Source organism: Vigna angularis, chromosome 10, assembly GCF_016808095.1.
Source record: "Vigna angularis cultivar LongXiaoDou No.4 chromosome 10, ASM1680809v1, whole genome shotgun sequence".
Classification (NCBI taxonomy): Eukaryota; Viridiplantae; Streptophyta; class Magnoliopsida; order Fabales; family Fabaceae; genus Vigna; species Vigna angularis.
Genome location: NC_068979.1, coordinates 31179737 through 31251825, shown reverse-complemented (window position 1 = coordinate 31251825; position 72089 = coordinate 31179737). Strand labels below are relative to the sequence as shown.

Below are 72089 nucleotides of genomic sequence, written 5' to 3'. Positions count from 1 at the left end.
AGTCATTGGATACCACCAAATTACTGCATCTGATGCTGTCAGCTTCAAATTCTACTTGTAACCTCAAATCTCTGAAACTTGCTACCAGCTCTAATTCTCTGATCATCAATGAAGACATATGTACTGCCTTTCTGCTCAATGCATCTGCCATTACATTGGCTTTCCCAGGATGGTATAAAAGATTAAAGTCATAATCCTTAAGGAACTCCATCCATCTCCTTTGCCTCATGATAAGCTCCTTCTGATCAAAGAGACATCTCAGGCTCTTATGATTACTGAACACCTGAAATTGCACACCATACAGGTAGTGTCTCCAATTCTTCAAAGCAAAAACTACAGCTGCCAACTCCAAGTCATGAGTAGGGTAATTCTTCTCATGAACCTTGAGTTGTCTTGATGCATACGTCACTATCTTCTTCTCCTACGCCGCATGATTTGAAACCTGAGTCGCTTCCATAGGTGATAACACTAAGAAGCAACCATCATCATCTATGAGGTCTTGTCTCAAGACACTGATTGACAGAGACATACCTTCGTCTTCATCATTTGAAACCTTTCATCTTAGCCTATGCTCAAACCTTTCTTCTATGTGAACTACTAATCTTGAAACATCCAACTAAACTTGACTCTGAATCATCCACTTGTTGAGAAAACTTGATCATCTCCTTCAAATTTTTCACTTAAGATCCTAACAATACATCATTCTTCTTCAAAGACTTCATGTTCTGCCTTATCTGACTGCCTCTCGAAATATTCTCCTTCTACTTCCTTCTTGATACTTGTTCCCCTTAATCCACTATAGAATTTCCTATTCCTTTCTTAACTTAAACTTTAGGTCATCCACCACCTTCTTATTCAGATTCCAACCATCACTGATACCTAGATTCATGTTACCAATCTCTCACAACATCACTCCCTTTTTCACCCACACTCCCCTTTCTTCTGACTACTGACGTCACTGATATACTAAACCCAACTCATTTATCAAACCTTGTTACAACCATGCTTATCCAAAGCTTCTCTAAATCTAATCTCTGAACTTCTTGCGAACGTACGATATAAGATCTTCTGACTTTTTTTTTTTCTGAAATTTTCTTCACTCATAACATTACTTCTAAACTCCAATATCTTCACTCGTCCTCCGAAGCTTAACTTTTAGTCTTCTAACTCCTATCTTCGAGACAAGAACTTGTCTCAAAGGCTTAAACCAATTCCAATAAAGGTATACAACTCAAGTTGCACTTGAATATGCATTCCTCTACTACTATCGAGCACAATACACTACCACAAAAGCAAGAGCAAGACAGGAATTTCTACAAGAAACAACACTAAAACTCTAACTCATTCTTACCTCAAACCGTCAGATTTAAGAAAGGAAAACCATCTATGGTAAAAGTCATGAGTGTGCACCCTCATTACTCTTATCAAGACGTTTTCTGTTCTTAAAACTTCTAGTTAGATACACACCTTACTATATAGACTCGGGGGAAATGGTAAGTCATACCATTTACACTCAATTCTTCACAGAGAAGACATGGCAAACCCACAACCTATAGGTTTCTAAGGAAGAACTGCTCTGATACCATTAATGTAACATCCCAATTATATAATAACCAATATTATATAATAAAGACGTCAACATTCAAATATAGAGAACAGTCAGAATATGACGTGTAATTTAATTGTTAAATTACAATCATCCAAATAAAATGAGCGAAAATTTAAACTTGAACAGTTGAAAGGATTGATCACTACAAGTGTTCAATCAGGAGATTTCTAGGAAGACTACTCTGCAACATCAGCAACCTCTAGCTCTTGATCCAAAGGACTCTCCTCGACAGCATCTGCTCCCATCCAAGTGGATGATCATCGCCAAAGAAAGATATCCAAATTGGCACACAACACAAACAATGCAAGGGTGAGCTAGATATAAAAAGCATGTTATACATACAACACAGTTAATTCATGCAATCATTCATAGATTCATATAAAAGAACAATTAAAGCATACTCATTGATCCATATTTCACATATTTCCATGACATGTAAACATTCATCCACACATGGTAAACTGACATCACAAGACTTGCTACTTTATACCCCGACTTGTTCCTTTATAAACCGACTCGTCCGGACTAGAATGATTACCGAGCTATGGCGAGTCTTGCACTCGTGGTGGCTTTATGAAACTTGGGCACTCCCGCCCTGGCACTCCCGCCTTGTGAAACTTTAGGCACTACCGCCTGGTGGAACATTAGGCACTACCGCCTGGTGGAACATTAGGCACTCCCGCCTGGTGGAACATTTGGGCACTCCCGCCCGGCCACAATCACGAGGTTAATCCGTTATTACTCACCTTGGATCATATGGAAGCATCCAAGACTAGGACCTCCTGCTACTCCTCACCACATGTTCAATCCTCTCTACATGAGAAGAAAGACCATTGGAGATTCAGGATGACCCCCAAAACTGAGCTACCATGTAATCATTCTATACAACCCCAAAACACCACCATGTATCCTCTCCTTGAGGATCATGGAATTACGTCCATGAATCATACTGTTACCTTGAACCTTAACCCAAGCCATGAATAACCAGATATCACTATATTATCACAACCAATCCAGCATACCTCATACATTTACATACTTCCCACATAAATCACATCATACTATGCATTCCAACATCCCACATACGTAAAAATCTGTTAAGCAAACAACATTAATCAATCCAATACACATTACTAAACAATAACAGTCTCAAGAGAACCACTAAACAATACAAATCCCCGTAACTCATACTTAGACAAAGAAAATGGCTTTGAAACCATCACCAACAGTTTCGGAAGGGTCCAAAACCTCCAAAACGACTTAAGAAACGTCCAAAACGGACACCCGGAACCCCAAAAACTATCAAAAACAAAGACAAAGTCACTTTTTCCGAACACCTCGCGCCCGGGCGCCAAAAAGGGGCGCTTGGGCACGACTTTCTGCGAACATCTCGCGCCCGGGCGCCACAAGAGGGGCGCTTGGGCGCGACTTTCTGCGAGACTCTCGCGCCTGGGCGCCACCGGGGGCGCCGGACGCGAACCAGAAGTCGTCCAGCCCCATACCAGTTGACAGCAACCATTTTGCACCTGTTTTGATCAGTTCGATGACTCTAACAAGTCACAAATGACTTACCTAAGATATCCCAATAACCCACATGTACTCAAAATCCTTACTCCCCAAAATCACTACCTCACTTCATCTCAAAGTGACCCAAAACTCTATCAGCTTGTTCAAAACAGTGTATACTTTCCTTACCTTCCACTTGATCACCCCTCCAACAGAATACAAATATCAACATACCAATCTCAAATATCATTTCAACCCAACCACATCCACAGTCACAAATTTCCAGCATACAATTCATACAAAGATCAACACATGTATTGTTCATACAACTCATAGAAAAAGATCTAGCTCCCCTTACCTCTTGAAGACTTCCTTAGATCTTGAATCTATTTTCCTCAAGACCTGCAACTGCAACTTCAGACGCTCTCTGCTTCACCTCTTCTAGATCTGCAGCAAACCTCTTCACTCTTCCAGAAATTCAGAATCAGCATCCAACACCCTTCTTGAATTTATCTCTCCCAAGACTTGCAGCACTAAGGCTTCTTTGCAGCTCCAGTAACTCTGAACTTCACCTCTCTCCCAGATTCAGTAACAAGGCTTACCACTCCTCCCGGATTTACAGAACCCAAAACCTCCTCTGAGTATTTCTGAAGTTGGTACAGCTTCCCATGGGTGCCCTTTGTACGGCTGGAAACGGGAGAAGGGTTCCCTCCCTCTGCTGCTCTCTCTCTCCTTCTCACATGCTAATAATGAGAGCCCCCTTTTTGCCAAGCCTCCCCCGTAAAATGCCCCCTTTCCTTTTCTCCCTTCCTCCAATAATTCCACTCCAATCATGCAAGTGGGTGTCCCCCACCACTAAGAAAAGAGGCCCTTACAATTTCTAATACACTTTTTCATACCAAAGTATATATATATATATATATATATATATATATATATATATATTAATTGTGTATAACACTATACATTAATGAATAATATCATAATGATTCGATAATAGATACAATAATATGTTCAAAAAATAATAAATCTTGTTATACTAAATTTTATTAAGAATTCTAATACTGTATTAAAAAGTAAACTTTAAATCTTAATTCAACCTATAAAACTGATTTATATATATATATATATATATATATATATATATATATATATATATTCTAAATTAACATTATTTATAATCAAAACTTTCTAACATATAAAAATAATATTTAAAAATAAAAGTTTACGTTTTTTATTTTGGACTTATTTTTCATTACTACTTAACATGGCAAGAGTGAACGTCTATTGGGTTACAGTGAACAAGAAATAAAATTCACTTCATATCATCCAAGTAATCAATTTTTCTACAAAATAAAGTAATGCAACTATATATATATATATAAATAAGAGGAAAACAATTTTAAGTTCTTTGAATCTTGGTTTTGATTAACTAAAAAATATTGAGCTAAAGATTAAAAAATATTTTCTAATTTCTCTGTTGTAATTACGGGATTTGGAGAAGTGCCTGGAGTTAGGGCTGGGCAAAAATAACTGATTTGTACTGTACTATAGTTAACTATATTATATTATACTTAAAAAAACTGATCCACTTTTACTAAAAGTTGAGTATACTATTTTATGGTTTAGTTTTTAAAAACTGAACATATAACAGTTTCGGTTCAGTTAAATGTGAGAACTGTATCTACTCTTTTCTCTTCTCTAGTTCCAGTTCAATTGTTCCGTCTTGCTAAGAAAACGTTAATATTAATAAGAGAAATCGTTCAAATAAAAAATTAATAATAAATTTTTTAAGACAAAATTTTTTTATCATAAATTTTTATATTTTTTTTATGAATAAACGTATATTACTTTTTAAATAATATTATTTTATGTAATAAAAGTAAAATATTTTTTTTTAAATTTAATTTTATTAAATGATTAAGTAATATAAATCATAAAAAAAAGACTATATAAAAAAAATAATACTTTAAATATATTATATTCTTTAACATATTATTAAATATGTAAAAATATATTAAAAAAACTTTTAATGATATTAAAATGTGTGTAAGCGCACACTAAAATAACTATTTATTTTAAAAATCAACTTACTTTAAAATAAATATCAATATTATTATTTTTAAATGATAGTATTTTACATATTAAAACTAAAATATATTTTTTAACGTTAAATTTAATTAAATGAATATATAATGAAATATCATAAAAAAATAGTAATGTAGCAAAAATAATTAATATTATAGAAATATTATATTATAATAATTAATAAATATTAGTTTAATTTTTACATAATAAAATATAAATAATAAATAATTGATTAATAAAAAAATTTTACGAAGAACAAAATAAATATAAATAAAAAATTATTTTAAAATAAAATAAGTAGATAAAAAGATAAAATGAATTATATACACATATAAAACAAAAAAAAAATATAAATAAAAAATTAAAAAAATAAATATAAAAGTAAAATAATATTCATGACAAAATAAATATAAATAAAAAAATAAAAAATAAAATAAATAAAATAAATAAATAATAAAATAATTTCCATACACATATAATAATAAAAGAAATATAAATAAAATAGAAAATAATAATATCAAATAATTAAAAAGTTAATTTGTAAGACACTTATGAATAAAATAAAATAAATATTAAAATAAATTTCAATTAAAAAGAACGTGTATTGTTATACTATTTAGTTTTAAAACTAGTACAATTCAGTTTAAAAACTAGTACAATTCAGTTTAAAATTAGTATAGTTACTAGTTTAGTTTAAAATTAGTATAGTTAGTAGTTCAGTTTAGTTTATATTGTAATTTAGTACAATTTATTATAGTTCAGTTCAGTCCAGTTTGATAAAACAAAAAACAGTTCAGTTCAGTTTGTCTGAACTGTTTACAGTTCAGTTTGTCTGAACTGTTTTACAGTTCAGTTTAGACAAATTAATTTTTAGTTCAGTACAAATTTTAGTAGTACAGTGCAGTTCAGTTCTATTTGCCCACCACTACCTGGGGTGACATATGTGATTTCAAGAAACGGTTGTCGTCTTCTATGGAAATATATAACTCTTACTAAAAAAACATTAAATATCTTATCGATAAAAAAAATAATTAGTAATTATACGAATTAATTTAGATCATATTTGTTTATTTAAAGTTTTATTCTTATCATTAACAACATCAAGAATTTTTATGAGTATTATAAAAACTACTATTTTTAAATAAATGATGGATATAGATTACAGATAAGGTTTAGAGAAGAAAAAAAGACATCACACAGAATGATTATGTATGGTATATATTCAATATAGACATAAGATGTGGAAGGGTGGGCAAGTGAGCTATTCATACCCTCTTAGCTATATCTTTGATATATTACATCAATGATGGTTTCTTTTCTCAAATTATACCAATAACTTGTCAATTCCACAATAACCAATTCCATAATTTTCTGCTTTTCATTGATTTTGTCGGCTAATCATTCCAACTTATACCCAATATATCTCTTCCCACCTAAATTCAAAACCCCACCACACAAATTCATCAATTTATTTAATAAAATTAATCTTAAATTCATTTATTTTTTTACTTTGGATACAGATAGAGCATTCGACATGGTGAATGTATATAAATAGATTGGTTTTGGTTAGGAATATGAAGTAAGTGTTGTTTGTCTGTCTGTTGATTAGAATTAGGAAGTGGAGACAACAGAGAAAGACAGGTATTTTGTCATGTTCTCTTTCCTTCTTATAATTGGATGGACAAAGCTGAGCCAGAATAATTGCCTGCTACGTAAAGCTCCATTCTTCACCTTTCTGCATGTGTATGGATACTTCTTTCTCTCTCTCTCTCTCTATCTCTGCTCAATCTTCTTGCATGGTGTTGTTCAGTGTCCTTGGTTGTCCCCATGCCCTTCTCATTCACGAACTTCCTCATACCATCATCTGTCATCATGAAGATCTTTCATGCAGTGTACCACAAAAGTAGCTTTCGTTTTCTTCATTTTCTTTTACTCTTTGTCAACAACAACACGACACAACAAAAATAATTATTTCCTTCAGATGTTTTTTAAGACACCAAATAGACAAAAAAATAAAATTCGTTTTTTAATATTAATTAGGTATTGTATTAGTTACGTGTAGTACTTTTTTTCAGGGTAATATAACTCTTTATTCTAATTGAATCTCGATGAAACAGGAAAGTTTGTCTTTTGTTGCCTTCCAAAATGTATCCACAACACCTGAGAAAAAAAAAAGGAAATGGGACAATTGTATTTATAGACACACTTACACGTGTAATATATATATATATATACATATATATATATATATATATATTATTATACATATATATATTATACATGGAAAATTTATTTTTGACAGCACTTGTTTTAATTCTGACAACCCACTTTTAAAAACATTTTGGTCATTAAAAATATTTGTATTTGTAAAAGGAGAAAGATTGAAGGGGAAAATTAATGTATAGTGTGTATACAAGTTTTGTTAGGTATCAAAATAAATATACCCATTATACATATATAACTATTTTCTGTATTTAGTTTGTGCTTTTTTTTCTTTAATACTAATTAATGACCTGTGAAACCTTGTTTCTGAAATGAATTCACATCGCGAAGGAAAAATTAAGATTTTAAGTTAAAGAAGTATTTTAATTTTGGGAAACAATGCACATGTTTCACATTGTTTGGCCTAGTAACATGTGTACTATTTTTGTTCAACTTGTTTTCAAGCACGTTAGTATAGCACATTGTTTCACACAAATGAGATTGGATTTCATTGTTAGTGGAAAAAGAGTTATTTATGTCCAATATTTAATGTTTGCGGCGGAAGAATTTGATGTGTAAAATTCGTAATTACATTTTTTAATTAAAAATAACATTTTATATAAGACATTCTCTTAGTTTGTATGGATTTGGAGGAGTAGATTTGAGATGAAAAAGAGGTAAAAGTCAGTTGATTTTTCTTTTGCATGTGACCCTTTTTAACTCACATGTAGTGTTTGTGTTTTTTTTTTGCTAGTCTTTGTTGATCAATGATTCTAATGATGTGTCTTGATTGTGTTTGTGATGTTTATAAAGACAAATTGAGCTATATATGCCTTTAAGAGTGTTTTAGGGGTCATCAAGTTGTTTAGTTACCTTTTAGGTAAGGGAAGCTAGTTGTTGTAATATGTGTGAGTTTGATAATTTTGATCCTTATTGAATCTAATTGACGTTAGTGTTTGAATTAAATGATATGGCTTGAGAATTTAATTGAGTTTTACTTATGGTTTTGACTATTGTGACTGAGAGAACTGAATAGTTGAGCAATTGTACAAATTGATATAAGTTTAAGGTATAAAAATTATGTTGAACCATTTTTCTAGAAAAACAATACCTATTTGAGCAATTGATTGGGTTTCATTTCACTTAAATCACAAATTTGAGTGTGTTGTAATCTGACATAGCATTGAGCGGTACTAGTGTGACGTTGAGCGCAAGTTTGGTTATGCAAGTCTAGAAACATTTTTTCTTCAAATGTTGAGTGCTCAGTTTTGTGAATGTTTTATCGTGCTTTCTCTTCTTTTATGTTTTGTGGTACTTTTGCAATTATTTTCAGTGTGAATAGATGATGAGTTAAGTGTTAATATATGATGGAGGCATAGTTGTATAGTTTTATCTAGTTGTTATGTATAGAGATTCTTTCCTTTTGAATAACTTTTGTAGTTTTCAGTTGTGTATATATATTATGTTACTATAGTTATTAAAATAGATAATTATATTAATATTTTATATGTTTTTATATATCTATTTGTATATTATCAAAATTTATAATATCTTATTTAGTAATTTTATATTATTAAATGGGATGTCACATTAATTATCAAAATTTTAGATTTTAATTTATTTAATAATTTTCTTATAATATTTTTTGGGTAAAAATTAATTCATGTCATATTTACTTTAGTCACTTATAAAATTAAATTAGACTTATTTCATAAAAAAAATATAATAGGATTATAATAATGTATCAAAAGAAAAGAAAATAACTCCATTATTTAGGACAACAATTTAAAAATAACAAAATTAATGAGTAAATATATTATTTAATGTCTCCACATCATTTGTGTTGTGTGCGACCAAAATTGATCAAAAACTTAAAAGAACAATTCAATAGGCTTTCCCAACTCATTCATCAACTATTGAAGAACAATGTTACATAAATGAAATTTGTCGATGCCTAGAGTTCATCTTGAAATTCGAGCCAATTGTAGAAATGTGACCCGATTCATTTACAAATTTCATCATAACCTGATTCTGATTTCAATTTTAGATTCATCGAGCATAAAAAATAGTATATTTATAACTTTATACTTCTTTTTGTTCTTGAAAATTAGTTACATATCCTTTTTGGACGTGACCCTTATCTTTGTCACTAATTAATTTTTGGTGATAAACTTAAGCTTCCCTTCTTAAGCAGGCACCATACACATGCATGGTTATCAGTTTTCCACCATAATTAATCACAAATTTTAATTACTTATTTAGTTTGAAACATCCACTCATTAAATACTTTCATTGTCGGAAGTTGATGCAATGGCATCGCTCTCATTGTAATTTAAAAATGAGAAGTTCAGTATTACATATAAAAAAACTAATATATTCCTTCATTAGATTTTTAATTAAAACTGTTCATGACTAATTAATCAAACAAAATTTGTATTTTACAAGTTTAAAACACAAAAATACCTCGGTTGACCAAAACATAGGGCAAGCAATTTTATAGAATAAAAAAATCAGTCGGGATAGAAAGTCAAAGATTGCATAAACCTCCATCGAAATGTTTAACACTGTTTAAATTATGCAATCCTTTTTAGGTACGACATCTCATCGATCACTTCTGGTTATATACGCATTTTGTAATTATTCGGAAGAAGATGATGAATCAAAATACAATGGCATGCATTTTTTTAATGCAACTTATTTTAGCCTTTCCATTTAGTTACAACAACACTTTTAAATTTATATAATAAGTTAGTTGATATTATGATATGTATTTGTATTTTATTTATGTAATTTGCATGGACTTCATTTTATGTATTATTTTTAAGATTAATATAGTTTTTCTTACGGAAATATTAGAAAAATCACATGAGAGGTAAATTATTGTTACAGATTTCATATCTACAAGAACTAAAATAGATTTATAATATATAAGTTGATATAAATTTCATTTTACAAATTAGTTTTATAATATTAAATTCTATTTTTTAATATTATATTGGAATTACTCAATTAAAATTATCATGTTATCTACTATAAAATTATTCATTAATAATATTTAATCTTATAATTAATATGTATATATTTTAATATAAAAAAATGTATTAAAAATTTTATATTAATTAAAAACAAAACATATTTATATTATATATTTAGATACAAATTTGATTTTATAAGATTGAATTGAATTTAAAAAAATTTCACAGTATGTACCTAATTTTAGGTTTACATGATGGTGTTACATGTTTGTTTGGCTACAATTTGTAGAGTTTGTTGTATACATAAAGCAAAAGAGAAAAGGTTAGATTTTGAGAATTTTATAAAAGCAGCACAATAAATTAGAGAAATGATGATTGATTGGGTGGGGCAAATAGAAAAGTATGAATGATTTTATGAAGAAGTTGAGTTTGAGAGAGGGGTCCATATGATACATTGGCAGCCAGCTATGGTCGTTTTGTCTTGCATATTGCATTCTTATCCTTAGCTTCAGAATGTACATAAAATTATATCATCAATCAACAACCAATGATGTTAGACCTAATCTAACAAACCCAATAATCATAATTTTGAATTAAATATATATGTTAGTAGATAAACGTCAACCCTTACTTTGGCATCAGGTATGCTGTTTGCTATATGCATCACACACCTCTGCCTGCACCCTTAGGCAATTCTCATTGAAAATTCTATTCAATTTTAGAATTAGTAATTTCATTTTATATTTATTGTAATTTTTATATTTTTATTAACATAGTCACACCTTTATTTAAAAGAAAACAATTAAATCTCTATTTTTGCTTGTGACATTTTCTATTAAATTGTTCGTTTGAAGTAATCACATGTCAAAATTTGAATTTACCATGTATTAAAATATTATTAAAAAGAATTTAATATAGAAAGTGACATACATTTTATTACGTGACATACATATATTTTATATACGTAATGCTTTTAAATAATATTAACGTAAATTCAATATAAAACATTATATTGAGTTTTCTTCTAAAAATAAAAACTTAATGATGTAAATATAGAAACCACGTTACTAATTAAATCAAATTAAATATATATTAAAATTAGAAGACCGTGAAGAGCTGTCAAAACACCCGACTCGATCTGGCCTCACCCACCACGGGTTGGTCACTTAGTTAGTCAACCCAACCCCACTTACTTATTAGCGAGTTGAAAAAATTTGAACTCGGCTCGATCCATCACGGTTTGGTGGGTTAAACGGGTTGGCTCACTAGCTCACTTAATTATAAGTTTTTTTTAAATAAAAAAATATATAACTTTTTTAATTCAAATCTAAATAAATTTCACTCTAAAATGATATTAAACTGCAAAGACAATTCAAAATAAAAATATATATCATACATTTCAAGCGTAATCCAAAAATAAGTGCAAAAGACGACAAATAAGTTTTTAATATTGATAATTTTTGTATCACTTGTCCATTTATAATATTAGAGTTTTGAATAGATAAATTTATAATATTTTTCTCTCTTAAAATATTGTTTTTTTATCCTCATCTACAATATAATAAAAAAGGTGTTACATGTCACGCCCCGATATTTTATCCTGAGAGGGTGACACCGTTTCTCAAAACACAACACTGCTTTTCCAAAAGCATGCGGAAGCGTAAATTTTAAAATAGTTTCAAAACTAATATCGTCTGATACCTTTCATTGAAATCTACATTTCAAATTGAGTTTAAACCAAATAATTTTGATCTCCAATCCAATTAAGAAAATTAAACATATGCAGTTCTAACAACATAAGAACTTTCTAAATGCATTTGAAATCCCCCATTTAGATTCCCCACTCGCAAATCCCCGCATTTCACAGCTTCATCTTCCTCTGTCATATAATCTGCTCCCGTATAACATCACACATTATACGATCATCGCATTCACATGCACAAACACAAACAACAGGGTGAGCTAACTGAAACAAGCATACAATCCATTCACAATCCGTTAATAATACATCCACAGTATTCAATACAGTTAAGCACACCCATTCAACATATTATCACAATATCATTGCTCAACAATTTTACTATTCCACTTATCAAAGTGTTACAACTTCACCTCATCCGACCTACTTACCAAAGTAGTACAAACCAAGTTATTCTCTCTACTTATCAAAGTAGCATCGCAAGACAATACTGTCTACTTACCAAAGCAGTACGGTATAATTAATTCGCCTACTTACCAAAGTAGCATAAACCAAGTTCTTCTACCTACTTACCAAAGTAGCACAAACCAAGTTCTTCTGCCTACTTACCAAAGTAGCGCAGCAAGACAATACTGTCTACTTACCAAAGCAGCACAGCAAGACAATCTTGTCTACTTACCAAAGTAGTACAGTATAAATTATTCGCCTACTTACCAAAGTAGCATAAACCAAGTTCTTCTGCCTACTTACCAAAGTAGCGCAACAAGACAATACTGTCTACTTACCAAAGTAGCACAGTATAGTTAATCTGCCTACTTATCAAAGTAGCCCGATTTATATCATTCTCTTTATCTCTTCATTCATCATCTCATCCTGCCTACTTATCAAAGTAGCGCAAATCACCCTGCTTACTTACCAAAGTAACGCAGACCCAACATCTACTCGCCTACTTACCAAAGTAGCGCAAACCAACATCATTTACATTATTTCAACAAATTATTCATAATCAACCACAACCCATCCAAAACTAATCATACTCAACAAGCATAAGAGAACTGGTGAACTTTTCTCAATTCCCTTCTGTCTATTTACCAATGTAGCTCAAATTAACCAAATTACATTTTCCTAACATATCATTCATAACCAATCACATGCCATCTCAACCACTAATCCCAAACCAATCATGCTCAACAAGCACATAATAACCAATCAACATATCTGAGTTTCAATTCTGCCTACTTACCAAAGTAGCACAAATTAACCCAATTACCTTTTTCAACATATTATTTATCGACGATCTGAACCAATCAAACTAATCAACAACATGTTTGGATCATATGGTAAGCTTTTCAGTCCAATCCAACGGTTAATGATGCGGAAATCATCAATTTTGTATAAATGATCCAAAAACATAAATTAAGCAATATTGAGATCCCTGAGAAGATACGAAATTAATATCTCTAAATCTGTAACTCCGATCAAAAATCCGAACGGTCGACGTATGACACTATCTCTTAGGAACAACATACTAAAATTTCAGATTAATCTAACGGTTATCTAAGTAGATATGGAGATTTTACCGAAGTAACTCAGAGACAGAAATTTAAGTGGTTCTCGGTTAAACTCAAAATGCGGAATGAATTCCTCTAATCACAGACATCTAATTCCAAATCTGAACGGTCAAGATCACTTAATATGTCTTATGAACTACATACTAAAGTCTGGGCTCAATCTAACGGTAAATGGAATATATATGAAATATTTACCATTATAACTTAAGAACAGAATTTCAGTGTTCATCAAATATTTCAAACTCTCGAAATTTCTTTCTCTAAACATAGACCTTCAATTCCAAATCCGATCGGTCAAAGTGTAGTAATATGTCCTAAGAATCATATATCACATTTTGAGATTGATCTAACAGTTAAATAGGTCAGAATCTATATTTTACCGAGACAACTCAGTAACAGAACTGCAGGGGTAACTAATTTACTCAAACTTGCAGGATTTATTTCTCCAATTACAGACTTCTATTTTCAAATCCAAACGGTCAAAGTTTAGTAATAGGTCTTAGGATTCAAATACTAAAATTTTAGCTAAATCCAACGGTGAAAACAATTAATAGAAAATTTTCACCACAGTAACTCGAAAATAAGAAATTATAATCGTGAAACCCAAATTTTACACAAGTCAATAGATAACTACCATTACCAAATTTTAACATATTCATACTCATATTCATGATCATAACAAGAAAGGATTAGCTCCCCTACATCAAAATCAAGCAATTGGAACCATACTTTTAACCACAAAATTCTAGAAATTAAGTTGAGTTAGCTCCCTTACCTCATGAAGACTAAAACACCTTAAACTCTTCTTCAAAGAGAGCAACTCCTCTCCTCCTTGCTAGACCAAGTCAGCCTCCACACTTAGGACACTTAGGATTTTCGTTCACCTACCACCAAGGACCTCTCCACTCTCCCCCAAAACTCCAAATCTGATTTGGAATTAAAAGAAGATGCCTTAGACAACCAAGGACCCATGCACTTGGCACTTAGCAATAATAAACAACCAATGGACCATCCTAAACCATTTTCCAGCCCTTAAACATGGTAGGAAAGTCTCCAAAGGGTCCCAAAATGTTCTCCTAATGCAGAACACAACCTACCCACTCCAAAAAGTCGCAACTTGTAAAAATACACCTATAATTAAGATTGGACGCTAGCCCCTGGACAGCAAAACTGTCACGTTTTCCCCAGCTCGGTTAGACCCCTTCCCGAAGTCCAAAATATGCGTATGAGTAGTCAAATTGAAGCTCTTTGAGTCTAGTTTCCAATAAAACAAGAATCAACTCGGTTGATATTTTCTACAAAAAGTTATAATTAAAATAGTAAACCATGTCAAACCTGACAGCATTTCATTTTACATTATAACTTGAACTTTTTACAATATGGTAAATTCTTGAGGTTCTAGGGTCTTACATTACACAAAATAATAATTTATTAAATTAAATTAGGTGGGTTGGTGAGTTAATCCGGCTCACCACGGGTTCAACCCGGATGAACCGGGTTAAAACTAATCCGCATAAAAAATTATATTTTTTTCAAATCTAACCCAACTCAAATCCATGGTGAGTCAGGTTTACTCGCGAATTACGACCCATTTTGAGGGTACTAACCGTGATAAATGAGTAATGGTAAAAAAATAATAATTGTAATAACTAAAAAATAATTACAGTAATAATAATAACAAAATGTCACTATTTTTTAGGATACCATATGGAAGGTGAAGTTGCACATCCCCCATTCTTACAACATAAGGACAAAATCACAATATTTTCAAAACTGAAAGGCAAAATTCATGATAACAAGATTAACGAGAAAGTGATAAGTGAAAGATAGAGTTTGGAATATTAAGCCAAAAATAAAATATTAAATGATAGAAGTATTTTATTTTACATTATTTACACTGTTTTTATAAAGAAAACAAAAATATATTATTGTTTTAATGGCATATGATTTATGGTAGATAAGGTGGTAACTTCTATTTCTCATTATTTAGCAATGAATGAATTAAACATATGTACTTGTGTGACTTGTACTTTCCTTCAATTTTGTATTAATCATAAACTCATTAATGCACATTCCCATTTTAACCTAAAACTGCAAATTATTATGGCTTAAAACTACCATTCTGTTGTCATTCTTAAAGACCATAAACTAATATTGGTAGTATGTTTCCACTTATAATTTAATTAGTAATTAGTTGAGATGTTAGTTAATAACAGATAAGTTAATTACTAAATATAAAATGGCATAAAATAGCATAACTATATAAGTTTTATTATATAGAATTTATAGTTTTTAGACCAAAATGTAGTGTCATGTAATTATAATTTTATATTTTAAAAAAAAATAATTAAAATTTGTTTTCATAATTAAAAATAATTCAATTTTTTTTTTCATAAAATAATTAAAATTTGTTTTCATAAAAAATAATTAAAATTAGTTTTTAGACCAAAATGTAGTGTCATGTAATATACATTTTCATTTAAATAATTCATTTTATCTAAACTACTAAATCTAATGATTATTAATTAATTATAATTTTATTTGTTTTCATAAATTTTTTCTTTATTTTTGAATTTAAACCATTGTATTATTGAATTTCTCTTTTTACAGATTTTAATATAAAATTATAGATAAGAAAAGATAAAAAAGTTAAAAATACAAAAAAAAAAATGTTAAAATATAAGAAATAATAATGATAAAAAAATAAATAAATTACAAACCCTAAATTAGTTAGAATAGTCTATAGCATATTAATTAAAAGATATTGAAATAAATTAAATTACTTTTTCAACAAACATTTTTTTTTGTTTTGGTGACTCTAGTAGTAAAAATAAATTACTTTGAAATAAAGATGTGTTATATTAAATAAAAAATAAGATTGATTATATGTATTGTGTATATTTTTATGTTTTAAAGAAGTAATTGTTTTCAAAAGTTTGAAAACACAGCAGAAGTAATTTTAAATTTCTGGTCACTTCTACCTTTTTTTTCATGATCATTTAGAAGTTGGCATTTCTGAATAAAATAATTTTAAGGAAAGGGTAAAACTAGGCAAATGAAAAAAAAAAATTGCTCATAAAGTATGCTACTTATAATAGGGTTTCCTCATGTGGATAGACATATATTGCTATATAAAAATATGTGTCTGTTTAACGGTAACTAACACAAGAGAAAATAATAACAGTACTATACTACTAGCTAGTCATGTGCTTCCTCAACATTTTCAAAATCAAAATTAAACACTTTTTAGATTACAATTATTTTGCTTCATCATCTCAATCTTTTGGAAATTCGAAACATAATTACCAATATCTTTATTATTAAATTTTATTATATTTTAAAATGTTATGATATTATATAATAATGGGTTTAATATAATTTTGGTATCTTGGTTTTTAGTAAAAGTTGATTTTAGTTTTTTTTTCTAAACTTTGGACTAATTTAGTCTACATTTTTAAAATTGTGTGAATTTAATCATTTTAACTAAGTTTTGTTAAGTTTATTTGAAGTTTTAAATATATTTCTTAACTAATAATGAAAAAAAATGTATAAAATAGTGTAAATAGTTTAAATACTATCCTGAAATATGTTTGAAACATTAAATAAACTTAACATTGTTATAATGACTAAATATACACATTTCTAAAGTTAAGGGACTAAATTGGATAAAAATTTCGAAAAGTGACTAATTCTAATTTTTTACTAAAGATTAAGAAATTATAAACATATAAACCTGTAAAAATTGATATTTTTAAAATAATAATTTTATATTTTAAGAATGGAGTAATCATATAATTTAAATATGTATTTTTCTTTCCATTTTTTGATGTATGTTTTTTAAATAAAATCGTGACAAAAATTGAGAATTCCAAAATGAAACAATAACTACTTTAATAATATTATTTCAAAAATATTGAAAATCAAACATTGATTATAAATAAATTATGTTGAAATTAGTGTAATATAACAGTTACTTCCGAAGAAAAAAAAAGTGAACAAGGACATTAATAGTGCATTATTTTAACTTAGATAGCAAAGGTGAAAATTTATTATAAAAAAGTGTATAAATTGTAAGTAGGAATGATTATGGAAGGTGTGTTTTGGTGTCCGTGTACTATAATGCGAATGTTGGCTTGGCAACTTTCACATAAGATAGATTGATAGAGAGATAATAGACACTTAACCAAACAAAGGAATCATTTCTAAACTCGTTTTTGAAATTATCATATAAATGATGTGGACACACACAACAACTCAATCCTTCTCTCATTTCATCATTTTCTCTTTTATAATCTTTCTTGTGTTCAACAATCTTGTTGATTAAAACTGAAAATAAGTTTGTAATTAAAGACTTAAACTCGAGGTTTTTAATTAATTCGATAGTGGGCTTATTTTAAAAACAAAATTCATGGTGAAATTGAAATGTTCTAAAATTTGATAAGAAAATTAAAAGAAATTGATATTTTTAAATTTTATGAATTGAACTAAATAAAAAGAATCAAATTTAATCTAAGAAACTAAGAATTTGAAATTGTTCGTATTTGGAGTTTATGTTTCTTTCTTTTATATTTCCTCGATTTTATTTTAGTTGTTGTCAACTTAACAAACATCGAAACATTGTTAAGATAATTATTTATCAGTTAGCACTTTTTATTGATATGTTGATTAAAATTGTTATATTTATTTAAAATCTTATGATTATTTTTTGTTATTGTTGTTGTTTAAAATTATTGTTATGTTTTATTCCGTATTAGTTAAAGATTTCATGATCAATGTTGAGAATATTTGTTTTGATAAATTTGAACTAAAATTTTTTAATTGACATTTGCCTTGTTTATTTTTTATATTGTTTTATTCTACAATCAATAAAATTGTTATTTTTTATTAATATTTTGATACTATTTTCTGTTTTAATATTGTTTAATAATTTTTGGCCGTAGTAATTGTTTAATGTTTGTTCTCAAATTTCTTTATTCTATGTAGTCCATATATTTATTAGGAGTCAATGTCATTTCTTTCAGTAGAGAATGATAAATGTGAGAGTGATACATTTGTTGTGTCTACAAGAGGAAAATATTCATCAACATTAACATGTTAAAAGACCAATGACGTATAACAGTAATACATTTTTTGTTTTTGCAAGAGGAAAATGTTTATATCATTTTATCAAGTCATCATCTTCTAACAATCTTAATATTTATTTAATATAAGAAACTTCATTTCTTTTTTACTAATATTAAGCCTTTTGATTTAAAAAACTTGTAATCAACAATTATTATTGTTTTTTAAATTGGTGGCAATTGAAGAAAAGTTTTAGTTGATATCAATAAAAAAATCAACAAAGTAAATCAGAAATAGCATCATATTAAAGTGTTAGTTCAAAGCTTCATTCATAAACCAGAAATAAGTTATGTTCTGTGTAATAAATCATAGCACATAGTATATCATAGAGAAAACCTCAAAAATTCAAACATTTACTAAGATATTTATATTTATTTTATCGTATAAAAATTAATGCATGGTCAAACTTGCCACTCGATCTAATTTTACTTGATAAAATATTTAAGATTAATTAAAAATAAAGTGTTAATTCCTTAAAAGATAAAATAATGAAATAAAAAGTAAATGAAAAATCTAATATAAATTAAAACTTAGTCTTAAACCTTTCAAATTCTTTTCCTAATATTAATTCAAACTAACTGTCATTAATATAATAGTATCCTAAAATGTTTTTTTTTCATTTTAATTTATTTCTTTTTTTTTCCATCACAAATCAACTTGTGTCTGTCTACCCAAATTGTATTTGAACTTGTTTTCGATATTAAATAATCTTAAAAATTAAATACAGAATGGAAATACGTATTTATAAATTCACTCGTCTTTATATCCGTTTTTTGATTTTAAATTATTAAAATATTTTAAATTCATTTAATAACATTTTTTTATTATTATACGAGTCTGATTAAAAAATATTTTTTTACATTAAATTTTCATAGTATCACGTGGCATTTATGATTTTTTAATAAAAATAGTTATTTAACAAAACACATACAAATAAAATACAAATTCCATAAGAATTTAATTAAAAGAGAAAAAGAAAATATTTGGCGCAAACACTTCGATGTCAAAACAGCTAGTTGGGGCACAGCGAAATCCAACCCAAACAATTCCCACGCGCTTCCGCAAACTTCAAAAGGCAACTTCCTTGTCTTATTAGAGAGTGTGAGTCACGCGCTCAACATCGAGTGCCAAACAACAAATGTTGAGATTCTATCCTGTCACAAAAATTTCTCACTCACCCACTATGCGACTCAGTGAGACCCTCCTCACAAACACAACAACAACGACAAAGAATTTTAAGAAAAAATAACCACTTTGGTTCAGTGACAATTTAGTGGTTGAACTTACCCAGTCTTAAAAATATGGAATTTGAAAAATTGACTAATGAATATGTAATTTAATGTCAAATTAATCATTTACTAACATAAATTTTCTTATGAAAAAAGATTATTGAACCTTTTAATTCAGAAATTAAATTAGAAAAAACAAAATTCTCATGGGTTCTGTAATGATAAAAATAGAATAATATAAAAGAAGAAGCCATGTTTGTGTTTTTGAGTGGAGTTTTTAACCTATGCAAATCATTGGTGAATGTGAACACATGAGAGGGAGAGAGAGAGAGAGTGTATGTATGTATAGAGAAGGGAATACAGATCCATTTGAATACATGGTGCTTTACCTGCTCTTGTGTGTTCAGCTACATGTTTGAGCATTTGAGCATCTAACACCAAACCCTAAAAAAAGCATTATCCTCTTCCTTTGTTCTTTGCCCCTTTGCCTTTGCACAACCCTTTTTCTCTTTCCTCTTCATTTATTTTGCTTTCCCTCTTCTGCAATAATAATGGCAATCATTTTCATTTTCTCCCTCTGAACACTTTCTCCTACTCCAACACACACCCTCTTTACAGATCCTGTCATATCTCTTTTCACAATTGCTTTCCTTTCTTTCTTTGTGGCTGCCAAAACAATCTGTTCGAGTCAGAGAGAGAAACAACCAACCAAAGGTTTCAGCTTTAGATCTGAGGGAGCTAAGGTTGTTTCGACCAATGGAGACACCCCGTGTCTCTTGTCTTTCACCTGAGAAGAAAGTTTCTTGCTTTGTGCTTTGACCCTTATTATTCTTCTTCTTTTTCATCATCATCTTACTCTTTCTTCTACTACTGCCTTACTTAGTAACTTTCAAATTAGCTCTACCTTGTGAGCCACTGAAAGAGGGTCAACAATGCTGGCCATTGGGGTACATGGCACCAGTATCCGCACAAGTACTACTTGCACTGCTTTGCTCAGAGAACTTGAGGTCTTTCTCCTTCTTTTGTGTTTCAGAATTCTGGGTTTTGAGGAATTTGTCGGTGCAAAATAAATGAGGACACGGGGTGTTTTATTTTTTTTCGTGATGAAGAGTCTGCTCGTGATTATTTGTTCATGATATGCCTACCCTTTTCTTTATTTTTCTTTTTTGTTTATTTTCTTCTTCTTCTTCTTGAGTATTCTCTACCCAATGATGTGGTGTTTCTCTTCAGGTCAACTTTTTGTCTGTTCCACTGTGTCAAAAGGGAGACCACTGATAGGGTCTCTGTAGGTTATTTTATTACGGAGGAAAGGGGCTTTGTCTTTCTTCATGAGATTGATTACCTGAGCTGAAAAGGGCCCTTTTTCAGCTTTTTAAAATTTCCTTGTTTTTTAGCCTAAATTTTGAAAGCTTTTTTTTACTGTATGTTTCAAATTTCATCGAATTGGGATTCTTGATGCATTTTAGAAGTTACCAGTTTAGCAGTTGGTATGAAGTTTTGAGTTGACTTGGTCTTTAATAATCCAATTTTTTACAACAGTTCACTGTTTCTTTAATCTCGTTGCTTTGTGGTCAGAGAACCGGTTTCTGATTTGGTGACAATTTGGTTTAGGCTTGGTTTAGTGTTTTATGGTTTTGTTGATTTGCATTAATGTGTCTATAAGAAGTTATTACCAATTTGTTTGTTGTTTTCACTTGTACTTTATTCTTTCCTTGTTACTTTCGTTATCTACTGTTTAATTATTATACCTTGGTGTAGTGTTTTATAATTTTGTTGATTTACCAAACTGTGCTGTTTTCACTTTCACTTTAATCTTTATTTGTTACATTTTTTCTCTATAGCTTTTCTTTTCTTGGATTGACTGATACTGTTATGTGTGCAGCAAATATGGAACGACATTGGGGAGAGCGAGGTGGACAAAGATCGAATGTTGATGGAACTGGAGAGGGAATGCCTAGAAGTATACAGGAGGAAGGTTGATGAGGCCGCAAACACAAAAGCACGTTTTCATCAAACAGTTGCTGCCAAGGAAGCAGAGCTTGCGACACTAATGGCTTCACTTGGTGAACATGACATTCATTCACCGGTAAAGCAATTTGCTCTTGTTCAAAAGTCAATTTCTTAACTGGATTTCCATAAGTTTGCTGTCTGGATACAAAGAAAAAGTAAAATTATTAATGAATTCAAAATTGCATAGGCGATGGTGCTTAACTTGCACCAGTTTAGAGTGTCAATGTGTGATGTTGTTATTAGAGCATCAATCTCCACTATGTCTCCTACACCACTGCTCATGTTCCGGCACCCTCACTCCAACATGCCAATGAAAAAAAGGACGCAAATGATATTATTTATTTGATGTTGCTGCAATCAGTAAATCTTAAGAGCCGTGGCTGCTGCTGTAGGACTGTCTGAATTTGTGAATATTGATGTAGGATAGTAGCACCTTTATACTGTTCATGTGAAATATGTGCAAAGCATTGTCCTGTATTGAGTAATATGTATGGAATGTTTTACTTACATGGTTTGTGATTCTTTTACCTACCTATTTGAGGATAGTGGTGATATTTGGTATGAACTTACTAAAAAGATATAATTAGGAGTTAGCTTTTGGGCTTTGAGAGGATAAAAGATATAATTGCGTGATACGTGTTTCTGATACTTTTTTCTGCGAATTTGTAGATTAAGATAGAGAAGAGATCCTCTTCCCTGAAGGAGAAACTTGCATCCATCACACCTTTGGTTGAAGAACTGAAGAAGAAAAAAGATGAAAGGTTGAAGCAGTTTGACGATGTAAAGACTCAAATAGAGAAGATAAGTGGGGAGATTTTTGGATTCCATTCTGTCAGTAATTCTTTAAGCATCACAACAGTTGAGGATGAACAGGACTTGTCACATAGAAGACTTAACGAATATCAAACACATCTCCGAACTCTTCAAAAGGAAAAGGTTTGTATTATGGTAGAATCTGATCTTTGATCAATCATGTAGAATGATCTTTGAACTTCCATAGACTTTTGAATTTTGTGAATGATCAATTCTTTTAATATTTTTCCTTATATGTGCGTGGTCCCTGCCCTTTATTTATTTCTCCTAAGAAACGCAGTACATATGGAAATTTAAATGCTTTTCTTGACCCTTTTTGCCTTATTTTAAATTTCTTTTATACCACTCATGAAAGAATCTTCGAGGACAAGAAAAGTCTACTTATAAGTGGGTTTGAGATATTCAAAATGCATTCTCATATCAATTACTATATCGATACTTCTTTATAGCTCATTCTTTACATTTTTTTATGTCTGTTCTTTTCAGTCTGACCGTCTTCAAAAGGTCTTGCAATGCGTGAATGAGGTCCATTCTCTTTGTAGTGTGCTTGGGTTGGATTTTGGCCAAACTGTGGGTGATGTGCATCCAAGTTTGCACGGGACTCAGGTGGAACAATCTACTAATATTAGCAATAGCACATTGGAAGGCCTAGAGCAGACCATTCTAAAGTTAAAAATAGAAAGGAAAACTAGAATTCAGAAGGTGTTTTATGAGCTCCGTACTTATTATTTTTCAGTTTATTGGTTCTTGAAATTTCTTCCCTTCCTTTACTCTGGTCTCAGACTTATAGTATACTCTTTACAAAATTGCAGCTGAAGGATGTTGTAGCTAAACTGTTTGAACTTTGGAATTTGATGGATTCATCAAAAGAAGAGAGAAACTGTTTTAGGGTGATTACTTCTATTGTTGGAACGTCAGAAACAGAAATCATTGATCGAGGTGTTCTTTCAACAGAGATGATTGAGAAGGTCTCGAAGTTTCTTTCTATTTCCTCACCCTTTGTTTATTTATTTTTTCATTCTTTCAATTTATTCTGTGGAGATGCAGCACCTAAACTGAAGAGTCTTTTTGCAGGCTTCAGCGGAAGTGGACAGGCTTACGAAACTAAAAGCTAGCAGAATGAAAGAACTTGTTTTTAAGAAGAGGTCAGAGTTAGAGGAAATATGTAGATTGACTCATATTGAACCAGATACAAGTACTTCTGCCGAGAAAGCTGGTGCATTGATAGATTCTGGTCTGTTCCAATACATTCATAGATTATTTACCTTTAAGCTCTCTCTTAGTTATTACAGAACATCTTCTTTCTTAGAGTATATATTTTTTTTCGAAGCTCTATTAGGGAGGGAACAAAAATATGGAGTTATTTCTCTAAATAAGTTGAACCAAACACACCTATGTAAAATTCTTTTTTTTGGGTTTTAGAAGGAAATTATCTGACGTTGAATTCTACTGTTTCTTTTATAGGCTTGGTGGATCCTTCTGAGCTATTAGCCAACATTGAAGCTCAGATAATTAAGGTAAAAGATGAAGCTTTGAGCAGAAAAGAAGTAACAGATAGGATTGACAAGTGGCTTTCTGCATGTGAAGAGGAGAATTGGCTTGATGAATATAATCAAGTAAGTGGGAAATTATATTTTACAATTTTTTTCTTGCGCCTGCCCAAACTCTTCTATTTTCATTGGAAGTTTCGTATGCTACCTTTTTTGGTTGAGGGATTATTGAATATACCTTGTATTTTTTATTAGAAAAGAGAGATTCTTGTATGGATTATTCAAAATCACTTGTCTGGAGTACATCCTAAAAAGGCCCATGACAGATGGTCTGAAGAGAAAGTAGATGAAACCAAAGTTTATAAAATACTGATTACAATTTTATTGTAATCCTGAGTTTTTCTTATGTATCTTTAATATAACAGGTCTATTTTTGTTATGCGTCTTGTTCAAACTCTATCACTCTGGTGTGGCTATTTGTGATGCCATACTTTTGTAAGAAAACTGTAATAATAGTGCTGCCCACTAATTACAGGATACCGCCAGAGACTATCAATATTCCCTTTTCATTAGACAGTTCAAGTATTGCAGTTCAAATAAGTGCTTTTGCAATATGATTTCATCGTGAACACTGTTAGTGTTAGATCATTTAGTCTTTTCTCTGAAGTAGCATATAATTTCAGGATGACAATCGGTACAGTGCTGGGCGAGGTGCACACATTAATCTTAAACGTGCAGAACGTGCTAGAATAACTGTAGCCAAAATTCCAGGTACTGCTTTCATGCATGCTTATCTGTTATTTTTTTACAGTGCCATTTGGACTTCTTCTAATGACATGCTATCTTTCCAGCTATGGTTGACAATCTCATTAACAAAACACTATCATGGGAAGATGAAAAGAAGACTCATTTTCTATATGATGGGGTGAGCTTTGAAGTAATATATAATTATTGTGGTTGTGTTTTCTATCTTCAAGCCTTTTTTTAGTAGGTGAATTTTATTGTCAATATGATCTATAGGTACGGTTGGTTTCAATATTGGACGATTATAAACTGGCCAGACAGCAGAAAGAGGAAGAGAAGAGACGACACAGGGTAAAATTATTAATCTTTGAATCTAAAAGTCAGCAGGATTTTTTCTTTCTTTTCAATTTTGATGTTCTGAGAAATATTGCTACATGCTGAACTACTATTTATAGATAATTGGGAGTGTTTTGTTGAATCTTGCAGGACCATAAGAAGATGCAAGATCTACTTCTAAATCAAAAGGAAGCCATTTATGGTTCTAAACCTAGTCCAAGAAAAAATAACAGCTTTAGAAAGACAAATAGTTACCGTGCAAATGGCAATGGATCTATGCCTCCCACGCCTCGCCGGAACTCCCTAAGTGGTGGAACAACATCAGAACTACTGACACCGCGGTCCTACTCTGGCCGTCAGAATGGATATTTTAAGGAAATGAGAAGATTGTCTACTGCTCCTCTGAACTTTGTGGCTATATCCAAGGAAGATACAATTTCGTATGCTTCCCTTTGTGGTTCAGAGCCTGACTCCCCTCCCCAAGTTTAAATGATAAAAAAGAAAAAAAAAATGGTAGGTTGGTTCCCTAGTTTGCTATTATTATATTTTTTATGAACTTAGACAATGTGTGATCTCCCATAGCAGAAAGTTAACTTTTTTCTTTGCTTGGCCATGTTTTCAGTGACAAGATAGTTTGATGAATGGCATCATTGTGCGTGTGCAGGAATAGGGTAAAAAAGATTTTCTTGGGCAACTGTAAGCAGCCAGCAGAAACGTTGTGAATACGAGATGGATTGTACACTAGTATTTGCTTGTAATAAGCTGATGAGATATACGTGGACAGTGATAACTGACATTTGAGGATACAAATTAGGGTGTTTATGGTTTGAAGAACATTAGCTTTGGGAAGAGTGTTGATACTGGTAGGGACAGTGAAGTGCATGACTCCTTTTGTAGAGGGTAAACAGTGGAGATGATGGTTCATACAGTGTTTGACCATGATGTATGCTCTGGGTTTTGTTTGTGTATATATATGTTTCAGTGTGATGTAGTAGTAACTAAGATTATTTTGATTCATAACTGTAGGTGAAGTCCTATTTCATTGCATTCTAATCATGTTTGTTGTATGTCATAATCCAACATCAACTTTTATTCTGCTCAACATTGCCACTTTAGCCCTGCCTGCATCTCTTAACCTTTTGTGATTGCGAAGTTTAGAAACTTTTTTTAATATATTTTGGCAACATTTAAGAAGATGAACCGAAATCTACAAAAGTTTAATTGTGCATTAACAAAAGATCTAGCCAAAATAATTTCATGTGTTTGACCAAATGACATAAATTTGAACTACAAGTTTTTTTGGGGACCCAAATGATTATACCTGAAACTGTGACAATAAACTAGTAACTTGTTTTAGTTATAACATTTTCACCCTAAGAAGTAGTATGTTAACTGAATTTTTTCAGTAACTTAAAAATAGAAAATTATTTAATAACTTATCCGTCAACGTCTTAGTCTTTTAAAGATGGTTAGATATATTGTTTTAGTCTTTTAAAGATGGTTAGATATATTGTTTTAGTCTTTTAAAGATGGTTAGATATATTGTTTTAGTCTTTTAAAGATGGTTAGATATATTGTGTTTTATATTAACGAAGGAAGTATAGACTTTTGTTATAGTTTGATATTGATAGATATTCTTAATATTGTTTTTAAAAATGTCTTTTATTTATTATTTTTATGTTTGGTTGTTATATATATTTGATAATTTTTTATTATAAATACATCATTATCCTACGTGGTTTTTAGATACAAGAGGAGATTAATTTTATATCTAGTTTAAATATATTCAATATGGTATCTAGTGTTCCTCAAGGAATACTTACTTCATAATCATACTCAATATACTCATAATGATCCTAAACTCTCTTATTAACTTAAGTGTCGAAGAGTTTTTTATAGGTGGATCTCGCCCTTTAAAACAAGAGATTCAATATTAAGAGCACTCAAGCTACTGCTACGATCATGTCATTTATTTGTAAATCCAAACTCAAGATTCTGGTAAGATCATTTGGCGCCCACCGTGGGACCTTGATAAACTCTTTCTCGGTCTCACTTTCCCATGGTTACCCTTAGAGTCAAGCACATGTTTCCTACGAAATGGAATCTAACAAATTAAAACCATACAATATCAAATGCAGATACTAATCCAACAAAACAACAAACAACGATGACATTACAATGCCGAGCTCGAAGCCCTTTGTAGCCAACGATAGGCAAACCTCCACGAGCTGTAGGAGCTTTACCAGAAGCTGACAGGCCTGAAGGATGGAAAACCATCTCCTCGATCTCAACTACACTCCTAGGAGAAGACCTCCACAACTCCCAAACAAAGCATAACCCACAAGCTCAACGAAATTCCAGTACAAGCCGAGACTGGTCTCCTCAACACAAGAGTAAGTCAACTTGGCACAAAACAGGAGAGACTCGTGGACGCTCCCACCACTTCAACTAAGATCGATCTCCTCAACATTGGAGCGAACCAAATAGGTTAGCCAGACACAGAAAGAAAGAAAGACGCAGATATGCCAACACTTCGAACGAGAGCCTGGTTGACGCAAATATCACAACCCACACCAAGACGCAAAACTAGTAGTGTCCTTGGATTCCATAAAATACATCGGAAAATTAATAAATTAGCAAGTTGATATGCTCGGCATAAATCTCGAAGAGCTCGGAGTAAATGAACCTGACGCATAACCAAAGAGACTCGTCGATGATCTTGCCACTCAAGACGAGATCGTAGTAAACAGAGGCATCATAGCTCTCGTCGAGATGGAGAGTCGGTAGAGTTTGATATATACCAGACATCTTAGTAGAAAGGTAAACCAAGAAGGATATCAAACTTTCCGAACATAACACCAGATACCATGACATTGTGGATTTACCCATTCAAGACTCTAATATTATAAATATATAAGTGAAATAAAAATGATCAAAGTTAAATACTTATTTGTTTTATTTTTGTGTGTTTGATTTTGGATTATAGTAAAAGTTTAAGCTCATTTTAGATTTTAGACTGTATTGTATTTTTTTTTGAATTGTTTCTATGTTTAATATTATTTTGAATTTAAATTTATTTAGATTTGAATTAAATTTTATTTATTTATTTTATAATTGAAAAAAATATTAAGTAAGCCCGTTTAACTAATTACTTCATCTCTTGATAGAATGAGTCATATTTAATTTTTTTCAAATAAGTGACTTAATTAGATTAGTTGATTGAGTGACCAACGGAATGTTTCATTTTCACAGCACTAGAAATATGAAGCTCTGTTCGGGTCAAGTAAAACCCACAGCATCTCTTCGGATTTTCTAGGCAATTCTACCGAGTTTAGTCCTTCCTCGCTGCTTCTACTGCTGCATGAGACCTTTGTTTCGCGTTATCACAAACGAAAACGAAAAAGCTACTCATCAAGAGTGATCGCGTTCTCTTTCAGCGTCAAATAACCAAACACGTTGTTGGCATCTGTTGAACTCGTTTTCTTTAACCGTACACTGCCTCTGCGTCTCAACAGCGATATGGACAAACTCACCGAAGAGGAAGTGGAAACTGACCAACTCAAAAGCAGCACCTTTCAACGCTTAAAATCACACTCGTTGCACCTTCTCGACCTTTTGCAAAACCCTCACATTCATAATCAGAAGCATTCTTCCGTCACCGTAATTCCCCAACTCCTTCGTTTCCTTCAAACTTCTTCACCCTCTGCTTTACAGCCCTTCTTCGAGTAAGCTACCTCTTCACAAACTCTACACCCTCCATAAACCCTAATTTAAGACTAATTTTAATTTGATTAACAGCACATGAATTCGGCTGTTTTTTTTTCTGATGTATTGTCATGTGGAGTTTTATTGTTTCAAATTTCAGTTTTTGTTTAATGCTTGTTTTACTCAATCTCACCTTTTTATGTGATTTTGATTTCCCAGCTACGCTCTATTTCCGTTACTCCTGCTGCTGGATGCAGCGGTTCAGTGTAGGTCTACCCTGAAAATCGATTCTCTGGAAAATTATAATACGCCTGGTGTTTTGAAAACACCTGTTGAAGTGAGTGATGGCGTTGCTGAAGGTGTGGTTAAATGTTTGGAAGAGCTTCTGAGGAAGTGTCGTTTGAATTCTGTGGATCAGGTGCGTGTGCTTATTGCTTTATGCCGTTGACATTTGTTCTGGATAGATTGTATGCAAATTATGTTTTCTTACATTGGGATTTTATTTGCTTTTGTTTGTTTGTTGAGTAAAATCGAACTGCCACTGTTGAGTGTGTTGGGTGTGTTGTGAATTGAGAGCTATGCTGCTCTCCCTCCTCATTAGGGAAGGGTAATGAACAAAAGAAATAAATAAAGAGCAGAAGGAATCTAGGGACGTGTGGATTTGGGGTCTGAATGCACAGAAACTGAAGCTGCGCTGCGTTGTACTCCGGCCTTTAGGGTCAAAATAGGAGATGAAGGACACCCTCTAAATATTTTTTAGAGTAAAACGTGGAATAAGTGTAGATATATTGTGCAATATTATTAATTTTTTTTAATTGTTTACCTAGGTCCTTTAAAATGCTCTGTGATGTAAGGGGGTTATATGCTGATAGTAGACAGTGATCTAAGCTTACTTACCCTCGATAATTTGGGGTCACATTGATATAGTTATGCGCCATTTGTTTCTGAATAGCCAGTGGCATGAAACGGTGTTTATATGAGGTTTGTTTTTTGTTTATATTTTTGCTAGTGTTGCACATTCTGTTTTTGGTAGGCTTTAAGTAATTTACAAGTGCCAATTTGACTGGTCTTTACACCGTAGCTGTATTAACTCATGACGGCTGTCAAGTACATACTTCTCATTTGGCATGAACAGCTGTCTAAACTCTTAACTAAATGGTGTTTGGTTCGAGACTGACACACATACTAAACGTTGGTATTCTTTCACAGATGGTTGTTCTACTAAAAAAGTTAACATATGGGGCAATGTTGTCACCCTCCGAGGCTTCAGAGGAGTTTCGTGAAGGAATTTTGTTGTGTGTCAAGGCACTGCTTTTGAGTTTATATTCTTGTTCCGATATGTCTTGCGTGTGTAAACAAATCCCTGGTTTGCCGGCACTTTGGGGTGGAGATAATAATGATAGACTTCATAAAACTTTCGTGAGTGGTTCGGAATCGGGAGAATGTCTACTTGCATTTCTTCAGTCTCAATTTGCATCAGCTGCTATTGGACACTGGCTATCACTTCTTCTTAAAGTATGTTGGTTTTTGTTAGAGTTTCTTGGTTAAATTCCTATTCTGTTATGCTTTTATTTTATTTTATCTTTTGGGTGGGTTATTAAATGGATAGTAGCATTTTATAACAAAATAACCAAAATTTTAAAGCATGTAGCACTTGTATTGTAGAATAAGATAACTTCTTCAATTAATTAAGACAGAGATCTTTCTTTTTTAAACTGGAACTAAGTGGAATTTCCCATCCTTTTTTTCTTCTGAAATTTAGTTGGCACATATTATTGAATTTATACCAATTTGGTCTTATGAAAAGACTGCAGATACAGAGGCTGCCAGGGGACAACAAGGTTCTGCAAGACTTCGAATTGAAGCATTCAAAACTCTGCGGGTGCTTGTTGCTAAGGTAATGCAATGAAATATACTTTTTGAAACACATGTAAGAGTTATTTATTCATTTTTTGCCAAGGAAAGATAAATTACTATAGAGATGAATGGCCAATAGTATAAATAAAGGAGGTTAAGATATCCTTCTCATAAAAGATATAAAAGGGAAAAAATACAACCAAGTTTATCAGGGAAATAAAATAGTCATCTCCCTGCTTGTTTGATTGGACTTTTCTATAAAGAAGCAATAATAGGAAGAGAACCAAACTTATAAAAGCTTTTTCTATCCCATTACTACAATGAAGGCTATGAAATAACTGAATTATCAGGGTTACATCGAATAGGTTTACCTTTTATTGCACCTCTGGAATCCTCTGAAGTTGTTCTATTTTCTTACATGTTACAAAATGCACACCCGGATTTTGGTTATGGAGTGGAAATTGGGAGAGTCAAAGTCTTAAAATACATGAAGTGAGAGGCTTTTTCCTCTCTATCCAAAACTGGATTTTAATATATTTAAATTCTTTTCTAACTAAATGTAAATATGAAATCAATCAATTGGTTGTGCTGGTTTACTTTTGTAGGTTGGTTCTGCAGATGCATTAGCATTTTTTTTACCTGGCATTGCTAGTCAGCTAGCTAAAGTTTTACACAGTGCAAAAATAGTGATAAGTGGTCCTGCTGGTAATGTGGATTCTATTGACCAAGCAATCAGAGGGTTCACAGAGTTTCTGATGATAGTCCTCCAGGATGATGCTAATGCATCTGCCCTCGATATCGAATCATCTTCAGACTTTGATTCAAATGAGTGTAATTCAACACTTTCTCTTTTGGAGGAGCTTCGTCACTTGCAAGTTAAAAATTGTGTTAATACAAAAGCTACAGAAGATACAGGTGTTGAGTCAGAAAAAATCTCTTATTCCCAAACTCAACTCCAAGAAACAGGGAATACTGATCCTGATAAAGAGAACTTGTCTCTGCATGTGAAACGAACAAAAGATTGGATGCAGAGGACATCAGAACATGTCAATAAGCTGTTGGATGCAACATTTCCAGACGTATGTTTCATGATGTTAGTTTCCTTGTCTTTTTTGCCAGCGTTGGATGTTTGAAACTAGAGTGCTATCTGTATCTTTTGATATACAATGTAACTTTTTATTTGATCAGTAAAATCATTGAATTTCAGATCTGTATTCACCCTTCACAAAAGGTGAGAAAGGGACTTGTTGATGCCATAAAAGGACTGTTGTCAGAGTGCTTCTACACATTGGGGGAGAGTAGACTGATGCTTTTGGTGAGCCCTGAACTGGTTAACTAGGAATAACCATTGGTATGCAGGTAGACGAGACAATGCTATATAATAAAAATTGCTGATGGATGTGTAACTAAGTGCAATCTAATCCTTAGCAAGCACTTCATAGCAATACTGGGTTGGAACCTTGTGAGTTTCAGTACTCACCGCATTCTGTTCTCCATTCCCTTTATAAAACCGATAAAGAAAGCAGTTATATTTTATCCTTTACCATAAATAGGTTGGAAACCGGTTCTTTCTCTTGGATGGTTTAATGAGTGAAGATATTATTTAAATTCGTTGACATTATGCTCCAGTCAAGACACCAACAAAGTGAGTACTGCTGTGTAGAGCCTTTTTGTCTTCAGTAATGGGTATAGCAAGGGTAACACAAAGGTCCTCTAATGAGCACAAATAGTTTATTCACCCACGGCTAAGTGTTGGGCAAGTGAAAGAAGTTGGCTTACACTCAGGAATTTATTGTGTGTACTTGCATTTTTCTGGTCCAATGAAGTAGGGAAGTGGGGCAATGCGTGTTTTAAATTTTTCCTCCTGCTGCTCTTATTTATGAAAGAGTTTAATTAGAATGCACTAATGGTGTAAATGTTTCTTACTTAGTCATCCAATCACATTGTCCCGAATGCTAAATGAAGATTACTGGTTGATTGACAGTGTATAATTTTTTTTGTACTGACTGCCTGAAAATTAAACTCTATGAAACTTTGTTATTTTTCTTTTGTTATGGAATATTTCAGAAGATATGTATCTTGTCAAGTAATCTTCTTTATTTTTTATTTTAATTCATTTACTAATGATTCAGGAGTGCTTATGTGCCTTGGTCTTTGATGTATCCAATGATGTGTCTTCAACTGCACAAGATTTCCTTGAGTATTTGTTCTCACAAAATTTGAAGCATGTTATAAAACAGAATGCTACTGAGATTTTTATCAGGTTCATCATTTATTTTGGACTCGTTATTCGTTGAGGATGGTTTTCCCCCTTAGGTTTTTCCCTGATCAGAAATATTTCCTCTTTCAACTTCAGGCACCTTGAAAAGCTTCCCAGGGTAGTACTTGGCCATGAGGAGTCATACGCTGTGTTACATGCTCAGAAATTGCTAACAATAATATTTTATTCTGGTCCTAGTCTAATATTGGCTCATCTTCAGTCTCCTGTACGTGCTTCTATAATAATTGCACACATTCTTTCTATACGTCTATTATAATTTCTCCTGTTTTACAGTCATGATTTGTTTTGTTTCTTTAGATATGGTTATCTTGGTTTGGAATAGTGGAAGAAACTAATTAGTTGTACAGGGTAAAAATTGGTGTTTATTCTAAATTGTAATTTATTTTTTCTTTGGTAATGAAAGAAATTACTAGGATAAAAAAGAAAAATACAAAAGGAGGATAGAATCTGCAAGAACTAAAACTAGCACAGCCAAAAGTAAACTGATAAAAAAACAGAAATAAAGAATGTGCAGAGTAACATGTCAATCTAACACGGACATCCTTCCCAAAACACCGTATGTAAAACATAATGAAGCTAGAAAATCTGCTCTATCGCAAATGAACTCACTAGGAGATTAACATCCCCGAGAGGATTCTCACATTTCTTTCCAACCAAATATAACAAAGAACTGCAGCCTGAGAACACTGCCAAAGCTTTTATCTAAGACTGAAATTCAGAAAATTCCCTATCACTTTTCTTCAAAGTGAAAATCCTAGGAAATAGTTGAGTGAGTTAAAGAATAGAACTGAACAGCAGGAGCTTTGTGAAATAAAGAGGGACGACACAAAGTCTAGGAAAAGCCATTTATATGCCAAAGCAATATTTTTAGATACCAAATTATAAGACCCAAACCTCCTTTTTTTGGGTGTACAGTAAACTTCCCTGGTAACTAACTAGGTGTAATTGTGTTAGTTCAAAATATTCTTTAATTTAAAGATAACACCAATTGCACTTGACAAGGCATCTATATTATCTTGAGAACTATGGTTTTATTGCTAGAATATGTTGAAAATATCTCGTAAATAATCTTTTTTCTTTTAGAATATTTAACTGTATTTTATCTTCGGAGTGGTTTTTTAATCTCATTATACTCCATTACTGGCTTCCTTATTTAATTAATTTTAGTGTGTTTATTTACACAGCAAGCTTTTAAAGCTTAGTAAGCTTTAGCTTGAAGGTTCAAATGAATATCTATAAAATATACCATAATTAGTCTCTTGGAATATTTTAGATTATCTTTTAGGAGTGTTTTCCATATTTCATTATATTTAAAGATTTTTTCTATCTCTATTAATTAGGACCAGGAGTAATGCTCCCTGTTTATCCACTTATTCTAAAACATTACATTGAATATAGTACATCCTGTAAAATGCCCTGACATTTCATATAAAGTCACCTGTTCATTGTTTAATCTTGCATGCCTAGGTTTTGTGCAATGAAGTATTACTTATTGTAGTTAAATGTTGAAGATCCCTCATTGACTACAGAAAATTATAGTATATGAGTGAGTGTAAACCTTAATTTATAAGTTTTTTTATAAGGTTAAGTTTAAAATGTACGTTTCCTAAGATGGTGTTTGAGCTTATTTTTTTGAGGCTTGTTGGACTTATCATGTCACTTGTTATTGAACCACCTACAAATATTTAGTCTCTTGCTTGACATGTTCAGTACTCAGCATGAGCGGCGGGTATGCTTGAGATCTTGCATAGACTAAAGATATGACCAAATTATAGTATATAAGAAAATGAAAACCTCATGTTATAAATTGATTATGAGGTTGAGTTAAGTTTAAATTTCACATTTTCTAAGATAGAACATAGGTTATATCTCCTTTATTTTATATTTTTCTTTTTTTATTGTTTTAGTGCAATTAAACCCTTTTTCATATTTTTCTTTCATGGACTTTTATTCTGATGCTTGGAAATTATTAGGTTGAAGCCACTAGATTTCTAGATTTGTTTGCTGCATGTCTCAGTCATAATTCAGTGTTTTCGGGTTCGCTCAGAAAAATCACTTCAACAGATCGATCGTCAGCCCTGGGATATCTTCCCTCCATTGCAGAGTTGAAATCTGGAGCTAATTTCTTCAATTATAGCCCCTCTCTTATAAGTTCTGGTTTATCCGAACTCCCTAAATACAAGCTTATTGAGGAAAAGAGTATAGAAAAACTTGTGAAAACTGCTCAAAATAACTATGAGCTTCCTCGCATGCCCCCTTGGTTTAGTTATGTTGGTAGTCTTAAGTTATACGAGCCTCTTGCGGGGATTCTCCGGTTTGTGGGTTTATCTTTAGTGGCAGGTGATTTTCAATTCAATGTTCTTTTTCACATAGCTCTTACAGTGTTTATCTTTAACCTGGATTTACTTGTATTACCTTTGTTTGTCACTGCTAGATAATATAAGTGAAGGGCTTATGTTGCATGTGATTGAGACCCTGCTAGGTTACTTCCGTAAATTGGTTTCTGAGCTTCGTTTAAGAGAATACAATGAAGAAAGCTGGCAGTCTTGGTATGACAGGCATGGTTCTGGACAGTTATTGAGGCAAGCTAGCACAGCTGCATGCATGCTAAATGAGATAATATTTGGTGTATCAGAACGAGCAAGTAATGATTTTGCTAGTATATTTCATAATTGTGCATTTCATACTGCTTTCTGGAAGATGCCCAAGGATAAAGGTATAAGGAGTTATTTAGTTGAATGCATTGGTGGGATCTTGCATGAGTATCTATCTGCTGAGGTATGGAATGTTCCAATTGATTGTGGAACTGCTGACTTGCTGCATAATGCTGTGGTTGAAGAAGATATTAGCCTATACTTTTTCCAAGATGCTGCAATGCTGCGTGAGGAAAGAAGCTATTTTTATAAGCTGACATGGCTGTTTATTTATTATGATTTGGTTTCTTTTTCATATTTACTTCTGTAGAAACTTGACATAAAATAAAAAAGGGTTTATTTATTGTGAAACAGGTTATTATTGATGGAGTAGGCATCTTTAATATGTGCCTTGGAAGAGATTTTGTTTCTAGTGGATTTCTACACTCTTCACTTTATTTATTGCTGGAGAATCTTAGTTCTTCAAATTACAGAGTTAGAAATTCAGCAGATTCTGTGTTGCATATACTTTCAACCACATCTGGCTTTCCAACTGTCAGTCATGATCTTTGTTAATTTTCTAATTTTTTAATGACTATTATTTATTGCTATCTTATCTTAAATATATTTATGTAGGTTGGGCAGTTAGTTTTGGAAAATGCAGACTATGTGGTTGATTCAATATGTCGACAATTACGTCATTTGGACCTAAATCATCATGTTCCAAATGTGCTAGCATCCATGCTGTCCTACATTGGAGTGGCTCACAAGATTTTGCCGCTGCTTGAGGAACCAGTATGACCATGGCCTCTTATTGCCATTTTAAGCAAACTACCTTCCTCATTGTTGGCTATGCTATGATAATTCTTCTTTTGCCAGCATGTCTAACTATTTCTTATTTCTTGTGGTCTAACTATTTGTAAATGAACAGATGCGCTCTGTGTCAATGGAACTTGAAATACTGGGTAGACATCAGCATCCTGATCTAACTATTCCATTCCTAAAGGTATGTTGCAAGCTACAACCTCTAAAATTGTGCTTCCATTTCCTTGTTGAGTGGATTTTAATCACACTATTTCCTCCATCTTTTTATATTCATCTTCACCTGGTAGTAATAAATCCTAATGCCATCATTGAATACAGGTTTGGAACAGTTTTCAAAATATCTACATGAGATATTTACCATTCTTTAATTTAGGGATAGATATGGCTATTCTTTTTTCAATTTGTTTCTTATTTAGTTAGCATGCATCTCTGAAGGGCTTTAGGTTTCAAAATGTTTGCATAGTTCTAATATCAGTTAGTGCACTGTAAACTGGTTCATCTCAGGCTGTAGCAGAAATTGTGAAGGCATCAAAACATGAAGCTTTCCTGTTACCCACTCAGACAGAGTTGTTTGCCAGAGATGTCCGGTCTATAATCTCCAATTCAGCTGAAACTAAGCAAGGTTTGAATTTCAATCCATCATTTAAAATTCTTTTTTAGTTCTCCAGGAATCATTGACTTGAGTACAATCCTTCAATTTGTAGCATTCTTTTTTGCATAGTTCACCTTTTGAGCTCCTTTCACTTACAAGTACACACACACATACTCGTAGAGATGTGTACCGTTAGAATAGGCATTAAATATAGTTAGGAAGTAGTTGTATTGGGAAAATGTTATATGTGGTACTTATCTTTTTATCTAAGTATCTATAATTGATCTTTGATCTACCCTAATACACATTGAATCAGAATCCTGTCTATAAATATGAGAATAGGGACCACATTGAGTCTTTTTACAAAAATAGATATTCAATTGAGTAAAACACAAAGATAAAGACCAAACAACTAAGATACCATCTAAGATAAATGAGACAGAGAGACGAGAGAAAAATAATAGTGAAAGGATCTGTGTATTATTCACATTACTTGCACAATCATAAGTACGTTGACTTATTTATGAGTCATTTACGGACAGCTGTCTACTGTTGACAATTGTTCAATTACAGAGAAAACTACAAATACAAAGATAGCTCCACAATATACTAACTATAAACTATTTAATTATAGTATTACTAACACGAACAAAAACAAATCAAATGTCTAAATATAGGGGGCCAAATTACTATTTAAGTTTTCTTATTTTTTCAGTGAGAGTCAACGAAGTGTTATTTATTTTAAAAAAATAAGTTGGCCTTACAACTTGGCCCAAACCAAACATTATAACATAATATTATTGACCTAGACTAACCTACCCACAGTTACCAACAACCTCCTTCGTTATTGTGCAGTGCACTCTCGGTGCCGGCTGACACTGCGGTATCTGCTTATGCTGTCACCGCTGCTGACTGCAAGTTCACCCTACCCACTTTGAACCAACAACCTTCTTCATTATAGTATAATGCTGGAGTGATAATAATTAGTGGTAAGTAATAATTACATAATATGAATTACTATTACCTTAATTTTACTTAGTATATCAATCATTTATATTTTCATGTTGTTACGATTACCATGTCTGTCAAGTGCTAGACCTCCTAAGACTTTATCGGGTTCACACCCGTAATTTTATTACTTAAACTGTTAATTTCCTTGATTGTGTTGCTATAGAACAGTGTAATAGGACTTATATTGGTGCTTCTGCATCAACCAGATTATGTGATACCTGTTCTCTTGTGGTAATGGTTGTTTGTCAATTATTATTAAGTGAAGAGTTTTGCTTGTAGATCAGTGGGAGGAAATTTTATTCAAGTTAAATGATTCAAGAAGATATAGACGAACAGTTGGTTCTATTGCTGGTTCATGTGTTACTGCAGCAATCCCACTTCTAGCATCTATCAAGCAAGAGATATGCTTAGCAGCCTTGGATATAATTGAGGTATCTTTTGATTGAAATGCTTTACACTTCAACATGTTAGCCATTGATGTAAATAAGAGAAGCATGTATTCTTTTTCGGTACTTAAGGCAATTTTGCATGCTTTTTCATGAATTGCTGGACTCTGAACAGCCATTTTGATTAAACTGCAAATTTAAAAATAGAGATGAAAGATCTGAACTTCAGATTATAGACAATGCTAAAAATGAGTAAGAAAAAGAAGAGGATATGCCTAAAGGGTAACTTTCATTTCACTGTTCCGATATTTTTTGTTTTGAATGAGAAATAGGATTAAATGGTTTAAGCTTTAAAACCAGTTTTATACAACTCATCTCTCTTTTTTATTTGTCATACATATGTAGGGATATTTGAGTGCTTTATTGTACTGTTGTTTGTATTAAGGTTTTCTTAAGCACTTTTCTTTATATAGATGCTTTGCTTTGTTTTGTATTTCTGTTACCTAGGAGGTTTATCTGTTGACATTCATTGAATTCAAGCCTTTTTAGGCATCTCTGACATCTTGTTCCTAGTTCCTAGTTTCTACACAACCTCCATCAGTAACGAATTATTTTCTTAACGGAAAGCAAATCCGTGTCAATGACCTACCTAACTGGATTTTATAAAAGTAAAATTGTATGGATAACTATTCCAAATGGCATAGGGTTCTTATATTGCTGAATTTGCACAAAATGACGGGGTTTTGGATAGTGATTGTCAGTTATTATTTGCCTGCTAGTTTGAGTAATAATCTAAAATCATTTTGAACAATAAGTTATATTTTGTATTTTTCTCATTGCTATTTTGATAATTTCTGGTTTTAGAGTGGAACTTTGGCAATAGCAAAAATAGAAGCTGCTTATAAACATGAAAGGGAAATTAAAGAAGCAACTGAAGAAGCGTTAGAATCATTGTCACTGTATCAGCTGAAGGATACTTTGGAGGCTAATGAAGAAGGGGCTGACGAGAACAGGCTACTCCCAGCAATGAATAAAATATGGCCGTTCCTGGTTACTTGTATTCAGAACAGGAACCCAGTGGTGAGTAGTCCCTCGTTGGCGGTCATTTCTTACTTAATTGTTTGGATGATTTTGCTTGAGAGATATTTTAGGGATGCAACTCATGTTTGGCAGGCTGTGCGGAGATGTTTGAGTGTGATCAGCAGTGTAGTGCCCGTTTGTGGAGGAGATTTCTTCACACGTCGTTTCCTCTCTGATGGGGCTCACTTTTGGAAACTTCTGATCACATCCCCATTTCATAAAAAGTCATTTTCCAAAGATGAAAGGATTCCTTTGCAACTACCTTATAGAAGCAGTTCCATGAGTTCAGAGGATTCATTGGCTGAGACATCCCATCTAAAGGTTCAGATTGCAGTGCTCAACATGATTGCTGACTTATGCCGTAACAAGAGCAGTTCCTCTGCATTAGAACTTGTTCTGAAGAAGGTTAGTGGTTTGGTTGTGGGGATAGCCTGTAGCGGTGTTGTTGGACTTCGGGATGCTTCCCTGAATGCCCTCCATGGACTTGCATCTATTGATCCTGATCTTGTATGGCTTCTCTTAGCTGACATATATTACACTAAATATAAAGAAAATTTGCCTCCACCTAGGCCGGAGTTACCACAAATCTCTCAAATTCTCCCTCCTCCCATGTCACCCAAAGAATATCTGTATGTGCAGTATGGAGGTCAGAGCTATGGTTTTGACATAGATTTGGCTTCTCTGGATATTGCTTTCACAAGATTTGACTCTCAGCATCAAATGTATAGCTAAGATCCGAATTGACGTGTATAATATTATTTCTGGCGTTTCTATCCCATTGACACATCATCATTTCTATCCTATCTTATGTTTAGTGCTGATTTGGATTAATTTTAAATGATTTTTTATCAGAGAAATTAACTTTTTTGGAATATACTAGAGTAACTTTTGTAACAAATGTGGCAGCTTTTCAATCTTCTATGGTTGTTCAAGCCTCGGCTTTAAGTAACATAGTTAAGACCTTTCCTCGTTTAACTATTAACTTACAAATTGGCTTGCATAGTTTTCCATTAATTAATTCAGAGATAAAAATCTTCTCCAGTTCCTCCGTTGCGACAAGCAAATTAATATAGAACACATTAGCGACTCAAAACCTTGTATAGTTGGAATATAAAAAAGTTGAGCGGGTTGCCGAAACAACTAGGAAATCTGATATTTCTAAGCTTACACTTAACCATTCTTAAAAGACGGCCAAACTTCCTCTACTTGTCCCATAAATTTTGAAATATTCACTTTACCTTTTAATTTTTAAATGATAATCAAGGTTTCATGACTCCATTTTCGATATGAAAAGATGCATGCTGTGGGCCCCATTGGCAGGAATTTGTTATACTGCACTTTGTTTAAATACATTAGTTTCTTAGTTTTATATGCTTTAAGTCCACATTAAAACTCTTAGCATTTTAGGTTTAAAATATTTTTTAGTTTTTATCTCATTTTCATAATTTAGTTTAAATTATATTTATTACTCGTTAATAATAAGTGTGGTCGCACGTAATACCTTTTTAATGGGCACTAATTCTTTTTAATGGGCACAACATGGAGCTTACTTCGGGACACCCCTAGCTTGATGTTTACACCTTGTTTGGAGGAGAGGGACCTTAGACCAAGGCTCGATCTTGAAGCCAAGAAAGGTCATCTTTGAGCTTCTAGAAGTTCCTTAACATGATCTTTAGGCTTGGAGGGCAAGGAGCTCTCCTAGGTTCTAAAAAAGTGTATTGTATTTTTTGATAGGTCTCTAAACCTTTCAATCTCTTATAAATGGTTGAATATTTTGATTAAAAGTTACTCATATTCAATTATGTGAGTTTTGAGAAGTGCCTCAACATGATCCCTAGTCTTGGAAGACAAGGAGTTGCCCTAGGTTCTAAAATAGTGCATTATATTTTCTTATAGGTCATTAAACCTTTCAATTTCTTATGGCTGAATATTTTGATTAAAAGTTACTCATATTCAACTATGTGAATGTGTCTCTTTCTTCTAAGAGTGCGCTTATCCCTTGTTTTATCTTGAACTTTGGTTCAAGTAGCAATAACCATTACTTGGGTTAGACCATTCCGTAAGTGACGTGTCTTCTTCCCTTTTCTTTCTTTCTTCTTCTTTTCCATTTTATCTTTTTATTTTTATTTTTTTTTATGTTCTTGTTTTTTATTGTTCATGCTCCACATATTGTGTTTCTTATCATCTCTTCATTTTGTTAATTGAACTATCTTCTTCCTCCTCTTGAGTTGAATATTTTGATTGAAAATTATTCATATTCAACTATGTGAGCTTTTAGAAGTGCCTCAACATGATCCTTAGGCTTGGAGGACAAGGAGTTGCCCTAGGTTTTAAAAAAGTGCATTATATTTTCTTATAGGTCCCTAAACCTTTCAATCTCTCATGGTTGAATGTTTTGATTAAAAGTTACTCATATTCAATTATGTGAGTATGTCTCTCTTTTTTAAGAGTGCGTTTATCCCTTGTTTTATCTTCAACTTTGGTTCAAGTAGCAATAACCATTACTTGAGTTAGACCATTCCCTAAATGACGTGTCTTCTTCCCTTTTCTTTTTTTCTTCTTCTTTTTCATTTTTATTTTTTTATGTTTTTGTTTTTTTATTGTTCATGCTCCACATATTGTGTTTCTTATCATCTTTTCAGTTTGTTAATTGAACTATTTTCTTCCTCCTCTTGAGCTCCTGTAAAGTGAACCTTAACACTTAGATAACCTAAGGGATTATATTCGTGTTTAGTAGAGATCTTCTTGAAGCTTTCATAATCACAAACACCTTATGTGCTAAAGTAAAATAAACATTTGTTATGGTGTCCCAAAAGTTTTCACAACATTGGGTTTAGAATGTTTATATAAATTTGTCTTATTACATAAACTAAATCCGATTCTTTACTAACCAATCAATTTCCATTAAGCAGCCTAACGTTGAAAAATATAAACAACTATTCTTTTACTAAGACATTTCTACCCTCATACATGAATTAGATGAGTATAACAAAAAATATTTGATAAGGCCTTCCATACATTCATTAGACGAGTATAACAAATAATATTAAACGAGTTTGTCAATGAACTGATTATACAAGTTTAACAATATATATTAGTTTGTTCATACAATCACTAAACAAACACAACAAAAAATATTAGATGAATCATTCCACACATTGATTTGACGTATGGGTAAACTCATTAAATGAGTTTGTCTATATACTAATTAAACAAGTCTAGCAACAAAAACTAGACAAGTCTGTCCATACACTAATAATACAAGTTTGACAATACTCATTGTTAAAAATGTCACTAGTGCAAAAAGGGCTTTTAACATCACCATGTCAATGTCAGGCATAACAATATCCAATGTTAAAAATGTGTGGTGACACTTTTGTAAATAAATTCATCAAATTTGACATCGGCCAACCCACGTCAATTTCAAAATTGATGTCGGCCCACCCTGGCTCCAATGTGAAATTGTTTCTTAATGTTTATCATTTGTTGGGTCACATTAAGTTGTTTTAAAAAAGTAATTAAAAACAGCGTGAGCCTCATTTCCTCTTTACTTTTCTCTTTGCACGAGCTTCCACCAAGGTCACCCAACAACTACGGTGACAAGGAGGAGGTCTAATGTGATTTTCGTTTATTTTCACTCACGTTACTGTTATTTCAGTGCCCTTTATAACATCTTTCTTGTTCCCATTGATTGGTTTTTGTGTAGCATTCCCAAGTGCGTTCTGAAGTGTGTTCTAAAGGCTCTAAGGTCATCCAACCGTGGCAACCTTAAGGTTGGTGTTTTATAATTTTTTTTTCCTATTTTAGGGTTTTGTAAAGTGTCCATATATGAGATATTGCTCACAACTTCAAAGTTGTCAATATCTGGTAGTGAAAAATTTCAAAATGTCATAACTTTTGCTATGAACCTTAGATGGAAACACTCTAAAAGTTAAAGTTGTTGGAAATGGGGTGACAAACGCCATGATCGATTCCCAAAAGGGATTATGTTTCTTAAATTTTCAAAAATCCATTGTTTAAGGTATGTTTTTTATTTTTGTATTATTTTTCACCAATTTTTTCATAGTTTACAACTTTATTTGAAATATCCATAATACTTAGAAAATTAAGATTTTTTTTTATGGTTGTATCTTGTATTGTATATTGATTTTCCATGAGTTTAGTGGAGGAAAATATTGACACAAATTTAATAAAAAGAAAAACAAACCCACAAATTGATGTGTACTATGTAAGGCCTAGGAAAAAAAATTCTATAACGGTGGTTTGGATAGATGACGTTAGTTAAAGTAATAAATGATAATTATACCGAAGTAAAGCGTATCACAATTAGTTAGACATGTGTACTGCTTCCCTTGGTCGGTAAGATAACTCAATAGCAAACAGTGTGCCATGTCTCCAGCCTAGTTATTAGGTTGACAAGACACGTATATTGTGTCCCCAAGTCGACTAAACATATAGATAACTTAGTGGAAAGTCCAAATAGCTTGATAAGGTAAATGAATAATATGGTGAAAAGTTCGGATAACCTGATAAGGTTCATAGAGAACTCAAGTAGCTCAGTGAAAAATCCAAATAATTTGTTAAGGTGTATGGAAAACTTAGATAGCTTGGTGGAGATATCATATTGTTTGAGTAACACCTTACTCACTTTTCTAACTTTTAACTTTCGAATGAAGTATTACTCCATGTGCCTTATTAGACTATATTAGTGCCTTATCGAATTATTAAAATATTTTTCCGAAGTGAGAAAACAATATATATGTTTTTGTCGATCTTAATGGAGTGAGAATGTGTCACCCGTAAGAAGAAAACTAATTGTATTAAAGGAGAGAAACAAAAATAAAACATAATTAAAAAGAAAAGTGAAAATAATACGTCCCGCAAACTAGACAAGGGCAAGACCGTCTTTTCACTTCGCTCTCGCTAGCTCGCTCTCAATTCTAGCTCGTTTTCATTTCTAGGGTTTCGCTCAACGCCTCTCGCTTTCTCTCTCTCAATTCTTCACTCGTTTTGTTTCTTGGAATTTCAGATTCTCTGATTTTTCGTATTGGATGATTAAGGTCTCTACAGCGTATTTCGTTGCGGCAATTTAATCAATTAATACAAAAAGGTATTAATTATTCCTGTTAGTTTTTGTTTTTATAACCATTATAGTGAGGTTTCTAGATCCCACGCGCTGTTTTCTTTCTCTTGTTTATTTGCCTTGTGTGTCTCGATTTTTTTGATTGACTTGCGTGCTTTATTTTTAGTATTTGGATAATAAGATTTTGGTATTGTTTTTCTTTTCTGTGTGGTTTTTATATATTATCTTTATCATGCTTTTAAATGCCTATTCCGCTGTCGATCTGGTACCGACTGCTATCAGAGCCAGATTTTGGGGAATATAGGGGATTTTAGTTGTTTTAGGTTTCTGTGCTTGAGTTTACTCTGCTTTTGTTTTAGGCGGAATATAGGGGATTTTGGTTGTTTTAGGCTTCTGTGTTTGAATTTACTCTGTTTTCGCTTCGGCTCTTTAAGAATAAAACTTAATAAAATAGACAAAGAACGATCCAAATAAAAAACTAAGTGTTGGTCGGCAGGATAGGTGTTTACGGTAGTAAGCCCTAAGGAGAGGTAGTGACTCCGTTGGTAAGCCTTTCAAAGGAAAAAAAATGTAGATGACGTAGGCAGAAGTGAAGAAGAACTAAATAACCATATAATCTCAGAAATAGAATCCCCATTAAATAAATGGACACTACCAAAATTAGAAATATTTACTATGTATAAGGCTGAAGTAACTGATTTATTTAAAGAGGAATACGTAATTAAAACGGTAGAAAAGGAAGTAGATATTAAGCAATGTTAGGAATCAATACCCTTAAATATCAAGACAATTAATTACAGAGCATATCAAAGAATATTATATTCATATAGTGATAAAACCCTTATACAAGCAAGGAATTGATACCCCAATACTAAGAGATAATGGACCGAACTGGTTAAACAACCAAATCTTAGCGGTATTTGAAACTAATCTACACAAAAGACCAGTATACATAAATAATTGCCCTAATTATTCAATAGCACTAAAAAGCTTCCATGACAGTAGTTGTAATATACTTTTGGGATGTAAAAATGAAGGATGATACATTTTGGTAAGATGTTTTTAATGTAAATGATTTTCTTGCAATTCTATTTTTGTATTCTCAAATAACCATGTCTAACCCACATTCAAATATATATAAAAAAGAAAATATGCAGATTTTTTTAGTCATATTCAAAATTAAAACAAATATTTATAGTGGTTGAGTTGAAACACATCACAAATAGATCTCCCATTATATCTATGAATCAATATATAATTACAAGCTCTAAGTTAGTTCAAATTTGCCGGATAGAGAAAAATTAAAACTGACCAAAGCTCCCTTTGAGCATAGTGATGGTGTGTGGACCTAGAGGTGGGGGTTAGGGTGAAGGGCTTGTTGGTGGATAAAGTGGTTAGGTTGGTGGGGATTACAGTGGCGGGCTTGGAGGTAATGAGCTTGGTGATGGTGGACCCAAAGGCGGTGGTTATTAGGGTGTCGTGACAGTGGTGGTGGTGGTTATGGAGGCACCCAAAATGCCAACGTGAGAAGTGTGAGATTGAATCTCTATTTATAAGGGTTGTTCTAATGAAGGCTGTGCACAATCTAACTATCTACTTTAGAGAAAGCAGTGAAATGATGCTCTGTTTACAATATACTCATAAACTATCATCATCACTCTTATCATAAAAAAGATAACCATCGCAATACTGCCACCTTCACCATTACTATTGCCACCATTATTGAAGTTTTTGAAGTTTGAGTTGGAGTCCTACATTGTGTAGAAATGAGTAAGTTGAGCAACATGTGTCAGAAAGTCTAACAAATCTGATTGTCTCAAGGTTTTCGATTTGATGTCATGTTTTCTTGTATATTGACTTATGAGTCCTTGATGAGAATGTTCTTGGGCTTTCGAATAGATGCTCGCTAAAACAATAATGGTGGTAACAATGGTAGTAATGTTGGAAAATCAGAGGGGGATAAAATCCGAAAGGTCTTCACCAATCGGTCATGAGTCAACACACAAGAGTGCTTGACACTATCTTCAACCAAAACGATTAAGCAATAGATTTGTAGATCATTTTCATTTATATGTTGCCCAACTTACTCAGTTTTACACAATGTAGGACCTCAATTCACTTGAACTTCAAGAAATTACCTTTCAAGTGAGTCCCTTCAATATTGTAAACTACCTCTTGAGTGGAAGCTCTTGTCCACAAGTACTCAACGATGTTGCTTGGTTGTACCATTGCTCATCTAAACAACACTGTTTGGATTCATTGCCATGATGACATTCAATACAAGGTATCATTTGATGTATAAGTGAGATAGACCCATAAAGCTATTGCTAAGGTTTTTGAATTGAATGTGGTGTCATGTTTTTGTGTGGTAGCTATCCATTGGTGAAAATTGCCTTGGTATTTTCCCCCTTCAATTTTTTGATGTTGGTATACAATGGAGTGAGTGGTGGATTTCAATGTGTAGATGATCTCTTGTATCAAAAGTGATTGATTTTATATTATTAATTTAATATTCAAAATACTCTATTTTCATTGTAGACATAACCTGCATACTAACTCTACCTATTATTGAAATTCTTGGTATTTTTTTTTCAACCTTAAAATAAATAATTCTTAATCCACTTTATCTTGTTTATTTTTTGAGTTCTTTTTTCTTAGTTTCCCATGAAGGTATTTTTAAAATAATTTCAATAAATATTTCCACTTCTATATTTGATTCCTTGAAAGTTGAAACAAGTCTCTCATGCCTAAATTTTTAAAAAATAAAAAGTTAGGAATAAAAAAATATGAACGGTTAGAAAACAATGTTTGGAAAAATATACATTTTGAAAACCAAACAAAGGAACACGGTTTATATTTGAATGATTCCATGTGTTTAGAAGAAGTTTAACCCTTCTCATTTCTTTTCAGCCACGCATTTCATTTTTCATTTTGCTTTTCTGCATTTGCACATCCTTCTATCAATTTGGAAGCATCCCCTATGCTAAAAAAAGTTATTTTTTATTGAGATATTTTTTTCTTATGAAATATTGCTTTTAAATGTGTTAAATAACTACATAAGTAGTTTTTATTTCTTTGATGATATATTACAATGTGTGATACTCTATAAATAGAGTATGTAGTAGGTGGGAATTAATCCCAACCATCAAAGTTGGGCTACACAGTAGCTACACAGTAACATATGCATAATACATTTCAACACTCCCCCTCAAGCTGGAGCATATAGATCATATGCACCAAGCTTGGAACATATAAACTGAATTCTGGGCCCTCTTAAAGACTTAGTCAAAATATCTGCAAGTTGTTCATTAGAACTGACAAATTCTGTAATGAGATCCTTGGACAATAGCTTTTCTCTGATGAAATGACAATCAACTTCTATGTGTTTTGTTCTTTCGTGAAACACTGGATTGGAGGCAATGTGAAGAGCTGCTTGATTGTCACAATACAACTTCATAGTCTTATTTTCACAGAATTTTAATTCCTGAAGGAATTGTTTGATCCACATGAGTTCACAGGTAGCCAAGGCCATAGAACGATATTCTGCTTCTGCACTAGATCGAGCAATAACACTTTGTTTCTTGCTTTTCCAAGATACAAGATTGCCTCCAAGGAGTATACAATATCCTGTGGTAGATCTCCGATCATTTGGACAACCAGCCCAATCTGCATCACAATATCCTTCTACCTCAGAACTTCCCTTATTTTCATATAACACTCCTTGTCCTGGATTCCCTTTTACATATCTAAGGATGCGTATTACAGCATTCCAATGATCAATATGTGGATTTTGCATAAATTGGCTCACAACTCCCACTGGATAGGAAAGGTCAGGTCTTGTTATAGTAAGATATATTAGTTTTCCCACCAACCTTCTGTATCTTTCTGGATCTGAGAAAAGTTCACCATGGTCTCTCATTAACTTTTGATTTGAGTCCATAGGACTATCAATAGGCTTGCAATCTGTAAGACCTGTTTCCTCCAAAATATCAAGGGCATATTTTCTTTGTGAAATGACGACTCCTTCTTTTGATTGTGCCACTTCAATACCAAGGAAGTATTTCAACCGACCTAGGTCTTTGGTTTGGAAGTGGTTGAACAAGTGATCTTTTAATTGAGCAATTCTCGCAACATCATTTCCTGTAATCACAATATCGTCAACATAGACCATAAGATAAACACATTTGTTAGGAGTAGAATGCCCATAAAATACTGAATGATCGGCTTCACATCGTGTCAATCCAAATTGTTGCACAACACGACTAAATTTACCAAACCAAGCTCGAGGTGATTGTTTCAAACCATAAAGTGAACGACGTAATTTACAAACTAAATTAGACTCCCCCTGAGCAGCACGACGAAATCCAGGAGGTTGCTCCATGTATATCTCCTCTTCCAGATCACCATGAAGAAAGGCATTTTTAATGTCCAGTTGATGAAGTGGCCACTGTCGAATGGCAGCCATGGCAAGAAAAAGACGAACACTACTGATTTTGGCTACAGGAGAAAATGTATCACAATAATCGAGACCATAAATCTGAGTATATCCCTTTGCTACTAGACGAGCTTTTAGCCGATCAATTGCACCAGTAGGACCAACTTTAATAGCATAAACCCATCTACATCCCACAGGTTTCTTACCAGGAGGAAGAGATACAAGTTCCCAAGTACCACTATTGTCAAGTGCCTGCATTTCATCAATCATGGCTTGTCGCCATCCAGGGTGATCAAGTGCCTCACGAACATTATTAGGAACTTTGATGTTAGAAAGAGAGGAAACAAAGGAGAAATAGGTAGGAGACAAACGATGGTAACTTAAAAAGTTATAAACAGGATAAGGATTACGAGTTGATCGAATACCTTTCCGAAGAGCAATAGGCCAAGCCTGATCAGATTCAACAGAGGGTGAAGGATCCATGGTCTGGGAATCTGGTGAAGAAGGAGCTGAGTCTCGAGGATCTTCAGGCAAGGGAGGAGGTGGTTGAATAATGTCATCTGCATTTTGAGTGTGATTGGGAACTGGAGAAGTAGGAATGACTAAGGGATCACATGATGGGATAGGAAGCATGTTTTGAACAGATGAACATTCTTGCTTAGAGGACGTGAAGAAGGGTGTATCTTCAAAAAAAGTGACATCAGAAGACATATAGTATCTTTTTGTTGAGGGAGAATAACATTTATATCCTTTTTGAAGACGAGAATATCCTAAAAAGACACAGTTAATAGACTTTGGAGAAAGTTTATCAAGACCAGGAGAGACATTATGAACAAAACAGGTACTCCCAAACACACGTGGAGAGACATGATATAGAGGATCGTGTGGAAAAATTATGGAGTAAGGAATCTTATTATCAAGAGAAGAAGAAGGCATCCTATTTATCAAAACACAGGCAGTGAGGACAGCATCCCCCCAATGATGAATAGGAACATTAGTATTTAACATCAGGGAACATGCAGTTTCAATGAGATGTCTATTCTTTCTTTCAGCTATACCATTTGGTTGTGGAGTATGAGGACATGTTGACCTATGTAAGATTCCTTTAGATGATAAAAAGGATGAGAGTTTACTAGAAAAATATTCTTTGGCATTATCACTCCTGAGAATTTTAATTGTCTTTCCAAATTGGTTCTGAATTTCATTAAAAAATGACATAAATATGTCTAAAAGTTCAGATCTCTCTTTCATTAGATAAACCCAGGTACATCTAGAGAACTCATCAATAAAGGTAACAAAATAGTTAAAACCAAAGGAAGTAACACGACTTGGTCCCCAAATATCAGAGTGAATAGTGGAAAAAGCAGAATTACATCGTGTCTCAGATGTCTTTGGATAGGAAGATCGAACGTGTTTCCCTAACTGACAAGACTCACAATCTAAGACACTAATGTTTTTAAGATTTGGAACCATCATTTTTAATTTAGACAAACTTGGGTGACCTAAACGATCATGCAAAAGTTTAGGAGATAAAGTTGAAAGACAGGAAACAGATGAACTAGGCTTTAGATAATAAAGTCCCCGTGACTCACGTCCTTCCCCAATCAGACGTCCTGTTCCATGTTCCTGTATAACAAAGGAATTTGCAGTAAAAGTTACGGAACAATTTAGTGAACGAGTCAATTGACTTAAAGAGATTAAATTATAAGGACAATGAGGAATGTACAAAACAGAATTTAAATTTAAGGAAGGAGATAATGAAACTTTGCCAATTCCTTGAGATGCTACTTTGGATCCATTGGCAACAGTAATTAAATTAGGAATTTTTTGAGAGGAAATGGAGTAAAATGAAGGAAGGTTACCAGAGAGATGATCTGAAGCACCTGAATCAAGTATCCATGAATTTTGACTTTCTCTAGTTTGAGAAATGCATGCCGTTGACATTAAGGATGATTGATCAAGATTGGTAGATTTTTCAGATTTGTACCTCAAAAATTCTCGATATTCTTCATCGGAAATTTTAGATTCTGGATTATCAGATCTAAACACCTGCACAGTTTTATCAGGAAAACCATGTAAAGAATAACATCTTTCCTGGGTATGGCCAATTTTCTTACAGTATGAGCATTGCACACGCCCACTTCGACCTCCACGACCTCCACGACCTCCTCGAGTACTCCTACCTCTTCCTCTTCCTTGTGGAACTACCATTGCTGCAGTTTCAATAACATCAGTTGAATTCCCTTCTTTCACTAAAGTAGGTACTCGAAGGAGTCGAGTAACCAAATTATCCATTGACGGGATTTGATCTCCTGCTAAAACTTGATCACGGACATGATCAAAATCAGAGTGCAAACTTCTAAGGATTAAGACCATGTAATACTTGTCAAGTCTTTTGTTAATACTTTCTAATGAATCAGCTACGAAGAATGTTTTTAATTCTTCTACTGCAGCTCTAGCCTTTGCTATATGAGAAATCATATCGTGATTGACTTGTTTGAGAGAGGATACTTTTTCGGTTGCATCAAAAAGTCTTTGTATATCATTAGCAAAAATATCTTGAGCTCTTTTCCAAAAAGAGAAACAAGTCTTGTAAGGTCTCATTATATCTAGAACTTCTTGTTCAACCGATTGCCACAACACAGCACATAACTGGAAGTCTAGTTTCTGCCATTGGGGTTTTTCTTCCTCCGAGACCATAGATGCATCTTGTTCAAGGTGATTATGGTGTCCTTGACCAAGAAACCATAATTCCACCGCAGAAGACCATGACAAATAATTTTTCCAATTCAACTTTGCAGATGTAATGATAGGAGTTGCAGAGAAGGAAGAATTAATTCCAGAAGAAGCCATTCCAGATCTGAAAAAAAACTGAAACAGAGACAAATAGCTTTAGGGAGAAAAACCCTAGGTCTTGAACAAAAAACACCAGAACACAAAACGAAGTGCCTAAACACGCTCAGGGAGCTCAGGCGAGACGACTGGTGGAGACGCGGTGTCGCTCTGACACCGGGAGGGTGGCGCGTGAGATGCACGCGCCTGAGAGTCGCCGGAGAAAGGTGGCGCGTGTGGGAGCGTGCGGCGACGAATGAGACGGCGACCACCAGGGTTGGGTCGCGCTTCTCAGGGCGAACCTAACCCTTGACTTCGCCGGAGGAAAGGCGACGGTGGACAGCGGCGGTGGCGGTGGCGACGGCGGCGGTGACGGCGGCGTTGACGGCGGCGATGGTGATGGAGATGACAGAAGCCAGATTTTGTCCCGCTCTTGATACCATGTTAAATAACTACATAAGTAGTTTTTATTTCTTTGATGATATATTACAATGTGTGATACTCTATAAATAGAGTATGTAGTAGGTGGGAATTAATCCCAACCATCAAAGTTGGGCTACACAGTAGCTACACAGTAACATATGCATAATACATTTCAACAAAATGGATATCACTGTATAGCTTTGTTCCTTTTTGGATCAGGTCAAAGTTCCCCTTTTGATCTTGCTCTTGAACGTGTTCATGTTTGTTTTCCATTTTCGAGTGGTGTTTTTGTAAGAACTATGGAATCTTATATGCGAGTTTTGGGTTTTAGCTTTCAGAGGTATTGATTGAGTTCCATTTCATGTGAGGTTATAACACAATTGGGTGTCAGCCTAAGCTTGTGAGGTTTAGGCTTGGATTCTGTAGTTCATGGCATGTATTTATGTTGTCTAGTTGCTGTAACTATGAACATTTTACTTTGTGTTTTTGTTTTTGAGAAAGTTGGGTGGGTGGTTTGTTTAGATCATGCAAATTTGGTGTTGTTGAGTGTATTCCTTTTGGTGGGTATTTTTTCTTTGAAGTTAATAGGTTTATGCTTTTGAAAGAAAAGAGAATCACTGGGTTTGCATTGAGCTGAAAAATTATGTTTATTCCTACTAGTGAGCTGAATTTTTCGTTAATTTTTATTTGCAATGTATTGATTCAGCTTTCACTTCCATATTTTTGTCTCCAAGCATTTTTTATATGTTAATAAAACCTGACAGAAACCTTCAATTCAGTAATTAATATTTTATAAGTTGTGTCTTTATGTTCTTTTAGATATTTACTGCTTTGTTGTAGAACACCGGTTGATTTGAAATTTTATCTTAAAAGAGAAATTCAGTTACTTTATCCAGATAATAAAATTGAAATGTAAGATATTTTAATTACTCTATGCAAACAAAATATTTAGAAAATGAAGAGAATTTAATTACAACTTACAAGTAATTCAAATGTCATGTATTTCAATTTCTTGGAATTTTTGAAATCTCTTATCCAAATGCAAGACAAGGTGACACTGTAAGAAGTGTTAAAATGTACATGCTGTATCAAATAATGGACTAGCAAATGAAAACAACAAAAGTTAATAGAAAAATATTTGACCATATTTGTGTTCACTTTTCAAAATACATTAGCCAATGAAGCTTGCCTTCATTGTCAAAACAACTATTACAATGTTCACTTTACATAATCGTAAGCTGGTTTATGTTAAGTGTGCTAAAGCCTGACGTGCTAGCCTGACTAAATAATACGAAACTTGGTTTTCCACTTCATTACTTATTATAGTTTAAGCACTTTGTTTTAAATATGGCTGCTAAGTACTATTTTGCAGTTAATCTATTTTCCCCTATTTCAGTGTAAAATACTTTTATAATTCTGGCTTTTTGTCAGTTAATCGTTTTGCATTTTGGATTTCCTTTCAAATTCGTTCAAGTTGATTTTTTTATCTTCAAATTCAATCTTTTGTCAATTTTTAAATGGGCATCATGCAGATTCCTATATTTATTTGGTCTAATTGTTCTTTTTCCAAGTTCAGCAGGTTGTGCTAAGGCTTGGGATATCCTTGAAGCTTATTTTGGACTTATATCAGAGAGAAAATGGGTTATATTGGGTCTCACGGTGTTGCAGCTTTGCACAAATATAAATATAGTGGAGTAGATCATTCCTACGTGGCCAAATATGTACTGCAACCCTTTTGGACTCGCTTTGTTAATTTTTTCCCCCTATGGATGCCGTGAGTACTCTTAGCATTTGAGTGAAATTAAGTTATTTCTTTATGTTGACTTCTTTATCTGTTTATATAGAAATATCTCTTTACTTCAAGAAGGATAAATCAGATTATGAACTTCATTTGAGCAGATTGAGTGTTTTTATTAAAGTCATGTAACTTTTCTTATAAATATTTATTATAATAATAGTAATATTGTTTTTTAGGGTTACTGTAGCTGAATAGTGTCATTGTCAGTTCACAAATTTCTGGCTATAACTATATATGCACTCTTATTCATAAGAGTATCATTTACTCTTTAGCAACAAAATAGTTATTTTTACTTTTGTAATTTTAGCTTTTGACTTCTGAATACACTGACTCATACATTTTTGTTTAATTTATCATGATATATCGGCATTCTTCAAATCTTTGCAGTCCAAACATGGTACACCTTTACCTCCTTTCTTATTGTAGTGTCACCTGTTGTTTTTACTGTTGTTATCTTAAGCATTTAAATTGGTGCTAATAAATTTATAAATTTCTTGATTGCAGATAACTCTTATGGGATTTATGTTCTTATTAGTGTCTGCATTGATTGGTTATGTAAGTGGAACTCGAGTCCATAATTCTTCCTACTTCCAAAATTAAAGTCATAGCAGTTATAGGTTCGCAATGCTCCACTTTATTTGTCATTTTGTCAAATGATAGAATTAAATTTGCAATTTTTAAAACCAGTATATTAATCATATTTAAGATTGTTGGTTACTTTCATGCATTATTGATAATTTCTTTTGTACATAAATTTTTATACAGTGGCTGTATTGAAACAGTGAATTCCTAGATACATTGTACATAAATTTATTTATTTATTTATTTTTCAGATATACTCTCCACATTTGGACTCAGCTCCTCCAAGATGGGTTCATTTTGCCCATGGACTACTTCTGTTTTTATACCAGGTAGGATAAAATACTTGTGGTGCGGTACTTGCGAAGTTCTGGGTCCCTGTGACTTTGGTTTCAATCTTTATTTTGGGTAGCCCTGTTTTGCTGCCCTGATGGCAACCAAGCGAGATAAATTTTACTGATGTGGTAATCAGTTGCCTTGAATCGTGATCTCATTTGAAGCGCATGATATTTGGCCTCTACTAGTTTCTCGAATCTTGATTATAATGGTGTTGTTTCACGAGTGTAAATGATTTGAATTACTGAATCTTTTAGATGTACAAATCTAGTGGTTCAATGGTTCTATTGAAGCCTTTTATATTATGATTGTAGGATTTTTAAAAATTTTACCCTTGACTATGAAACATGTTTACATCTGACTTTCTGTTTCATATTGCAGTGAAATTTCCAAAAAAAGTAATCAATATTCGAACTCTTTGTTTTTAATGTTTTCAACATTGCCTTTCTGATTATTTATATCTTACTATCTTTAGTTGTTCCATGAGCAGGCTATGTCACATAGCTAAGCAATAGTCATATGGTTTATCCATGGAAGATCTTTACTACTTGACCAAGTTTCCATTATTTGCAATAGTTATTTTATTGGTTTCTTATATGTTTGTGTGTGTCGGTGCTCCAGACATTTGATGCTGTTGATGGGAAGCAAGCTAGACGAACAAATTCCTCAAGCCCATTAGGAGAGCTCTTTGATCATGGTGATTTTCTTGCTTGTGTTTTTCACTTGATTGTTTTTCATTGTGCTTACCTTATTGTTATTAATGAAGAAATTTTCAACTTTATTTGCAGGGTGTGATGCACTTGCTTGTACGGTATGTCTCTTTAACTTTGGCTATTACTCTTAAGTGATTGGAAGAGATTAAAGACTGTCATATATGATAACTTCTTTTCAGTTTGAATCATTGGCTTTTGGGAGCACAGCCATGTGTGGAAGAGGTACTTTCTGGTGGTGGTTAATATCTGCAATTACATTTTATGGTGCAACTTGGGAGCAGTAAGTTATCATGTTCAATTAATATATGATAGATGATATGTTATATGATAGTATTTTGTTTTGCAATGCCCTGTTTGTATTCATGTATTGTAATGAAATATTTCGTATTCTTAAGCTGGCTTCTTCCCTTGTGTGAAATCACAAATTTTAAAATTTGGCATGATTATATAGTTTAGGTTAAATATGTTTAGTCCTTGAACTTTCATTTGAAATTAAATTGCGTAATTGTCCAAAACTTTGTATCACTTTAATTCCTGTATTTTATTAATGAATTAATGAAGTCTGTGTCAATCAACGCGTTAAACATTTAATGATGTAGCATATGGCGTTGCTCAGTGGATTAAAATTGTATATCCACACTGTTTAAGTGTTGACATGCTTCTCACATTGGCCTTTTGGGTGCTTCCATAACCACTAACACCGTGAGGGTCACCACCATAACCACCACCTTGTAACCCCCACCAGCCTCACCACCTTATCCACTGCCCTCCATCCTAACCTCCACCTCTAGGTCCACCATCACTAAGCTCTGAGGGGCACTATGTCAACAATAAAACAGCCATGTGGACCTACAACTTTAATCCATTGTGCAATGCCATTTGCCACATCTTCAAATGTTTAACATCGTTGTCTGATGTGGACTTTATCCATTCGTTCGAAAAGTATGGGGTTGAAAGTGGTACAAAGTTTTGGACAAGGACAAAATTCAATTTTGCATGAAAGTTCAAGGACTAAGAACATATTTAACCTTATATTTTAACACCATATTTTGCATATGCTGTTAGACAGACTAGGATATTGATTTCTTCTAAATGTTTTTTTGGATGCAGCTATTTCACCAATACACTTATACTGCCCGTTATAAATGGGCCCACAGAGGGTTTGATGATAATATACATCTGTCACTTTTTCACTGGTATCGTGGGTATGGACTTTTGTTGTGTTTACACACACAACTACTAACTTTCATAAGAATCCTGTGTATGTTGTTTTTATTATTATTTATTATTATTTTATTATACAGGTGCTGAGTGGTGGGCTCAGCCATTTGGAAAGTCTTTGCCATTTTTAAGTTGGCTTCCTTATCTTGAGGGTAAGACATTCTTCATTTTATGGTATTTTGGGAGTTGTTATACCTTTTTCCAAGTTTTATACATAACACCTAAAATGCAATTTTTTGTATTTGGGGAGAACTTTTTGTACAGTTGTTTGTCTTTTACATGAAGCAATTTTATATTTACTGCAATATGGCCTCATTTTCAATCAAACATTTAATTCTTCATGTTCACTCATTACCATATGACAAGATGTCCTGGTCAGCACTGATGTTGCTTGTGTTATATGAGCTTGTATTTGGGTAAATAGCCATAAAGAACATATTTTACTGTGTGCATAAATCATCTGCATTCGCTTAACTGGACTCTTTAAATTTGCCAGATTTAGTTACAGCTTTTTAGTTGAAGTCTTGAATTCTCATTAACTTTTTTGGGCATCTTTTTTTGTTAAGTACGGACAATATGCATCTATAATGAGTATAGGGACACTTTGAAGACGAAAAATAAAATGGTTCAAAGATTTTATAGCATGGTCCTAGAATATTAAAAATAATATTTATAATATTTAGTTTATTGTTTTAATTTGTTAAAATGAGATGATGACACTTGTAGGGTCATAATTTAGTTTATTACATGTTTAGGTCATATAAATGCAATTATGCAATCTTTTTCTCTTCTTACCTATGGAAAGTGGGAAAACTATTAATGTTACCTTTCAGTCTTTTAACTATAGATTTTTTGTATTTTAGAGCAGTTTAGCTCTTCCTTCTTATCAGATAAACATGTTGTATTTTTATCCGTGTATCATAAATCAATAGTTCTGAGTAGATCATTCTTTGCTTAGTAAGACTTAATAGTACGTGGGGTGCATCTCTGTTTTTTAGTTTTCATTTCAGTTTATATGTTTTTATTACTATTAAAAAATTATTTACTTTTTTTCACCTTGTTTTCTACTTTCAGGAAATTGCCAAGGAAATGGTGAAAATAACAAAATCTTGTTTCCCCATCTCCTTTGCAAAATTTTAGAAACAAGAAACAAATTGAAATTAAAATGGACTTTCTTTATTAATAACACAAGCATATAAATTGAAACTGACAAAAGAAGCCAGCCAATCACAATCATATCTATTCATTTTTGCGTACTTGTCTAATAAATATGGTGTAATGAAGTTAAGGTTGTTTGGTTCAAATATCAAAGTGGGTTCCATTTGCTTGTACTGTATATTGTAATAAAAATTGTTGGTTTAGATATAGTTGTTTTGGATTAGTAACTTGATTTTTATTTTTCTTATGTGCGTTTCAGGAATCCCAACATTCAAAGCTGTATTGTGTTTGATGATAGCTTTTGGTGTTACCCCGACAGTTACATGCAAGTATGTACAGCTAAAATTATTAATGTTCAACATTTTTAGCATGTGCAATACTCCCTTCTTCTTGGCCCAAAATCTGTTAATTATTTCGAACTCTGATATCTCATATTTTCATTTATGTTGAACTATATATCATTTGGTTGTTATTTTGTAACTAGTTATGCTCAGCATTGATGGAGTGAAACTGAGATCAAGGTAGTTTGAATATAGAAAATAATTTCCTATATTGTATCATTTCAAATGTTTTATAGTTTCCTATAGTTTTCTTTCTACTGTCTAGATACTTTAAGTCAGGTGGCGGTCTTGGGTGGTTGAGTTTCTGGTTTTAAAATGCAATTTTCAAAACAAAAATGTGTTCAGCAAAAAAAGCAGCTGGAATGGTTTTTATCTTGATTAGGAATCTATTTTGCATTCATTTTCAAAAAACAGGGAAAAATATTTGTGAAATTGGTTTAGTTACTGTTGCTATCTTTGATAAGATAGAATTAGGGTTCGAGTCAGCCATAAGAATCACTAAGCACTGATACTATGTAGAAAACTGAAAAGCAGGAAAAGGACAAAAGAGATTAACTGAGTTATATTTTTTCTTAACGACAGTTATAGAAATCTATTTATAAGAGTTGCTCTAGTGACAGCTGTTAAGAACTGCTGTGTTTATAATATACTCAAACTATCATCATCACCGTTATCATTACAACAACCATCACTATGTTGCCACCTTCATTGTTATTGCTACCCATTGGAATTGATGTTTGAGTTGAAGCCCTACATTGTGTAGAAATGGGTAAGTTGAGCAACATATATGTGAGAAAGACTAACTATTCTGATTGCTTTAATGTTTTTAGTTAAAGGTGATGTCATGTTTTCTTGTATATTGACTTATGATTCATTAATGAAGATGTACTCGGATTTTCCTATAGATAGCAGAAAAAGGAATAATAATGGTAACACTGGCAGTAATGTTGGAAAATCCGAGGGGGGTAAACACCAAATAATCGTCACCAATCAGTCATGAGTCAACACACAAGGGAGTTTGACACCACTTTCAACCAAAACCATCAGACAGTGGATTTGTAGGTCATTTTCATTTATATGTTGCTCACCTTACTTATTTTTTACACAACAGAGGGCTCCGGCATACTTGAACTTCAACAATCTCTCTCTCAAGTGTGAACTCCTTCAACATTGTAAACTACCTCGAGTGGAAGCTCTGGTTCAGATGGTGTTTACTTGTACCATTGTTCATCTAAACAACAAACCGTTTGGATTCACTGCCACGATGACATTCAATACAAGGTACCTGAATGTCCTGAAAAAACCTTTGTGGATGATAATATTGGCTGAGGATGAAGAGGTGAGTGATGATGGGGAAATAATCACGATGGAAGAGGTGAACAACGATGGGAAATAACCATGATGGAAGAGGAAGATAATATAAACAAGAATTTTAGGGAAGATGGCGTGTTAATGGATGAATCTTTCAATATGTTCAGCAGGTGGCATGACAGAACACAACCACAAGCTATGAAGCTAAAAGGAAAATTGCAGGGTCAAGAAATTATGACCTAGATAGACAGTAGGGCTAGTCATAGTTTCATATCTAGCAAGGTAATGAAAAGTTGGGGAATCTTGCCTAAGGCAACCGAGCCCCATTATGTAAGATTAGGAGAAGGAAATAGAGAACCTACTCGAGGCTGTAGCATGAATGAGTGTGCAGTTTGGAAATTGGTGTTTGTCTGAATTGGGGGGAGGGGATATGATTCTTGGTGTGGCATGGTTGGTGACTTTAGGGAAGATTGGAACAAATTGGAAAACTTTAACATGCATGGTACAGTATCAAACTACAAGGAGATCCAAGTCCATCCATAGCAATGATATCTTATAAAATGCTCTAAAGAAATAGGCTAAAGAGGAAGTTGACGTAATGTCCAAGCTCTAGTTTATGAAGAGGAAGTTGTCAGCAACCCAAATAAAAAATGTTTTACACAAATATGCAATATTATTTCAAGAAATTAAAGGACTCCCTCTGCCAAGAGATGTAGATCAAATTATTATCAAATCAGGGACAAATCTGTTTAATGTAAGACCATACTAATACCCCCATATGTTAAAAAATGACGGAGTATGTAGTGGCCTATCATGTAAAATAGGGAAGTAAATACCAAGCTTGACTCCCATAGACAACATGGTTATTGTAGCCATTACTCTTTCTTTTAGAGGATAGACTTTAAGCGTAACTCAACAATATAAAATTGACTTTGCACCCTCTTGTATCTATAATTTGGTCATATCTCTAATCAAGGTCCGAAAATGGCTCGGTAATGGCATGATAGGATCAATGAATCTTGATAGGATAGACTCTAATGCTAATTTAGAAAGTGAATTCAACTTTACAAACTTGGCTTGTAAGGTGAGATTTGCATCCATTTATATAGACTATAATTTGACAATATCTTTAATCAATGTGATATCTCTAACATATTTCTACAAACATATGAGATCAATGTCAATTTTATAGTGGGTCTTTGTGAATCGAAAACTTTTTATGTATTGTTGGTAGTACTGGACAAATTAAGTAAATATGGAGAGTTAGAAGGTCTATAGCTGGGATTTTTCTTAAGGGAGTCATTAGATGGGGACAATTTCCATTTAAGCAATAGAGATTCTATTTTTTTGAGTCTATTTTGGAAATAAATTTTAGATTACAGGGAACTACATTGAATGTGAGTACAACTTGCCACTCATAGTCAGATGGGCAAACCAAGGTACTCTATAGAATACTGGTTACCTTATCTTAGGTGCTTTTGTTTTGAACAGCCATTTGGCAGAGTTTATACCTTGGGCTGAATATTGGCATAATAGTTTCCTAGTAGCTGCATACTGCACCCCATTTGAAGTGGTTTTTGGAAGATCAACACCTATTTGGGCTAAATTTAGCATGGGAGAAACATTAGTGGAAGTGGTTGCACAAGATCTTGTGAATAGAGATGAGGCTTTAAAGCAACTTAAATACCTTTACAGAAATAGGGCCAAGTGCTTTGTACCACTATATTTCCCCATATTAATCTATTAACCTAGTATTTAGAGTCTATTCATTTTTTACTTCCTTAAACCCTATAATCTCAAGATATGTTTAGTCTTGTTATTAGTAGGATATTAAATGCAATACTGAAAGTTGTTGGTAGGATATTAAATGTATTACTAGAATCTGTTAGAAGTTGTTAGCACATTCTAGAAATTTCTTGTAATTATTACTTTAGGGTTTGAGTTCTCTATATATAGAAGTTGTTCTACTGTTTCAAATTAATTAACTGAATAAGAGTCTTCTTTCTTTCAAATCAATCCTTTCTAGTACTATGACATTCTTCTTTCGTGTTATGATCATTTGGTGTTATTTTAGAGTATGCAGAATTCAGTACCTTAAATCACATCTAGAATCTGATAATAATTAGCCTACAAATATCTGCGTATATGATATTAGGTTAAAGTTTTACACCAATTTAATTACAGAATGATCCTGGTATTTCTGTAGGCTGTTTTACTTAGCTTATTTGGTGGTCAACATTATTTTTTTGTTACATGCAGTGTTACTAATGTCTATAAGGTTGTGAAGGCAAGGAATGGAAGCATGCCACTTGCACTGGCAATGGTAATATATTTTTTCCATATGATGATGTTCTTCTAAGATCTGGATGCTTTATTAATGTGTTTGTTCTTGGGCAGCTTTACCCGTTTGTTGTACTTGTGGGAGGAGTTCTTATGTGGTATAAACTCAACTCAAGATGCATCAAATTTTTACCCAGTTTGTTTGAACATATGCACATTATTCCATTATTCTTTACTTCTTATAAACACTTGGCTGATTTTTGATGCAGGGATTATTTGTCACCATCAGACATCATGGGGAGATATCCACATTTAGTTGTTATTGGGACAGGACTTACTTTTGGATACCTTGTGGTATGGCAGTTGTATTTAAATTTGAAAAATGGTTGGCTTTTCTTGTTATTTTCAATTTTTATAGCAGCATTCAGACTTTTTTATGCCTCGTTTGGAAGATTATTATAATATATTCTTCCAAATAGACTGAATCCACTGCAAATAAATTTGCATCGGTAGGGACCTACCACATTTGGAAGATCATTATAATAATTCCAGTATATATTATAATAGAGAGAACTCGGTCTGTTATTCTTTCATTGTCATATAACAGCCAGCAAAGTCCTTTTTCAAAGACCATGTGTTATTTTGGTCATCCTAAACTTCTTAAGCGGAGGTATAAAACATATAATTTTGTCTTATCTCGGGACTATGGAATGCCACATCCACTAGTGAATTTTCATTATCCCAAACCTAAAAGTTAGGTTCATTTGACCCCGATTCTCCACCATTGATGTGGTCTAATCCTGACCTTCCTTTTAGAATCCTCAGAATGTATTGACTCCACTGCAAATAGTTTCGACCATCAAACCGGTAGGAACCCACCATAGGAGTTAATTTCACCTCAACCATTGAGGAAAAAAAACACTTTTTGTCTCACCAGTCTTCAAGGCTGGCAGCAGCTGGAGGTGGTATCAGTGGAAATAACGGGAGGGATAAAAGAAATATTTTATTAGTTACAATCATAATAATTACATTCTTAGCTCCTATAACAATCACATTCTCTTAAAAAAGGAAACAAAATGTGCTGAAGATGAATGTGTAGATTCTAGGGATATGTTTCCTAATTACTAAAGAGATATTAAGATATTTTTATCCCAATCCCTGTTTACATCACAAATCATGAATTTGAAAGATATATTCCTAGTAAGCACAAATTCATCTTCTTGCAGTCTGTTCTAGAACCTTTTATATATATTGCTGCTAGCTTCCTTATACATACAACTCCATGTATTATTGATTTTTATGAGGGAAGCTTAATTTTGCAGGGAAGGATGATTTTGGCTCATTTATGTGACGAACCTAAGGGTTTAAAAACTGGCATGTGCATGGTATGTTTTGTGTAAATGTTACATAATGAATTACTTTATTAAGACACTTGATTTATCCGTTGTCCTCATTATAAAACTATTGAAACACAATGATGTCGCGAGCCAAAAGTTACCCACTCTTTCAGTAGACTTCTCTTTCATACATGTTTTACTATAACTATAAAACTCAGATTGTACGAGTCTCAATCCCTTAAGATTCTCGATATCCTTTAGGTTATGAGTATTATTGTTCCAATAGTGTCTGGATTACTGAGAAACTGTTGCATCGAATGATTAACATTAGCCTATATATGCAGCCTCCTTTATGGACACAAAACACCATTTCAGCAACCCCTCTGTACACTTTTTCAGCATTCAATTTATATTTTTTCTCTTTGAAGAAAAACCGTGGTATTTCAATCTGTCATGTAAACAAGAGCATGATGGCTAGGGATGGATGTTCGGAGTTTTTATTCAAATACACTCTTTTTCTTCAATGGTAGTATGTAAATGGTATACTTTTCAAATTAGCGGGATTTGTTGATGATCATCTTGACCGTCTTAAAGGAGGGGAACTAGTCATTGCTTGCCTCCAAAACCATTTTCTAATATTTGTAATGATATTTTTCTTGTGGCACTAGAGTAATTTTAGTTTCTACACATCAAATATTGATTCATAACAATGCCCTCTTATTCAATGAAAATCTTTATTTTTCAAGTTTCAAATTTGTTATTCAGTCATCAATATTGATCCATTAACAACCAATTGAGCTGAAGCTCGATGGCTGTAGGGCTTTTGTAAAACCAATCTGTTGAAAACTGGAAAACTTCAACGCCAAACATGTCAGTGATATTTTCTTTGAAGCGTTTAAGAATAAAATTCCAGTAAAAATCCTTTCATAGATAAAAGTTTAAGTCACGCATTTTTGGGGGAAAATTTCTGGATTGAATTTCTATATAATAAATTTTTAGATTATCGATTATGTATTTAGTGGTATAACATTATATTATTGTGTAGAGATTAATCTTGATGATCATTGTCCATCATTGGTGGAATTACAAAAAACATGCCAGAAAACATTTAGATGATTCCATTTCAGTGATTGATTATTATTGTTTGTATTACACTGTTGAAATGTAATGTTTTTAGATATAGACTCTATAGGAGCCTACTATTTACTGTTTATGGTTGATTACTGTTTTTCATTATTGTATAAGTATGTGTTTAGTGTGAAGATAATAAAAACATATAAAGAGTTTCTTTCTCTAAATTCTCCAAAATGGTATCAAGAGCCAACCACCAGGGCTCTCTTCTGTAGACGCCGTCAACCACCAGCCGCCGTCGCCGCCATCGCCGCCGTCGCCGCCGTCGCCGCCGCCGCCGGTACCTCATTTTCTCAGAAAAAAATAGGGGTTTTGTGCGCCTCCGTGAGCGCGACCCAACCCTGGTGGTAGCCGCCCCTGCATCTCCCTCACGCGCCGCCGCAACCCGCCAAATCTCGCGCGCGTACTGTTCACGCGCCGCCCTACGCTGGTCGGAATTTCACCGCGCATCTAGGGTTCCGCTCGCCTCACTCTCCTGAGCCTAAAACGGACCTTACTTCACTGTTTTAGGGGGTGTAATTGATACCTAGGGTTTTCTCTCTCCCAATCCCAATAGTTGAATATCTATCCAAGCATGGTTCATTTTCCAGATCTGTAATGGCATCTACTACTGGAATTAATTCCTCTCTATCTGCAACTCCTATCATTACATCTGCAAAACTCAATTGGAAAAATTATTTATCTTGGTCTTCTGCAGTGGAATTATGGTTTCTTGGTCAAGGACACCATGATCATCTTGAACAAGATATCTCTATGGTTCCAGATGAAGAAAAATCTCAATGGCAAAAATTGGATTTTCAGTTATGCGCAATTTTGTGGCAGTCAGTGGAGCAAGATGTTCTAGATATCTTGAGACCCTATAAGACATGTTCATCATTCTGGAAAAGGGCAGAAGATATTTTTGCTAATGATGTACAACGTCTTTTTGATGCAACCCAAAAAGTAGCTTCTCTATAACAAGTCAACCATGACATGGTTTCTCATATAGCAAAGGCTCGGGCGCTGTAGAAGAATTAAAGAACTTTTTTGTAGCTGATTCATTAGAAGGGATCAATAAAAAGCTTGACAAGTTTTACATGGTCCTAATTCTGAGAAGCTTACACTCCGATTATGATCATGTACGTGATCAAGTTTTAGCTGGTGATCAAATCCCTTCAATGGATGGTTTGGTTACTCGACTTCTTCGAGTACCTCCATTGGTGAAAGATGAGAACTCAATCGATGTTATTGGAACATCAGCTATGATAATGCCACAAGGAAGAGGAGTGCCACAAGGAAGAGGAGGAGGCAGAAGCAACCGAGGACATGGTGGTCGTAGCATACGTCCTCCTCCTCAATGCACATACTGTAAGAAACTAGGCCATACTCGAGACAAATGTTATCTTCTAAATCTGATGATCTAGAATCCAGAATTTCAAATGAAGAATATGAAGAATTTTTACGTTACAAGTCTGGAAAACCTTCTAATCCTGGCCAATCCTCTGTCATGACTAGTGTGCCTACAGCCAGCCTATCTCAATCTGTGGAAGGTCATAATCCATGGATTCTGGATTCAAGTGCCTCAGACCATATCTCTGGTAACATTCCTTCATTTTCTTCATTGTCTTCTCCAAGAATTCCTCATCTCATTACCGTTGCCAATGGATCGAAAGTGAAATCTCAGGGAATTGGAACAGTTTCCTTATCTCCTTCACTAAGTTTAAATTCTGTATTATATGTTCCCAATTGTCCATACAATTTAATCTCTTTGAGTCAGTTGACTCGTACCTTAAATTGTTCCATAACCTTTACGGCCAATTCTTTTGTTATACAGGAACATGGGACAGGTCGTCTGATTGGAGAAGGACATGAGTCTCAAGGACTTTATTTCTTAAAACCTCATTCCTCTGTTTCCTGCTTTACAACTTCATCCCCCAAACTTTTGCATGATCGTCTAGGCCATCCAAGTTTGTTCAAGTTGAAGATGATGGTTCCAAGTCTCAAAAACATCCAAGTCTTAGATTGTGAATCTTGTCAATTAGGAAAACATGTTAGATCTTCCTATCCTAAAAGATCTGAGACACAGTGTGATTTTCCTTTTTCAATAATTCATTCAGATATTTGGGGACCAAGTCGTGTTACTTCATTTGGTTTTAATTATTTTGTAACTTTTATTGATGAATTCTCTCGATGTACATGGGTTTATTTAATGAAAGAGAGATCTGAACTTTTGTCCATATTCAAGTCTTTTTTTATTGAAATTGAGAACCAATTTGGGAAGACAATTAAAATTCTTCGAAGTGATAATGCTAAGGAATACTTCTCTCTAGCATTTTCTTCATTCTTATCTTCCAAAGGAATTTTACACCAGTCAACCTGTCGTCACACTCCACAACAAAATGGCATTGCAGAAAGAAAGAATAGACATCTCATTGAAACTGCACGTTCCTTAATGTTGAATACTAATGTTCCTGTACATCATTGGGGTGATGCAGTCCTCACTGCCTGTTTTCTTATCAATAGGATGCCTTCTTCCTCTCTTAATAATAAAATTCCTCACTCTGTCATTTTTCCCAACGACACCTTATACCATGTTTCCCCACGTGTATTTGGGTGTATGTGTTTTGTTCATAATGTTTCTCCAGGTCTTGATAAGCTCTCAGCAAAAGCTATCAAGTGTGTTTTCTTAGGATACTCTCGTCTTCAGAAAGGGTATAAATGTTATTCTCCCTCGACCAAGAGATATTATATGTCAGCTGATGTCACATTCTTTGAGGATACACCTTTTTTCCCTTCCTCCATTGAGGATCGTTCCTCTGTTCAACAAATGTTTCCTTTACCAACATGTGATCCTCTAATTATTCCTGATTCTGTACATCAAAATCAAAATCCAAATAACATTGTTCCTCCACCTCTTATCACATATCAGCGTCGAACCCAATCTCGAACTCCTGACACTGAAGATCCTCGAGACTCAGATCCTTCTGCATCAGATCCTCAGACCATGGATCCTTCATCATCTTCACCTTCTACTGATTCAGATGATAACTGGCCCATTGCCCTCCGGAAAGGTATTCGTTCTACTCGCAATCCATATCCTATTTATAATTTTGTGAGTTATCATAACTTGTCTCCTACATACTTCTCCTTTGTTTCCTCATTATCATCGACTAAGGTTCCTAATAATATTCATGAGGCACTTGTTCATTCTGGATGGCGACAAGCCATGGTTGATGAGATGAAGGCACTTGAACACAATGGCACTTGGGATCTTGTCCCTCTTCCTCCTGATAAGAAGCCTGTTGGTTGTAGATGGATTTATACTGTTAAAGTTGGTCCTACTGGTAAAACTGATCGCCTTAAAGCTCGACTGGTAGCTAAGGGCTATACTCAAGTTTATGGCCAAGACTATTGTGATACTTTTTCTCCTGTGGCTGAAACCAGTACCGTTCGTATTTTGCTTGCTATGGCTGCCATTCGTCATTGGCCTCTTTATCAGTTAGACATTAAAAATGCCTTCCTTCATGGTGATCTGGAAGAGGAGATATACATGGAGAAACCTCTTGGATTTGTTGCTCAGGGGGAGTCTGGATTAGTTTGTAAGTTGCGTCGTTCCCTTTATGGCTTAAAGCAATCACCTCGAGCTTGGTTTGGTAAATTTAGTCAGGTGGTGCAAAAATTTGGATTGAAACGTTGTGAGGCAGATCATTCAGTGTTTTATGGTCACTATTCTCCTGACAAATGTGTTTATCTCATGGTGTATGTTGATGATATTGTTATTACAGGGAATGACATCACTAGAATTAATCAGTTAAAGAATCATCTGATCAATCACTTTCAAACTAAAGATCTGGGTCGTCTAAAATATTTTCTTGGTATTGAAGTGGCACAGTCAAAAGAAGGTGTCATCATTTCACAAAGGAAATATGCTCTTGACATTTTAGAGGAAACAGGTCTGACAAATTGCAAGCCCATTGACACTCCCATGGACCCAAATCAAAAGTTAATGACAGATCAGGGTGAACCTTTCTCAGACCCAGAGAGATATAGAAGACTAGTTGGAAAACTCATTTATCTTACCATAACAAGACCTGATCTTTCTTATCCAGTTGGAGTTGTGAGTCAATTTATGCAAAATCCACATGTTGATCATTGGAATGCAGTACTTCGCATTCTCAGATACATAAAAGGAAGCCTAGGACAGGGACTGTTGTATGAGAACAAGGGAAACACTCGGATCGAAGGATATTGTGATGCAGATTGGGCTGGTAGTCCAATTGATCGAAGATCTACTACAGGATATTGTGTTTTACTTGGTGGGAACCTTGTATCTTGGAAAAGTAAGAAACAGAACGTTGTTGCTCGATCTAGTGCTAAAGCTGAATACCGATCTATGGCTCTAACTACATGCGAACTTGTGTGGATTAGACAACTTCTTCAAGAATTGAAGTTTTGTGAAAATGAGCAAATGAAACTGTACTGTGACAATCAAGCAGCTCTACACATTTCCTCCAATCCTGTGTTTCATGAGAGGACGAAACACATAGAAATTGACTGTCATTTTATTAGAGAGAAATTGTTGTCAAAGGAACTGGTTACTGAATTTGTCAATTCTAATGAACAACTCGGAGACATGTTGACCAAATCTCTAAGGGGGCCTAGAATTCAATTCATATGTTCCAAGCTTGGGGCATATAACTTATATGCTCCAGTTTGAGGGGGAGTGATGAAATGTAATATGTTTTTAGATATAGACTCTATAGGAGCCTACTATTTACTGTTTATGGTTGATTACTGTTTTTCATTATTGTATAAGTATGTGTTTAGTGTGAAGATAATAAAAACATATAAAGAGTTTCTTTCTCTAAAATTCCAGTAAAAATCCTTTCATAGATAAAAGTTTAAGTCACGCATTTTTGGGGGAAAATTTCTGGATTGAATTTCTATATAATAAATTTTTAGATTATCGATTATGTATTTAGTGGTATAACATTATATTATTGTGTAGAGATTAATCTTGATGATCATTGTCCATCATTGGTGGAATTACAAAAAACATGCCAGAAAACATTTAGATGATTCCATTTCAGTGATTGATTATTATTGTTTGTATTACACTAAGATAATTGATTTAGGTATTATTTATCTTGTTCAGTCCCTCGTGTATCTCCCATTGGCCATTGCTAATGTCCTTGCATCAAGGCTGAATGACGGGTATGTACTGTGATTTTTCATTCTGAATTTCATTAGTTGATTCTTTTCATGTTCGTTTGCTTCTTATCCTAAAACTCGTTTATATATGTGTGTGTGTGTATCTTTGCAGGGTTCCTTTATTAGATGAGAGACTAGTTCTTCTTGGTTACTGTGCATTTTCAGGTATAAATGCCTTCTCATTTTTCTTAGTAGTTAGGAAAGTGAATTTGTAGTTATATATTGACACTTCTGATTTTTATTAGGAGTTAGGAAAGTGAATTATTAGTCATATATTGACACCTAAATAGTAGTTCCTACAATTCACAAGAAACTCGTTATTTCTCTCTATCTTTTGTCATGTCATATATCTATCTTTGCATTTCTCTCTGTTTCTCTTTCTAGGTGTAGATTAGCTTGTGAGTGTTCAATAATTACTTTCTAAAGCAAAAATATTCTTTAAAAAGAGAAAGAAAAAAGTACAATAGAAAAAAGGAAACAGAAAGGCGCCATAACCTGAACTTAGACGAGCACCATAAATTGGCTAAGTAGACTTTATAATAACATAACTACTTTGGTTGTCTTTGAACATATTTATTTATTTTCCACAATATTAATGGTAAAAATAATTTCACCATCTCCAAAATCCTCAGATATTCCAATGCAAAAATACTTTTTGAAATTATCAAAAAAGAGTTGACACCACAAATATGTAGCACACACCAATGTTTGGCTATCAATCTTTTTGTATCAGATGTTTATTTATGATTATGGTTTGTATTGTTGTGCTTGTAACATAAAGAAGCTCATCTTACTAAGAAATTACTATCAAGTATTAACAAACTATTTCGATCATGAGAAATTGATACATCAGCATTGCTGTGCTGTACTGAGTTAAATTTTGTTTGGCCTAACATTTGAGGTGGAGTAAATTTCTTTATACTTTATCCCTATGACTCTGTTTGTTTTACTTAAGGATTCTTCTGTTTCTATGAACACAGTGGCACTTTACTTGCATTTTGCCACATCAGTCATTCATGAAATTACCAATGCCCTGGGAATATATTGTTTCAGGTAAAATTACCATATACATGTAGAATTTGGCATTTGTTACTCCCTTTAAATAATTTCCAGTATGAAGTCTAATTTATTGTTTGTTCATATGAAAAAAGATTGTTTTGTATGCTATTTACATCGATCGATCCTTGCTGTTGTCAATACAGCAATTTTTCTCAAGAACAATGGCCTCTGATACTAACTCTTACTTTTGTACACTTGCAGGATAACTAGGAAGGAAGCTTGAATCTACTACCCAGAATTTCCTTTCGGTATGCCTTTACTAGTGATTTTGAATTTTAAATTGTCAATTTCAATCTATAAAGTAATAGTTTTCTTTTCGATTTATCTTGCTGAGTCGTTATAATTTTTTTGTTCTTTTCAGCTTGCAAGTCAAGCCAAATTCTGGCCAGGCTTTGGTCAGTACTAATTTTGCTTTATTTGACAAATTTGAACTAACTTGGAGCTTGTAATTATATGCTGATTCACAGATAGACTAGGAGATCTATTTGTTGAGTGTTTGAATTCAACCACTATAAATATTTATTTTAATTTTGAATATGACAAAAAAATCTGCATATTATCCTTTGATATATATATTTGAATATGGTTATTTGAGTAATTGAATCACAAGAAAATTATTTACATTAAGAAAACCTTACCAAAATATTCATTGGCAATTTTTAAAATGTAATTACAAATTAAGAGTTGAGTTGCGTTATGAAGAGATAGAAGTGTTTTCATTAGCTACATCGTTGATTTGTCTACAACTTCGACTTGAGTGCTTCTCTTTGGGATAAATGCCTAAATTGTTTAGTCACTCAATTTTTTCTCCTTTTCAGTTTTTAGTCCTTGATGAAAAGGTTACATTAATTATTTCGATCCATTTTTGTGATGTTGCAGAGGAAAACTTGTTACTAATTATGTCATTTATTAAAGATTTTATACATTTCTTCGACATTTAAAAGGTTATATAACATAAAATTAGAAAATGCTATTATGAATATAAAAGTAAAAGCATTAAACGAGCATCACAGCCTTATATCAGTGTTCTCAATCCTAACGTTGAAACCATCGGTCTAACTTATACTTATTTTTATTTTCTAAGAATAATATTGTAAAA

General features: G+C 33.2%; 3 protein-coding genes across 8 annotated transcripts; all 3 read left to right on the top strand.

Annotated features, from left to right (window-relative positions):
• Positions 1–20296: 20296 nt before the first annotated feature.
• Positions 20297–26495, top strand: LOC108335912 (65-kDa microtubule-associated protein 6). Of its 2 annotated transcripts, none has more exons than XM_017572120.2 (12): positions 20297–21007; positions 21883–22086; positions 22680–22946; positions 23310–23525; positions 23636–23791; positions 23898–24057; positions 24288–24439; positions 24997–25084; positions 25165–25238; positions 25334–25408; positions 25544–25906; positions 26016–26495. In XM_017572120.2, the coding sequence occupies exons 1-11, from the start codon at positions 20933–20935 to the stop codon at positions 25880–25882; spliced, it is 1806 nt and encodes a 601-aa protein (XP_017427609.1). In that variant the 5' UTR covers positions 20297–20932; the 3' UTR covers positions 25883–25906; positions 26016–26495. The 2 variants fall into 2 exon arrangements, with proteins under 2 accessions (XP_017427609.1, XP_017427610.1); XM_017572121.2 differs by having other exon boundaries at positions 20298–21007; positions 26058–26495.
• Positions 26496–28650: 2155 nt separating this feature from the next.
• On the top strand, positions 28651–40566 carry LOC108335723 (uncharacterized). The gene is made up of 17 exons (XM_052869097.1): positions 28651–29118; positions 29318–29516; positions 30308–30613; positions 30906–30995; positions 31561–32034; positions 32163–32270; positions 33088–33218; positions 33312–33441; positions 35210–35576; positions 35671–36123; positions 36246–36424; positions 36506–36664; positions 36801–36875; positions 37199–37316; positions 38577–38728; positions 39548–39763; positions 39857–40566. The coding sequence occupies exons 1-17, from the start codon at positions 28913–28915 to the stop codon at positions 40493–40495; spliced, it is 4002 nt and encodes a 1333-aa protein (XP_052725057.1). The 5' UTR covers positions 28651–28912; the 3' UTR covers positions 40496–40566.
• Positions 40567–44645: 4079 nt separating this feature from the next.
• Positions 44646–71559, top strand: LOC108335112 (choline/ethanolaminephosphotransferase 1). Of its 5 annotated transcripts, none has more exons than XM_052869095.1 (21): positions 44646–44873; positions 46953–47130; positions 54116–54310; positions 54722–54731; positions 54839–54889; positions 55168–55245; positions 55871–55946; positions 56038–56060; positions 56142–56242; positions 57073–57167; positions 57267–57335; positions 58601–58670; positions 62253–62316; positions 62391–62431; positions 62543–62627; positions 63596–63658; positions 69876–69934; positions 70044–70096; positions 70912–70984; positions 71192–71238; positions 71352–71559. In XM_052869095.1, exons 3-20 carry the CDS (start codon positions 54174–54176, stop codon positions 71211–71213), a joined length of 1170 nt encoding a protein of 389 aa, XP_052725055.1. In that variant the 5' UTR covers positions 44646–44873; positions 46953–47130; positions 54116–54173; the 3' UTR covers positions 71214–71238; positions 71352–71559. The 5 variants fall into 5 exon arrangements, with proteins under 5 accessions (XP_052725055.1, XP_052725054.1, XP_017426541.1 ...); XM_052869094.1 differs by having other exon boundaries at positions 54113–54310; XM_017571052.2 differs by lacking the exon at positions 46953–47130.
• The last annotated feature ends 530 nt before the right edge of the window (positions 71560–72089 follow it).

What these genes read in the sequence shown, in the direction of transcription:
- LOC108335723 (XM_052869097.1), top strand. Translation starts at nt 28,913, where the DNA reads ATGGACAAACTCACCGAAGAGGAAGTGGAAACTGACCAACTCAAAAGC. An exon ending in GGCTATCACTTCTTCTTAAA is followed by an intron (nt 30,614 to 30,905) that starts GTATGTTGGTTT and finishes TCTTATGAAAAG; the next exon opens with ACTGCAGATACAGAGGCTGC. An exon ending in CAGCCTTGGATATAATTGAG is followed by an intron (nt 38,729 to 39,547) that starts GTATCTTTTGAT and finishes TTCTGGTTTTAG; the next exon opens with AGTGGAACTTTGGCAATAGC.
- LOC108335912 (XM_017572120.2), top strand. Translation starts at nt 20,933, where the DNA reads ATGCTGGCCATTGGGGTACATGGCACCAGTATCCGCACAAGTACTACT. An exon ending in AACATGACATTCATTCACCG is followed by an intron (nt 22,087 to 22,679) that starts GTAAAGCAATTT and finishes GCGAATTTGTAG; the next exon opens with ATTAAGATAGAGAAGAGATC. An exon ending in AACTGTAGCCAAAATTCCAG is followed by an intron (nt 25,085 to 25,164) that starts GTACTGCTTTCA and finishes CTATCTTTCCAG; the next exon opens with CTATGGTTGACAATCTCATT.
- LOC108335112 (XM_017571052.2), top strand. Translation starts at nt 54,174, where the DNA reads ATGGGTTATATTGGGTCTCACGGTGTTGCAGCTTTGCACAAATATAAA. An exon ending in AGGAGAGCTCTTTGATCATG is followed by an intron (nt 55,947 to 56,037) that starts GTGATTTTCTTG and finishes CTTTATTTGCAG; the next exon opens with GGTGTGATGCACTTGCTTGT. An exon ending in TGCCACTTGCACTGGCAATG is followed by an intron (nt 62,317 to 62,390) that starts GTAATATATTTT and finishes GTTCTTGGGCAG; the next exon opens with CTTTACCCGTTTGTTGTACT.